The 72,089-nt window shown below is 33.3% G+C and overlaps 3 protein-coding genes across 4 annotated transcripts; all 3 read right to left on the reverse strand.

Moving 5' to 3' along the window:
• Positions 1–707: 707 nt before the first annotated feature.
• Positions 708–9,342, reverse strand: LOC142626095 (nucleoside hydrolase 3-like). 2 transcript variants are annotated; one of them, XM_075799872.1, is made up of 13 exons: positions 8,946–9,340; positions 8,555–8,812; positions 7,745–7,924; positions 7,407–7,511; positions 5,512–5,847; positions 5,189–5,365; positions 4,799–5,083; positions 4,364–4,486; positions 3,936–4,133; positions 3,403–3,656; positions 2,245–2,449; positions 1,610–1,915; positions 708–1,237 (listed from the first exon to the last, which is right to left on the reverse strand). In XM_075799872.1, exons 2-13 carry the CDS (start codon positions 8,738–8,740, stop codon positions 956–958), a joined length of 2,637 nt encoding a protein of 878 aa, XP_075655987.1. In that variant the 5' UTR covers positions 8,741–8,812; positions 8,946–9,340; the 3' UTR covers positions 708–955. The 2 variants fall into 2 exon arrangements, 1 of the variants encoding a protein (XP_075655987.1); XR_012842447.1 differs by lacking the exon at positions 708–1,237 and having other exon boundaries at positions 1,805–1,915; positions 2,076–2,449; positions 8,946–9,342.
• A 20,102-nt stretch (positions 9,343–29,444) lies between these two features.
• LOC142623200 (nucleoside hydrolase 3-like) lies at positions 29,445–37,984 on the reverse strand. Its single transcript, XM_075796594.1, has 13 exons — positions 37,590–37,984; positions 37,210–37,466; positions 36,376–36,555; positions 36,032–36,142; positions 34,183–34,518; positions 33,866–34,042; positions 33,476–33,760; positions 33,041–33,163; positions 32,615–32,812; positions 32,083–32,336; positions 30,917–31,121; positions 30,281–30,586; positions 29,445–29,909 (listed from the first exon to the last, which is right to left on the reverse strand). The coding sequence occupies exons 2-13, from the start codon at positions 37,393–37,395 to the stop codon at positions 29,631–29,633; spliced, it is 2,640 nt and encodes an 879-aa protein (XP_075652709.1). The 5' UTR covers positions 37,396–37,466; positions 37,590–37,984; the 3' UTR covers positions 29,445–29,630.
• A 21,713-nt stretch (positions 37,985–59,697) lies between these two features.
• On the reverse strand, positions 59,698–60,600 carry LOC142623588 (uncharacterized). Its single transcript, XM_075797027.1, has 2 exons — positions 60,303–60,600; positions 59,698–60,178 (listed from the first exon to the last, which is right to left on the reverse strand). Exons 1-2 carry the CDS (start codon positions 60,448–60,450, stop codon positions 60,057–60,059), a joined length of 270 nt encoding a protein of 89 aa, XP_075653142.1. The 5' UTR covers positions 60,451–60,600; the 3' UTR covers positions 59,698–60,056.
• Between the last annotated feature and the right edge of the window lie 11,489 nt (positions 60,601–72,089).

Here is a 72,089-nt window from a genome sequence, read left to right on the forward strand (position 1 = left end):
TACTATTAAGGAAAAAAAACCTATAAGAGATAAAGTGGGAACTAAGAATGTTAAGATAAGAGTTGTAAAGTGAGAGAGTCTAAAATGATATTAGAGGAGAGAGAGAGGGATGATATTTGCTACAATTACGAGTCAAGTTGCTAAGAAGAGCAAAATTGTTGCAATTATAAAGCCAAAGAGAGCATAATTGATTAATTGTTGGCACTACTAATGAGAACTCAAAACTATAATATTTCTCTTGGTACAATTTTTTAAGGAGCAATGAAATTATATATATATATATGCAAAATTTAGAGAAAATTCAGTTAGATTCTACAATTGAATCCAATTTTGCACCATGAGTCCTAAATTATTTATTTTTAGAAAGAGTTTTACTTTTTAATTTTGGAGTTTAATGTAAGACCACATCATAAATATCCATCAAAATGAGTTATTGCATACAAAAACCAAAAAGTCTAGAATTAATTAACATAAAAAAAATGGTAAATAGGCAATTTACATTAGAATATAGATTGAGTTTCCCCACAAATTAACACATTAAAAAAAAAAAAAAACTTGAGGCTCAATATAAAGGCAAATTGAAAATTTTAGCATGAGTCATTTTTAGTTCGAACAAAATAAGGGAGATTACAAGGAAAACTAAAATAACTTCTGCACGATAGCTAATCTAAGAAAGGGAATTTGCAAATATGAAAGTATTGTAGATGTAGCATCCATAACAAGCATATTTAAATTTATTGTTAATTAATTGTATAATTACAAATTTGATAGGATGGTAAAAAAATAATTAGACAATGAACATTTGCTACAACAAAAACATAGAGAAAGAACAAATTTTTGAGTGGAATTTTGTGACCACTTCAACATGAAACATGGTCTTATAAACATTCTATGTGAAGAATACCAGCAATTCCAGTTATCAGAGAATTTTTAATTAATTTACTTAAAGCCAAAGTTATTTTGGCCGTGTACTCCACTGCCTTTTCTGTTCATCAAAACTTCCTATCACTGCAGACTGCTTCATGTTACCAAGCCTATTTGCAAATAGATCATAATAAGCTGTTGGATCCACATTCTTCAATATTTTCACCAATTTTCCATACTTTTTATCAATCACAGTTTGTCCGTCTTTGGATTCAACACCTTCAGCAAAGATTTTGACAGGCTTTACTTGCACAGTTGGCTTTAGATCACCGGCAAGTGCTACTGCACCAAGGATTTCCCCAGAAAATATATCCTGCAACAGAATAACATTTAGTCTAGCAGCTAAACAGTGGAAATAAATAGTAGGACATCCAAGATTCTTCAATTGAGGGAGATCCAAGGGAGAACCAACATTCCCATGAATCCAATTTGTCATCATCTACAAAACTATTAGCATTTTAAGTGGGCTATACTCCAAAAAAACCACCCCAATGATACAATCTAAAGGCCTTTATTAAAATAATGTTGAAAACTGGATTGGATATCTCAGTAGGGAGGCCAGGACTATGCCATGTAGATCATTGAATGTCCATGAAAGCTAATATGTTTCTATCCTTAGTATGAAAACCATGGAAAGGGAAGGAGTGGCAGTAAGAACTTCAATTAAAAGATTAAAATTTTTTACCATATGTTTATATAAAGAGTGCAATTTTTGCAAGTGGTATAGCCTTGTCAGTAATCGGCTGGCAAACTTAGCTTCAGGTGTCCTTTTTGTCTCTAGCAACCTTTCCAAGATCCTTGGTAATGAACCAACATTACGCTGGACGCCAAGTGGAATGAGTGTGATGTTAACCTTTGAATCAAAGACTGTCTTTGCAGCCACAGGGTCAAGAAACATATTGAATTCTGCATATTTGTTGGAGTGAACAGTAAACACATTTCCTTTGTCCCCGTGACCATGACTGATGTGCCCTCCAACTATATACACATCCTGCAATGAGATTTGAAATCATCGGAGACTGTTAATATAAAAAATGTGTTTATCATCCAAGACCTGATTTATTTTAACATAATGTCAAGGAAAATGCTGAGCCATATCTCCCAGTTTAGCAGTATAGCTTGTGTCATGAGGAAAGAAAAGAATGCTTCACCTAGAAATCTCTCTATATTTCTGCAACGATTTTGGGTGGTAATTTCATTTAACTCTTGAGAGAAGATTAACGTCCACCATAATGGCAGGATCATAATCTTTGGATTGCCCATCCACTTTTCAATTCCTTTTCAATTAAATTTACATGAGAGATTAACAAGTACACTTACCTGGATAAAAGAGGTAGCATTTTTCTCCGATAGAATAATCTTTGCTAGATTAGTAAGGGGTCCATTGGTCAGTATGGTAATCTTAGATCCTGGATCAAGATTTGCCACTATAGAATCCCAAACTTCCAATGCTAGAGGCTGTCTGAGTTCAGGATGGTCAGTGTTCCGAGGAGCTCCATACTTTACAGAGTTCTGTGCTGTATACCTGTTACAGAACTCTAGATTCAGCCACACCCTCAGACTTTTCGACACCCAGATAGATAGACAACATTAAAACACTAGCAACATGACTATAACTGAAATAAGATATAAACATGTGTATGACAATAAAGCCAAAGTTATTCTGATGTTGAGGAAATAGCTCCTATTGCTTTGTTGGATGAAGACAACGACTTAATCATCTGTCTCTTTAATTTATACTGGATATCAATTAGTCTCCTCCAAGAAACATAGATGAAAAAAAAAAAACTGATTTCTTCCGGTTAAGTATATGGGAGGGAAATGTTTTCTTATTCAAAATGAAAAACATTATTTATTAAAATTATGAAAAAAGGATATAGAAGGATTCTATCTGACATAATTCAGAAAGTTTGCTATCTTATTCAACAGTACAATGAGTCAGCTCCAATTATCCGAGCTCAATCAACCAAGTTTAACCTAATGTTTCCTATTCAATCAAGGGTATATTCTAACTCAAAATTATAAGGCTTCCTTTAGCTCAGAACATTTTCCATAGGAGATATAAAATTGAGTTCTTTACTTCTCCCTAGCAGCTTTCACCCAAATAAAATTGCATCTTCTTTAGCTAATAAAGTACATCAAGAATAAGTCTTTGCCTTTTGTCAGTTCTAAATATGCTATGAATATCTTATTGTTGACTCAAGGTCTCAATGAAATGCTTATAAATACAATGATGGAATATTAGCATTAATGGCCAATGGATTAACAAAATATTAATGATACATGATAAAGAAGGAACTAACCGTATAAGAGTGGCTACAAAATATAAAATAATTTTTACAGGTTGTCATACTTTTTAAAATAAAGCAAACATTTTAATTCACATTATATGTTCTCTAAAGATCTCAAAAATAACAAATTAGTGCACCATATATAAAGAGTAGCCTTCATATGCAGTTGTTATAGGAACATAAGTACCTTCTAGGGCTTCGTGGCAATTCTCGTGCCAAACCATAGAGAGTGTCTGAGTCGATAAGTCCACCACTCCCATGTGGGATGGCCTTAACATATCTGCAGTCTCCAGCAGCTGAGGAGATTGGATCAGTTTGGTTCATTGCAAAAACATCTCCCAGACCAACCAGAATGTCATCACGGCCCATCATATGAAGTAAATCATAAATGATATCTATTGTTGCAGCATTTGCCCAACCAGTTGTGCTTACTATTACTGCCTGGATGAAAGGAAAAAAAGATAATGCATGTCAAAACTTCTGCATTTGATATAATTGAATTGTAAAAACCAGATAGTTGCCATTTTTATTTGGATCACACCTATTTTGTGCAATATATTAAGAATGAGTCAATGTGTCGTAATATTTAAGCAGAAAGCAACTTGTAAAAGCACTCAGAATTACAAATTGTTAGAATGGTGCAACAACCAAAAGGTAATCATCATAAGAGAACCTAAAACATGGAGCCAGTGAAAAATGAAAAATAAAAGGCCACTCTACCTTGAGGTTGATCACTTCCACAGGCACTTTAAGTAGGTAAAACAGAGCTAAAAAATCTCCAGCACTCATATCCATATCAAAAACAACAGGTTTCCCAAGTTTTATAGATCTAAAATCTGGTTTGTAAAGAACTTCTTTGTAATGAGGAAATTGTGTCGTTAAATTGAATCTGCCAGTATGTTGAGGGCGGTTTAGAGCCTGCAAGAAAGTGTGATCTAATTTCATCAATATATATGTCATTGTGAGGATGAAAGACAACCATAAGAGTGCATTTATTGTACTTCAGGATACAGTTAGAAATGAATTGTGCATGGAAATATTGTGTGTGTGCGTGTGTTCAAGTGTAGCATGTGTAAAATATTAAATCAGAGAGCTGAATGAAAAACATTCAAAAATTTATGCACAAAATGAAACATGGATAAACTTACATCCAAGAAACTTATAAAAAATTCTCTGTCTAGTGGGCTGTCAATGTTCTGATTAGGCTTTGCTTTTGTAGCAACTAGCACTTGAACGGCTTCTGAACCAGTTACCTCTGCTGTATAACCATCCTATAGAATTGTTGCAACAGATAGCTCATGAACATTTGAACAATTCAAAATATAAGTCTGAGCAATATTATTAATTCTCAACAACTGAAGAACACTACAGCTCAGCCTGAATTGAAGTGGTATATACTATACATATTTATGCATGTATCAATACACGTATATATGTATTTCCCAACCAAAGCAGAATTATGGAGGAAAAGAAACAAAAGATTTGGAGGGTAAGATGGAAACAAGTTGAGGCCAATTGGTAGCAGCATCTAAAAGGTTGTCTAAGGAATGTTACAAGACTAAGCAAGCAACTAAAGCTACCACCTGGCATTTCCCTTTCCCATTCTTCACGATGCAAAAAGGATCTCGAAGTCTAGTCTGAACATGACCACTATGTACACCACCCCTCTTTAAATTGAATTTTGGAACTTTACGGCCATCAAAGAATGGATTGGAACCATCATACACCCCATAAGGCTTGTTTGAAGTAACTACAGTTATATTCATATACTCCATTTCTGCAAATTCATTTTCCCCATTATGATTGTGTGAGTTACGCATGATTGAAATTGCCACACCAGATAAAAAGGAGTCCCACATAAAATAGCTCTGCAACGATTACAGATAATTGGTAGTCAAAGGTCTTGAAAAGAGTAAGATCATGTTAACATACATTTGACTGAAAGTCAACATTAAGCACCTATAGGAAATTACCGTGTAGAATTGGTCATCAAACCATATATCACGAGCTATTTTCAATGACTGGTAGCAGTATTGTGCCTCAAACGTATTATGATTCTTCTCAAATGTGTTAAAGAAATTCTCACTGATGGGGATGGTGTTCGTTGCATCCAAAGGAACAAGGGTGATGGGAATACCAGAATGAAAAACCTGAAAGAAAAGGAAACATTGTCAAATGCTGGCACTTTAACTTCTAGAGATACACCAATAAAAGGATTATACTATGTTGATGTAACGCCATTCTTTAAAATTAAAATAAATGGTTGGTTAATAGCAAGTTGTACAAACTGCATTACCTGGTATGCAGCAAAAGGATCTCCAAATATATTGAACTCTGCATATGGGTTACTAGTATAATCTGTGAACATATTACCATGGTCACCGCATTGCTGAGGCGTGCAAGATGAGCTTGCATTTTGTGGGCAACAACCAGTCGGATTCTTTGATCTCACACCACCACCCATGACATAGATATGCTCAACATTTTTCTTTAGATGTGGATTATTCATAAGGAAAATAGCAAAATTTGTATGTGCTCCTATAAAAAAAACAGTTATGGGGCCTGCTGATATTTTGTCAATCATCACTTGTTGTGCAGTTGGTTGCCAAAGAGGAGCATACTTCCTTCTCCCCTAATTGCATGACAAATTATGTGAACCAGATATATAAGTGATATGATCATCAAGAATCAAGAAATGAACAAATCTTTAATTTTCTAGTGTATTGATAGAACAGTTATTGAGGTTTAGATACAATATTTGCAAACAAAAAGCATACAGATGGTTTAGGGTCCTTGTCTACTACTAAAAACCATTCCAAAATCAAGGAAAAAGACTTCAAATTATGATTTGTATAATAATGATGGGGACTAAAAAAATATTTAATTTTACCTTATGTAAAATACAATAAATCTTATATATATATATATATATATATATATATATATATATATATGTTTCAAACTAAAATAGAAAATATTATTGTACAGTGAGCATATTAAACAAATGAACAAACCGTGATCCAGCATCAATTCTACAAAGACAGAGATTTTCCCTAGCAATAAAGAGATCAGTAGAGCAAAAACTCTTGCCATTTCCTAGTATATGAGTTTAGTAATCATATTGAAATTTACTAATAAAATGAGACAAGCACAATAGGAACCTATTTTGGTTTCTTTCTTATCCCAGGACCTTATTTTGCCACTCTGGTCATCATGATTTCAAGTCAGAACTTCTACTTATGGGAGTATTCCTTTTGTTAGTCTTTTTTTTCTTTTTTTTTTAATGATGTTCCTTTCATGTTTCACTGACACTTTATGTTAGGAATTTTCGTTTGTGTTTAACAAAAATATCCTTGCCCCTTCCTCCCCCAGACCATTTCGTTTGATCACTTCCAACTCCCATATCATAATTGATCTGGCAACATACAAGGATTTGGAGCATGGACTGAGCTTGTTCATAATCAATCACAATGTCAATCTATAAAAAAAACCTTTGCTAGACATTTCAAATTTTGATTATGCTCATGCACCTTTTTTTAAGCAGATAAAAACAACTCTATTAAAAAAATGAGGAGGAAGCTAGAACACACGGAAACATTAACTATTAAGTTTCAGTATCTTTTGCTCAAGGTATCCAGCTCAAGCTGACTTCTACATGTAAATGTATAAACTGGTTTCAACTAAATAGGAATAACCAAAAACACAGCTTGATTGCAAATGCACAAAATACAAGTTGGAGAAGAGTCTTGAATCCTAATAGGGCACAGAAGGAGAATAACCATTTACACAACATTCAATGAAACTTCTGCATTGCAAATGTAAAGTTAAAAGAATAAATAATAAGAAGTAAAGCAGGAAACTGAGACAAACTTCCCCGGCCAAGGAAAAGCCTTATCCGCAAAATGCAAAGGAATAGTCAACTTGTTTCAAGTGTACTATTAGAATATGATTGCTGGGACAACACTAAGCCTGCCTATTGGTTCCAACAGCCATGAAAATAAGTCAATGATTTGAGCATTTCAATTGATATTATGATACCTTATTTTCTGTAGACCATTGTCAACTGAGGAGTCAAGGAGAGTGTCATTATGAAAGTACATCAAAAAGCTATAATTTATAGGGATGCAGATCCACACAAGCACAAGCAACAAATATTTCATCTAATATTGAAATTACTCTCCAAATTAGTACCTGAGGGAGGAAAGCTTTTCGGATTCCATAGTTGGAATCAATATGCAATCGCCGACCAACGGGAATAGCTTGTCTATATCTACAATATCCTACAGTTGTATTCCCCTGATATATTAAACTCACATTTAGACCATACACTTTATAAGTAAATTATTACATTGCGGATTCATCATGGATTTTAAGATAACCAATCAGAATTAGAGCCTTTAAACTCAGAATTAGAACCATTCGCGCAATATAGTACATGGATACTTTCAGATGACTTATAAAAGATGTATTTTAGGATGTCAAGTTACACGCATATGATCTTTCTGGTAAATTATACATAAAATTCACACCTGTTCAATAATAGGAAGATAGCCTCCAACATTTGGCAGTATTGTACCATCTTCTAGTATCCCACCATCACCCCCAACTCCAACAGCAATGTCATCACGACCCATCATGTAAAGAATGTCATAAATTTGATTCACAGCATGTCCAGCATCAGCCCATGCATTTACACTGATAGTGACAGCCTGCAACAATATAATACAGGATTCACTATTTCTCTTTGTAATAATAAACGTAGTTTGTGCATTTAAAATTTGAAGTGGATAAGTTGGTAAATTATACCACTAAAAACTACTGCAGATAAAGGTACATTATGTAAGTAGATGATGAATGGAACAAAAAATGAGTAATGGAAGTAACAGTCTATCTATAACCAATAGTATCTTATTAGTTATCTGATCTGACTTTAGCTAGAGAATAATATCCTATATTCACATGCACTGAATCCTAGATATGCTTCAATAACATGGAAAATCAAACCATTTATGTAAATTATTAGACTCGAACATCATTCATTAAGGAGAAAAAGAAGCATGAACCACATCTTCCAACAAACCCATCATATAACACAAAAATTTTGAGTCTTCAATTGCTGTGGCAAGATTTACTCACGAAAGTTTCTTGAAAATTCAACAGTTTGCTACCAATTAAAATGCAAAAAATTGAATTTACAAATTGTTTCTAACTTTTTTGGAAAACTGACAAACACGACTCAGTCATCGACCAAGTCAGCATAAGAAAATGAAAAAATATATATATATATCGCCAACATGTTGTACTGTAAATAACAAAAGATTCATGATGAACTAACTTACTTCCACCTCAAACTCTGATCTGTTCTGCTTCAAGAGGTACAAGAGGGCAAAGAAATCATCAGTATCAACATCTGTATCCAAAAGAATTCGATGTGGGAGACAATCCACAGTGTACAGATTAGCTCCAACAACTCCTATAATCCATAACACCACAACCAAGAAATTCCTCTGCAGCAACATTCTCATGGTTTCACTCAAAACCCAGAATTATTTTCCCTCCAAAACGACAAAAAACATCAAAACACAACTCTTTCTGTCCTGAGACATTAAAAAACACACACACAAAACAAAGTGTAAACAAAAAAACATAAAAAACATAAAATAAAATAAAAAAACAGAGTAATATCCAACACTAAAAGTTCAAAGAATTATCACAAGTATGGAAAAGTACAGAGGTTGTTGGAACAGGAAGGACTATAGGTGAAATGAATCAAATGATGAAGATGAAACATGGTAAGCAAATGCCAGAGCGCAAGAACCGCCGGTTAGCTTTAGAGGAGACAAAAAACGATGCAAGTTTACGTCTTCAAAGTTCAAAGCCAGAACTAGATTCTGGGACTTTTGACTTTAGAGAGAGAGAGACAGAATTAGTTATAATTTCTCTTTGCTTTGCCTCTCTCTTTTTGTTGATTTGAAGAGTACAGGGCAATGGCATCATGGGCATCATTCATGTGACACAAGGTGTACAAAATCTTTTGCACAAATACATGAACAAACCAATACTCATTGGTTGTTGCTTTTTTTCTCTTTTCAAATACAAATGGAGATGGGTTAAGATTCTGTAGAGTTATTATAACATTACCTTTAGAACTTATAAAAACCTTCGATTATTACCAGGGGATCAATACTTGATTACTTTTTTCTTTTTTCCCTTTTTTGAGAAGGGTCAATTTTTTACTACTCTCATATATATATATATATAGTTTCTCCTATTCTAATGAATAAATAAAATATTATTAGCGGTAACTCTAAAAAAATGCCAATAAGAATGACTATTACCACAACATTGACATGTGCTATCAAAGGTAAAGCCAGAAAATTTCCTGAGGGAACAAACTAAATATATTAAAAAAATTTAATTTTTAATTAAATCTTAAAAAAATTTAAATAAATAAATAAAATAAAAATAAAAAACCAAAAGGATTTTTTAACCCGATCCTAACCATGAAGAGATTAAATTCTGTAAAGATGTGGTGTAAAACTCATGTTTTATCCTTCCAATCTCAACATGCCACATCATCCTACCACATATTTAAAAATAAGTGCAACCACGTCCAATCAATTCTTATACTCATATATAAATTTAATCACATTAGGAGTTTATTGAGATGTTATTAGATGTGATAAGATGTATTGAATTTTAAGTAAAATATTGATATGACAATCTCTTATTGGATGGTATAAAATACGGGTTTTACACCCCCATCTTTACCAAATTTGGACTCACAGCCATGAAATCCACATTTATTGTTTCTTCTAAAAGGGAAAAAAATAATTTTCATATCTCTAATCTTCTAAATAAAAAAATTCAAGAAATATCTCCTACATATTTATGAGATATCTCCTTGAAAATTTTAAAAAATACTTATATATTTATGAGATGTCTCCTAAATATTCTTTGATTCAATGAGCTATTTCGGCATAAGAGTAATTAGAGGAGAAAAAAAATGCATTAAAAATTTGTAAACTTTTTTTTAAAATACATTAAATACACTTTGAATTAACAAGTTATAATATTTTGTAAAATTTGAAATATTTTGTAACATTTGTTATAACTCAACGATTACAACTTTCCAACTCGACAATTTTGAAATATTTTGTAAAACTTGTAATAACTCTAAAGTTATTGGAATGAGGGGAAGAAAGAAATGTACTAATTTTGTAAATTTCAACCATTAAAACCTACTCCATTATAGCAGCTTATGGCTAAAGGATGCCATCTATTAGCGTTGTTGACTTGTAATCTTGTAGATTATTTTCTTTTTTTTTTTTTTTTTTTAATAGGAGAATCAATAGTAGACTTTATTAGAAAATATTAACATATACAATAGGAAAGAGAAAATATAGGCATTCCTTTATACCAAAACAATTACCTCTTTCTCTTCAGCAAGACTTGTAAGTGTTTAAAATACAATAATTGCAAATACAATGCAAAAGAAGTTTGCCTAAATTTTTTTTTTTTGGGAAAGCTTTAGCCTCATTAAGTATAAGGAAGCTGTAACTTAGCCATCTCCATAGGCTCCACAATCACTTTATCATTGTAGATTATTAAAAATGAAATATATTCAACTTTATTTTTAAAGTGCAAGTAAAACCTAAAAAAAGGACAAGTTAACCCAAAAAAGGACAACTTTATTTTTAAACATAAGCAAAACCTAAAAAAAGACAACTTTATTGTATATATTTTGTGTGTCTACAATATAGGTTTACATTGCTAGTCCAAGGTAAAATAAGGATTTTTCTTTACATTGTAAACACACAAAATATATATATATATATATATATATATATATATATAATATTGTACATATTTGAAAAAAAAATGTATATTTTGTGTATAAGTTTATATTGCTAATACAATATTGTAAATTTATAATTTTCTCTTAGTTTGATGATAAAGAGTTATCATCAAAAGCAAGTGTCATAAGTTGAAACTCTCTTTAAAAAAATATTGTAAAATTTTTTATAAATATATACACTCCCAAGAGTTGGACCCACGTGAGATATCATTTTTTCTGATAAACCCCAAGTGAGATATCATTGATCCAAAAAGTACCAGACCAAAAATTTCAAAAAAAGATCCAACTATGGAATTCACTGTTTAGATTGAATTAATCTGAGATCTAATGATGGAACATCTTCTTGATTTGGGTTTCCTAATAGGTTTTCTTACGTACAGTTGGATGATCCTTTCACGTTTGAAATGGCCATGATCAATAGTAAATTCACTATTATTAATTCTCTAACCTAGATTAATGTAGGATTTGACACCAAATCCATGGTATATGACGTGGATAAATTCTAAAAAAAATAAAAAATTGAGTTAGCAACATCTTCAATATAGGTTTTCTATGGTTAAAGGCCTTTTGGATTAGTAGCATCTTATGATGGGTTTATTACGTGTGGTTCAATCTTAATAACTTGATCTATCATATATGTATGTTTTCTATTTATGTGACATTTCCACTGTTTCTCCAAATTGTTCCACACTTTAAAATCAATAATAGTACCACCGCACACCCTTGGTGCAGTGGTCACTCTACAAATATAAGTGTTTGTGGGGTGTGGGAGGTAAGGGCCGAGATTCAAGTTTCCAAGAAGGAGCTTCACACACATATACACTTAAATTAGGCTAGAGTAAAAATTCTATCTTGTATCAAAATAAAATAAAATCAATAATAGTTCTTCAATAACTCTAACAATATAAATATGATTGGTGCTAATAAAATTAGAAAGAGAAAAAAAAACTATTATTTAATCTTGTAACAAATTAAACTTCATACTTACTTTTAATCATGGTACTTTAAACCTCCAAATATGGTCTCTAGAGTTTATAGTTTCTAAAGGTACGTTTAGTACACTAAATATAAATTACATTAGGAATAATAATCTTTATTATTAGGAGTAGAAGACATTGTAATGGAATAACTATTACTATCCATAAGTTTGGTTATTACATATGGAAAGCTTATAAGAGCATTATTATTGGCGGTGCTAAAAAGTCATGTACAACTACAAAATTGAGGCTTCATTGGTGAAGCCAAAACTAAAATTTTTGGTTTCTCAGCTACAGTGGGCATGCATGCGCGCACACACACACACACACACACACACACATATATATATATATATATATGTTGCGTTCACACTAGTCAAAAAATTTTAATATTTTCTTTTCTTTTCTCTTTTCTTTGTTCTCTGCCCCTCTGTGTCTCTCAATCTTCCTCTACTATCTCATTTTTCCTCTTCTCTCTTCTTCTCAAATATTTTTCTTTTTCTTCTCATATTTTTTCTCTCTTTCTTCTCAAATTGTTCTTTGTTGTGTGAGGGTCTCTTCAAATGGGTCATGCCATGGGTGTGGGTGATCGCGTTCGTGAGTGTGGTGGGTGGGTCATGCCGCAGGGCTTGTGTGGTTTTTGGTTGATTTGAGATTTGTTGGTTTTGTGTTTGTGTTGTGGGTTTGGGTTTGGGTTTGGGTTTGTGTTTGGGTTTGGGTCATGCCATAGGGTTGCTGGGTTTTTTACTAATGTGGGGTTGCTAGGTTCGTGTTTGTATTCGTGGTGGAGGTGGTGGTGGTGGTGGTGCCACTATGAGTGCTTCAAGACAGTGATGAACAGAGGAAAAAATTAATAAATAAAATAATTGTTTATTGTAGTGGAATTTTATTGTGTTGTTTATATTATTTTATTGTGTTGAAAACTAAAACAAAATTACTGATGTTGGATGTTTTGTAAAGTGAGAAAGTAAAATAAATAAAATAGTTTTTTATGGTGCCAAATAGCTAAATTATGGCTTCACCAATGTGGATGCTCTAAAAGATGATATATAAGGAACTTTATATTTTTAGAAATATATTAATTTTAAAACTTATTATATGCACCAAGGAATATCTATTACATCCATTTTAAAGAGGAATAATTAATCCAATGTAATAACTAATCCATGTAATAAAGATGCAACCAAATGACCGACTTGTTATTACATATGAATAACTATTCCATTACAAGAGTTATTATAACATACCAAATGTATCCTAAGGACATGTTTGGTACACTGTAATGATTATTACATAGGAATAGGAATAAGTATTACAAGGAATACATTAAGTTAGAATGTAATAAGTATTACTATTCATAAGTTTGATGACCATTTAAGAATAGAATCCTAAATATGCATCCACAATTTAGTAGAGTATAAAAAGAATGTGTAATTAAATCATTTTTAAGTCAAATTTCCTAAAATAAGTGTATTTTAGGGTGTTCAAAATAGAGCTAATAATTAACAACAAGGAAAATTTATTTTCTTCCGTTTTAAAGATGTGGCAACTAATGGCTTTTCGGGAAATTTTTTTTAAAAGTTATTACATAAGGTGAAGGAATAAATATTCAATACTTTTGATAAGGAATAGTTATTCCTCATTTTGAAGAATAGCTATTCATAAGGAATAACTATTCATTGTAATAAAAATATAACCAAACAACCGAATAGTTATGCCATAAGAATATCTATTACATTACAGTGTCTATTACAGTCTACCAAACGTGTCCTAAGTGTTTGGCACAATAATGAAAATGTGAGGTTTGAAGTGATGCATTTGAAGGTACTAGGCTTATTTTATCACAATCATAAAACTAAAGTTTTTTTTTACTTTCCCAAAATAGTATCAATAATGGATCATGTAAATTAATGTTATGGCAATCACAACTTACAACCTCAAAAGCGTTAAAAAAAAATTTATAACAAATTTTGTTTCCCTAACATCACTTTGAGTGTATTCTCTTATCTCATCCCCTTTCCATATATATATGTGTGTGTGTGTGTTTCTAAAAATTTTTATTAAAAAAAAATCACTTTTATCTATTGACTTCAATTTTTTTTCCAAATATTGCCTTTTACTGTCTTTTATAACATAAATATTTTTTAAAGAAAAAAAAATCATATAGTGGACATGTACCTAATGTGTGTTTTTCGAAAATAAGTAGGTTGATGTGTGTTTTTTAAATACTTAGCATATTATTCTTGAGTCACACGTTACTAAGAATGCATACTATGCATTTGGTGTATGTATCATTCCTCTCACATGGAACTTAAGTAATTTGGAGAAAATACACAATGTATCCGGTGTATATTTCCTCCCTCTCACATTAAGGTCCTCAATGTGAGAGGAAGGAAATATACACCGGATACATTGTGTATTTTCTCCAAATTACTTAAGGATGTGTTTTGATTTGAGTTTACATATTATGTATGCTTCCTTTGATATATTTAGAGCATTCTCATTAAGAATTGTAAATGCAATAATTGCTAAATTTTAACATCAAGTTCGTAAAAAGCATACTCCATCAAGAATTGGAAATCCTATTAATTTTGCAATCTAGTTACAGTGGGCTGCTATCTCTAGCAGCCCACTTTAGCAAGATTGTAAAAAAAAAAAAAAAAAGATTTGTTTTACGGTGGTTGCTGGGTACAAAAAACATGGTATGAATGGCTGGGTACAAAAAATGATTTGTTTAATGATAGTTGTTGTAAAGAAAACATAAATAAAGAATAAAAAAAAGAATATTTAAATAAAGTGGTAAAATAACAGAACCTTTGATATTGGGTGTATTCTAAAGTGAGATGTTAAAATGAATAAAATAATTTTTTGAGATGCTAAATGCTAAATTTTTTACCATTCTTAAAGCCTTATTCCTGTGATTTTACAACAGCCCGTTTGGGATGTGATGTAAATTTTTAGCTTAATTAAGTTTTTAGCCTCTTTTGGTACTGTTTGTGATCACATTATACTTTTTAGTACTATTTATGAGTCTTATTGTACTATTTATCTAACTTTTAGTTTTTTTTTTATAATACTTTTAACAAAAAGTTTTTAATTACAACTAAATAAACTGTTCTCAAGCTAAATAAGGAGTTCCAGACCCATTGTTCTTAAACTTTGATTTAAGCTAGTCTTTATTAATTTTTCAGATTATTCTTTGCTAAAACTTTTGTACATTCTCAGAAATATTTAGGGGGTGTTTGGCAACACAATTTAAACAATAATTTTCAATTTTTAAATAATATTACATATATTTTCATACACTTTTTCACTTACACGTATTTTTAAAAAATACAAACACGTTACTAGAGCATCATTACCATACCGTACTTAATTGTTACACGTCTCTAACCAGTGGAAACAAATAAGAAAGGCCAAAACACCGACAATTGACAAAGAGGAAGACAAACAAAATTAACCTATCTGGTGGAACAAAAAAGAATCAAAATCCAAAGGAAAGTGACCTTTAACCCGCTGTATATTAATGGCACACCACGTACTGTGTTTTCATTGAAAAGACACCCTCTGTTTTGGGACTCAATCGAAATTGTAAAAGGACCATACGTGTCGCTCTAAGTCTTTTGGCTTAACAGAGACGAAGTTTATTTATTATACAGGTATTATTCAAATTTATTTGAGAAAATAAGAAGAAAAGTAAACTCAGCAATGGTGATATTGAAATTCCGAGAAAAATTATGTGACGGGAGAGAGAGAAAATGAATTTCGGTGATGTAATTACCAAAATTTTTGTGCAAAATAAAGGAGTGCACGGTAGAAAAATAGAAATTGTAACAATGGAGTTACCGAAATTATAAAGAAGAGAAAAAAAAGAAAAGAAAAAAAAGGCAATGAAGTTGCCTAAATGGTAGAGAATAAAAAATAATTTATGGCACCCAATTCCCTAAAAACTAAAGTACAATATATATATACACACACACACCCCAATCCATACCCCTATCACTGCCCTAAGAAAAAAATAAAATAAAAAATATTATGAACCTGCAGTTAGGGTGGTAAAATTGGATATGACCCGCGATACGACATGATACGAAATTAGCAGGTTATGAGTTAAGTATTAATGGGTTCATGTCATATTTGGGCTAATACAATTGACTCGTTTAATAAATAGGTTGGGTTAGTGTTTAACATATGAAACTCATTTAACTTGTTTGACCCGTTCAATTAAATGACATTTTATCAATATACTCTTCAAACCTTAGATATATAAACTCATTAGTTGTTGTGGTTTAACATATTGTGATTGATTATTTGTGATGCAATTACTCGTCAGTTCTGAATTTTATATTAAAAATATTTTTTTTGGCGTATATGCACTTTTAGTCCCTACATTTTGACCCGATTTCTATTTTCGTCCTTACATTTTATTTTTACTACTTTTAGTCCCTAAGTCAATTAACGCGTGACATTTAAGTCCTTACCGTCACCCAACTAACAGAAAATGCTGATGTGGCTAACGGAACAATAAAATAATAATTAAAAAATTTATTTTGGCATTAAAAAATTGCCACGTCAGCTCTAAATTTTAAAAAAAAATTATTAATTTTAATTAAATTTAAAAAATTAAAAACAAAAAATCACATTAATTGAAATCTAAGAGTACCTTGAACAAGAACAACAAGAACACAAAGCAAGTTCTAAGAACACAAACCCATAAATTAAAATAAATAAAAAATAAAAAACAACAATAACAATGACAACAACAAATAACCATTCAACATCATCAAAAACCACAGATCAAAAACCAAATTAAAAACCAGATCAAGCCCACCTGACACAGATCAAAAACCACAATCCAAGTTTCGTTTGCATTACAACAATGCAAACAAACCAAACTCATCTTCGAATCCAAACACACTAGCCAAAGAAACCCCACACCCACAAGAACACCCGGTCGAAGTAATTACTCAGATCCGAGACTACCCAGATCAGAAAGAAAAACCCAAGACAGATTTGCAGACGAAGACGAGTGGACTGAGGATCGACTCGAAATCAGTGAGGGAGTACTCGATTGGCCTGCCGTCGTGGAGCGGACTTGAGCCAGACAAATCAAACTCGGATTCGGGTTCAGCTCCAGTTGGTTCCTCTTGCTCCTTTTGGAGGTAGATTGAGCTTTTCAATAACGGACTGTAGGAGCCGTTTTTCAATCGGACAAAAGGAAGAGGAAGAGGATGTTGTCGAATCGCGAATCGGCGAGGCAATTTCGGATGAGGAAGCAAAAGCAGCTGGAGGATCTGACGGACGAGGTGACTCGGTTGCAGCTCTCGAATCGCGATCTAGTGCAGAAAATCAACACCAAGGAGCGGAACTACAGGGTGATCGAATCTCACAGATCGCTTGCGATCCTTGAACTCGGTGCTTCAGATGATCGAAGAAATGAAAGGATGTTCTCCAGTTGGTTTCGTGTGGGTTTTCATGCTATTTGATTTGGTGATGTTTTTTTTTTTCCCTGTAGGTTTGATGTTCATATTTTTTTATTCTGGGTTTTCTGGGTTTAAAGATCATTTAAGAACAAGTTCTTAATCTTTTTAGATCACAATTCATGTAATTTTTTGTTTTTAATTTTTTTTATTTAATTAAAATTAATTTAGATGCTGACGTGGCAATTTTTTAATACCAAAATATATTTTATAATTATTATTTTACTGTGCCGTCAACCACGTCAGCATTTTCTATTAATTGGGTGACGGTAAGGACTTAAATGTCACACACGTTAATTGATTTAGGGACTAAAAGTGGTAAAAATAAAATGTAGGGACCAAAATAAAAATTGGGCCAAAATGTAAGGACTAAAAGTGCATTTACACCTATTTTTTTATTTGTTTTTCCATAAAAAATTTTTCTTTTCATTTTTATAATATCTAATAAACAGGTTGACATGACTGATCTGTTTAATAAATGTGTCGTGTTAGGATTGAGAAATCTTGACCCGTTTAATAAACATGTCGGGTTAATGTTAACTCATATAGTCAGATACTCATGAGTTGACATGACACGAACCCGACACGCAAATACGAATTGCAATCCCTACCTGCAGTGATCACGTGTTCAATCACTACAAGTTCATATTATATATATATATATATATATATATATATATATATATATATATATATATATATATATATATATATATATGTATATATATATGTATGTATATATTTGTAGATCAATGATTAGGGATATGGATTGGGGTTTATGTTTATTGTGTATATATATATACACACACACACAATGTGCTCTAGTTTCTATGGATTGGGGTAGCATAATTTTTTTTTTCTTCTCTTTCTCTCCTCTACCATTTTGGCAGCTTCATTGCTTTAATTTTATTTTGAAAAATATTATATTCACAATATTTTCACAATAAATTTTAAATAGCAGGTTGTTATAGGTTGTTATTAATGGGTAAAAAAGTAATCTTAATGGTATATTCATATTATAACCAATAATAACTAATTACCTATGATTTTTTGTAAAAATGTTGTAGAAATAGCACTTCTCTTTTTTTTTCTCTCTCCTCCCTCCTACAATAATATCGACAACTCCATTACCACAATTCCTATTTTTCTCTCATTCACTCCTCCTATTTTAGGCACTCCTCTACATTTTGGGCAGGAATTTCTCTCTCCCTCATCACATCATTTATCTCTCATCTCTCATACTTTTTCTCATAATTTCAGCAACACCATTACCAAAATTTGCTCCTTTTTTTTTTTCTAAATAAGTTTAAATAGTGACCACAATACAATTGATGGTGCAAGCACAATGATAATGGAAATAACACGAAGAGAAACTGAATAATACTTCTGAATTTTTATTAGTTTAAAGAAATAGATTACACAACACTATTTGGACTGAGGCGCGACACTCACTCTCTTAAAGGAGATTTGAGCCCTTAGTTGGCTAAACTTTGTAACCAGTGCAGACCGTCTCTGACTTGTCTCCCCCAGGATACAACAGCCCAACAAGTGTCGTATGGCTAGAATAACCTCTGCACAAAATGTTCAAGCCCAAAACTCTACCAGAAAGAACACCCTTTCTTGCCAAGAATGTCTCTATTTCTTAGTGTATATTGCAGTAACTTAGATTGAGTCTGAATGGGTCTATTTATAGGCTCAATGACCCTCACGAAATTACTACCCAACTTAATCTGATTAATTAGGTCTATTATTCTGATATAGTGGGTGTTATAAGATTAATTGTTGGATATTATTTTCATGGGCTAGAGTTATACAATTAATGGTGAGATAAGGAGTTTCTAAATAATGAAAAGGCTCAAACGGATAGTCCATTAAGTGGGTTAATGGCTCATTATTTTCCATAATAAAAATGGAATATTAATTCGGGTCATTCACTCAACAATGGATATGGTAATTACTCTGAATGAGCTGTCAAGTAGGAGGATCCAAGGTTAATATTTCACCTCCCCTTTGCCCACGTATCTGACCCAATATTTGAGACAATTCATGTTAGCCCATTAATCACCACAATTAAAAAGAACAAAATAGTCTCTCTCTTTTTCAATGTGAGATTAAACATTTTCACTAACTCCTCATATTCCACATTCACTTTCACATTTTTACATTTATATTATAACATTTATTCATTTTAATTATTTAATATTAAAATGCTCCAACAACAATAAACTTCATTTTTTGCGAATTTCCGCCAAAAAAAACTCTGGCACTCTCTCTGGCTGCTTCTTCTTTCTTCATTCATTCATTCTATCTTTTTCAGTAATTTGCTTTTGGGGTCTTTGTGCTTTAACCAACGTGTATGTGCTTCTTTCTATGGCTGAACATGTTTTTCACCCCTGGATTGTCCTTGTCCTTTAATTGTAATCAAATCAAATACAATAAATAGGCGTAAATGCACTTTTAGTCCCTACATTTTGACCCGATTTCTATTTTGGTCCCTACATTTTATTTTTACCACTTTTAGTCCCTAAACCAATTAACGCGTGACATTTAAGTCCTTACCGTCACCCAACTAACAGAAAATGCTGACGTGGCTGACGGCATAGTAAAATAATAATTAAAAAAATCTATTTTTGCATTAAAAAATTTCCACGTCAGCGTTTAAATTAATTTTAATTAAATAAAAAATTTAAAAACAAAAAATTGAACATGAGCATGAACAACAACAAAACCAAAATCATGAACATGAACATCAAATCCAGAATCAAGAACATGAACAAGAACATCAATATCAACAACAACAAAATAGATCAAACCGAACCACACCCAAACCAACAACAACAAACCCACACCGATTAGACCAACAACAACAACAAACCCTGCAATCCCAACCAATGAACCCAGTTGAACAGAGCTTCAACAATCCCAATCCCAAACGGAGCAATCGGTGGCGAGATCTGGCGGAGGCACACGTCGGCTGTCGGCGTCGAAAACCTCGAGGTGGTGCCGATGGGAGTGTGAGACGGAGACGGAGACGAAGTGGAACACGACGACGATTTCGATGAAGACGTCGAGTAATTAGGGATTGGAGGAGGAAGAGGAGAAGAGATTGATTTTCTAGTAGGTTTCGGCGGCGAGAGAAACGCTCTGATCTTCAGAGATGAAGGCGGCGACGTGGCCTTGTCGTACTCCTTGATGAGATTCGCGAGGTCCTCATCGGAGGTGATCGACACCAGGGCGTCTAGATCCTCCGACGGCAACTGGCAACGAAGGCTCACAGTTGTACCACACACCAGGGTTTCGCCGCCGAGGTAACGGAGTTTCCTGTCGGGAAAACGGGGGAGGATTTTGCCGCCGTAGCTGTAGAGGAATCTGATGGTAGTAGCGGTGGGTTTGATGGCAGGGTTGAGTGAAGGCCCGACCATGCTTTTTTTGTGTTGGGTAAATGGGAAGTGGAGTCCAGTTTTTTTTTTTTTTTTTTTTTTTTTTTTTTTATTATGGGTTTGTTGGTTTAGGTGTGGTTCTCTGATCTATTTTGTTGTTGTTGTTGTTCATGTTCTTGATTTTGAGTTTGATGTTCATGTTCTTGATTCTAGGTTTGTTGCTGTTCATGTTCATGTTCAATTTTTTGTTTTTAATTTTGTTTATTTAATTAAAATTAATTTAAATGCTGACGTGGCAATTTTTTAATGCCAAAATAGAATTTTTAATTATTATTTTATTGTGCCGTCAGCCACGTCAGCATTTTCTGTTAGTTGGGTGACGGTAAGGACTTAAATGTCACGCGTTAATTGGTTTAGGGACTAAAAGTGGTAAAAATAAAATGTAAGGACCAAAATAGAAATCAAGTCAAAATATAGGGACTAAAAGTGCATTTACGCCCAATAAATAAGCTTAAATTTTTTTCAGTTTTGGCGGTTGGCATTGTGGGGACGTGGACCATAACATTTTGCTAAGTTTAACATATAATCTTATATCATATAGTACAAAATCCATAATTAGAATTAATTAGTGGTGACAAGTTGATTAACATGTTCCCATTTAAACCCACCAAAAAAAAAAAACACGTTCCCATTTAAAAAGGGGAAAAAAAGTATATTAAAATGATTTAGGGCCGTTTGATAACATTGTTCTAGTAACGTTGTTTGTGTCTTTTGGAAATATGTGTAGGTGAAAAAGTATGTGAAAATGCATGTAATGTTATTTAAAAATTGAAAACATATTATTAAACTACTCTACCAAATAGACCCTTAGTTTTTGGGTAACTTATTTGCCCAATACATGACAAAGATTTAATTTTTATGCTAGTGATAAGAAGTTAAAAATTAACTTATTTCTGGTTAAAATTATTATTTTTAATAAAAAAAACTATATATGAAAAAGTAAACTAAATAAGATCTAAAAAATAAAAAATAAAAACTAATTAACATAATTTCTTTTAGGGCAACTAATTGGATCATTAGAACTAAAATTAAAATTAGGAATTTTTGTTTGAGGGAACCAGTTCTTATTTTTGCAAGCTACATCTTTAAAGATATTTAATAATTATATATATTATAATTTTTTTTTTTAAATTTTGGAGGCCATGGCCGTTGGCCCTTATTAGAACTTGCTATAAGAGTAAGAATGTTGCATATTTTTGTATAATTAGTAGAATGCACTGCGTGTTTGAACATGCCTGTAATTTCAAACTTGAAGAATTTTGAAGATTAAGCTTATTAAGAAACTAATTTTCTTTTTTATCACGTGGAATAGTAATCAATTATTTTGACATTATTTTTATTCAATTTTTTAATCCTAGTCCTAAAAACAATTAGTAGATTACTTATTTATTAATATTAATTCACAGCTGTCTAGGCAAAAAGATAAAATTGTCAGCATGCACGTGCAAGTGACTTGCAAATAAATAAAATGGGTCTAGTTTATCTTGCTCAATCTTAATTGGATGTTGTTCATCACAACTCCCAACTGATTTTTAAATTGCTTTGACTGCTTCGATAGTTGTTGTTTAATTATATATCAGCACTCCAACTGCAAGGAAAATCACACCCACACATATAATACTAAATTAATAGATTGATGAACCCCTTATTCAATTTTTTCTTTAAAAAAAATTCTACGTTTCATAAACAACAAGTCAATGTGAGAGAAAGAGAGGAGCTCCAGATATTATTTTAATAAAAAATTTATTGTTGACAAGTAAGATTGAAACTCTTCTTATTGGACGATCATGATACTTTTCCAAAATTGAAATTCTTGATCAACGGAGAAATAATGTCACCGGTCATGTTCATTTAGTGCATAAAAGTACTAGACAAAAGTCAATAGAGAATACAAGTAATGCTTTCGTTTTGTGCACAAGACGAGATATGGAACTAAACGTGTCAGTATTGGGTAAGGCTATTTGCGTCTAAGTTGTGTTTTTGGCCTTTTTTATTTATTTATTTATTTATTAAAGTTCAGCGCCTTTTGTACTATTTATAGGACATGAACAATACAAACAGGAAAATACACAATAATTTCATTAAAGAACAGTAATCGAAATATATTTTTTTATTGTTTTCAATTTTCAATTTTCAGTAAAATAAGTAATATCCAAACGCACACTAAAAATACTAAAAGGAAGTCAAACTCTAAAAACTGGTTTAACAACAAATGTAATATGTGTCATAAGCAACTCAGCTTATAGGAATTAGAAGCAACTTAGCTTATTCTTAACTCAACCAATGAAACCAGCTGTGTTACTTATGGGACAATGTAGAGAGTGAGGTAAACTATTTTTTTTCAAAGTAATTAACACCCCAATCCATTTATTGATATCTCTTAAAGCTGGCCCACCATGTTAAGATCCTATTTCCCAGCTATTAAGGCTGCATTTGTTTTGACTGAAAAGAATTTCAAGAAATCATTTTACACCAGCCTATGTGTTTGGCAAGCACAAAAAATTGGGTCAAACGGAAATCAATTTTCGCGTTGACTGTAAAATAACCCCAGCATGACGGAAATGAATTTCAAGTTTCATTTTACATTCAAATGATTTCCGCCCCAAGAAAATAAAAGAGGCAGAGAAACCCAGCACTAGAAGCCACCCAGCACTGCGATCTTGCGCCGGCGAGCTTGCGCCGGCAAGATCGAGCTGCCAGATCGAGGCGCAAGATCGTGCCAGCGAGATCGAGTGGCCGAATCTTGCGCCGTTGAGCTCGCGTCGGCGATATCGAGGTGCGAGATCGCGCCATAAAACTTGCGTCGTGAGATCGCACTGACCTCCATGAGATCGAGTCGTGAGATCGGTCTCGTCGCCCATGACCCACCGACCACCAATCTCTCTTTTTCTCGATCTACCCCTCCCTTTCCGTCGATCTGCGATGACTCTCTCTTCCTCCTCCCTCTCTCAATTTGACCGAATGATTTATGTGAGAATGGTGTTGTTTTAATTTTTGTTTGTTTAATAAAAGTTGATGTATTGCAATTTTCACCTGAAAAGTTGTATTTGGAAGCTGAGAAAATGGTTGAGAAAATATGAGAAACTAGTAGAAAATTTGCATTTTCAAAATGTTACCAAACACTTAAAATTATTTTCTAATATAATTTTTAAAATGCAACCAAATGCTAGAAAATATTTTCTTTTTTAAAATATTTTCACCTGAAATTATTTTACACTGAAACAAACGTAGCCTAAATGAGCCCTGATTATTGAAGTTTGATACTATTGGAGCCCCACGTCTACTTCTCTTTTGAGTCTTTTCAATAGTGGAGGGTAAAAAAAAAAAAGTGCATGCTTAAACGTATTGGATAAGTAGAATGTTTTAAAAGTGTGATTAAAGGCAAAGCAGAAATGGATATTATTTAAGAAATCAATTTTCTAATCCATGTTGTGAACCAAAAGGTGCTTTCCTTTCTGCCATGAGTGCAAATTGTTTATTCTGGTCAAAGCTTACCTTTCTTTGCTAATGGAGTGTTTGGACACACACACTCTGTTTTTTTTCCTACATACCAAACACCATTGTACCATCAGCTACAAGCAAGTTCAAGTTGAACACTGAACACAACTACATGTCTACATTGTCAAAATGTTCAACGCAACTACCAGAAGCAATCAGCTAGAATATCCGGGAATAAAATACCAATCACACTAGGTCACGTTTTTTATTATAATAAAATTAAAATGATCATTTTCATGATAATGTATGGCTCTGATTGGTCGGTCATCTCAATCACAATGATGAGCCATCAAGTCAACATTTTAATCATTGTTTAAAATATCCCCTCTGATAAAAAAATAAAATTAAATTAAAAAATCCCCACAAAGTACAAGTGTTATTTGACCTATTTCAATGAAATTATTTTCTAAAACAAGTAAAGATCATTTCTCTTCTTTTGAGCATTTGCATTTGTTGAGCTTCTTTTCTTTTCTTTTTTTGGAGAAAAAGCACAAGGCTGCCTTATTTATTCAGAAAAAGCAAGATAAGATACAAGGAATTTAAAAACATTTGAAGGAACACTCTCCATCCAAGTAAGCAAAAGAAAAGAGTACCTAACTTTCCTAGCTAATGCATGAACAACAAAGTTATTTTGCCTCCTAGTATGAGAGGAGCAATTCAAAAGCGAACCAAAAATAAACTAGTTGCACAAATGGTCTTACACCATTAGTTGAGCTAAATAGCATAACTCCTAGTGTTTGCACAAATGGTCTTACACAGTTTCAAATATATATTTAAGTGAGTTAAGATAGTGACCACACCCGTAACCTCTTTTGGAAATTATTAAAAATATAAAACATAAGCCTCTAAAATTTGCTTAATAAATCTAAAAAAAAGCACCCGCATAAGCTTATGTACCCATCAGACAAAATCCAATTTTACTTCCAAATTTAAAAGACTGATCTACTTGTAGAATAGGGCTTGAATTAGGAGTTCGACTCCTTGTTGGATTTGGATAAGAAAAGAATTTTATTCCTTTCGGGTTACTGTTGTTTGAAGTTATCAAACTCTATTAGAAATTTTGTCTACCACTTGATTTTGAGTTCTATTTGGAATAGGAGTGATTCTCCTTTTGTGCATGGAAAAGAAGTCTAGTTTTTATTATTTTTGGATATGCTAGCCGACTCAAGTCTAAGTAGAGTGCCACTACGGCAAATTTAGAGAGTGGTGTGAGAAAAATAGGCTCTCTCTTTGTTTGGTTCTTTGATATTTGTGGGTTGTAATTTGAAATAGCAAGAGAGATTTGTTACAGCTTGGTTTTGTTTCTACGGTTTTGTGATTTGCTCTCTCTTAGTGTGTTGCAACTTTTGGATTTAATTTGTGGTTCTCTCTTTGGTTTGTGTGCAATTTGCATTTGGTATTTGTGAACCTTTAGTTTTTTGGTTTGTATTTGTGAGAGAGCTATTTGGGTGTATTTGAGATTTGGGTTTGTGAGTATCTCTATACCAATTTGTATTATCCCAAATTTATTATAGTGAAATTTGTCCGTCGTCGCCTGTAAATGTAAGCTATTGCCGAACCACGTAAATCTTGGTATTTTGTGTCTATTTTTCGTTTGAATTAATTTTCTTCATTCCTATTGTTTGTAGGGAGATCTTTCTTAAATTTAAAATATTTTCACAATCAATCTTGATAATTTTGAGCTTCCGCTATTTGACAACACTACTCTTGTCTCTATTCCCATTAACGCTAATGTTCCATCATTGTATTTATAAGCATTTCATTGAGACCTTGAGTCAATGAAAGGCAAAGAATTTATTCTTTGAGCTACTTTATTAGCTAAAGAAGATGCAATTTAATATGGGTGAATGCTGCCAGGGAGAAGTAAAGCCGTAAACGACTTATCTCCTAGGAAGCAACTACACAACAATCTTAGCGCCTCCTCAGGCCTCTTCCCCTTACACAACCCAGCAGAATAATAAGTTATTTCATTGGGGCAAATATCCCCTTTGAGTCATTTCATCAAACAATTTGAGTGCATCCTTAGAGCTGCCACTTTTACACAACCCATCAATTAAAATTTAAAATGCTAAAGACCACATTGGGAGGACAATTTAACTTCAACATGTGATTACAAGCAGCTAAAGATAACAACATGTAAAACAGAATTGTAAGTAGTGAAAAACACAGGCATACAGTCATCAAAACTTTAATAGTAGAAAAAGACTTCCACGGCCTTTTCAGCAATAACCATTTGAGCATACCCTGAAATGAAGCATCAGGAGGGATTGGAAACGCGAAGGCAGAGTTTTTGAGAGTACAAGTCAAAGGAATGAGGATGGTTGGTTTGGGGTGGCTTTGTTGAGGAATGAGGATGGAGAGAAATACATTTGGAAATAGTGGTAGTCACCAGTCGTGGAATTTAATTATGGCTTACACTAATTAGTTTCTTAATCTATATCTATATATGTATATTACTAAAAGTTGAAACGTAACGTTTAATGCTGCTGCGCTCACGTTAAGCAACGTCAGAGTCTACGTCATTATCTTTTTTTTTTCTTTTTCTTTTTTCCATTTTCTTATAATTATTGTTAATATTTTTTTATTTCATATTTCCACTTCTCCAACATTTCTCCCTCCCTTACTTTTTCATCTCTGCACTACTTCTCCAACCTTTCTTCTTCCCCCCACCTTCTCATCTCCTCACTACCCTCTACATTAATATCATTTTTTTTTTTGTCAAACACGAAATTACATTAAAACTATAAATTAATTAATCTGTTACATTGCAAATTAGCTTTGTCAGAAGCTATAATGCTTTCCACCACAAGCGGTGGAGACAAAAATACAACAAAAGAGTCTAGGCTACTTGCACCTAATTTGGCCAACGCATCAGCCCACTGATTGGCCTCCCAGAAGACATGCGTTATTTGCTTATTGGGAATCTCTCTTACTAGGTTCCTGCAATCAGTTAACAAAGGTTCCATTAACAGATTAGTAGAATTATTGTTCATGGGCAAAACAACGCTTAATGCATCTAATTCAATGATGAGGTTGTTCAGTCCCATTTCCTTAGCCAATATTAGACCATCTCTGAGAGCCCACAGCTCAGCCATGCAGCTGTTGGTATGCCCAATAGGCCTAGCATACCCCTTCATCTTTCCTTTCATCTTTCCCTATTTTTGTCTCTTCTTATTCACACCCTCTTATTATAAATTTGTCACTATCTCTTTCATTCTACGCATAGTTTTCCCTTACAAAAAAAAAAGGTACTCTCTCTCTCTCTCTCACACACACACACACACAATTTTTGGGTGGATTTTTATTTTCTTGCATCTTCGCTTTAGGTTGATAATATTTTATTTTCTTTAATCTACTTTAGATTAATGCGATTTAGTTTTGTTTTTTTTTAAATGTTGTGTTTTTTTCTCTCTCTCTTTGATTGTTAAATGTTATCCTACTGCGTTATAAATAATTAAATATAGCATATAAAAATATAATATTATTCTACACATAGCATGATTTGGATAATTTAATTTGGTAGTTATTGTAATTTGATAGCATGATTTTTATAGTGCTCAATTTAGATGTTAAACTATGAGACTTTAATCATTTTTGTTTATTTTTTAATCATTTGTGGTGGACAAAGTACTCTTAATAATTGTATTAGAATTACTCCATAATGCCATTTATTTAGAGAAAAGCAAAGGTTGACTAAACAAAAATAATTGGATGAGAAACAAATTTTATCTTTCGCAATTTTACTTTTTATTATTATTATTATTATTATTATTATTATTATTATTATTATTATTATTATTATTATTATTATTATTATTTTATAACAATGCATATATAGAAATTTAATTTTTAGATTTTACTAATTATTGTTTATTTGATAATCTGTTTTGGGTGGACGAAAATACAATTTCTGCAAAGAAAATAACCTTAGTAGATTTTAAACAACAAATTATTTTCCTAATTGGTCCAAATAATCATAGTTAAGTTTTATTAATTTTTTTAGTTACTTTTTTCAGTGTTTTGAATTGTAGGCAGAAAAAATAAGTTTGAGAAAGTTTGTTTCAAACTAAAAGAATAATTTCTAAATTTTATATTCTTTTTAATGATTCAAAAAATGTTATAAATAACTTTTATTAAAAAATAAATATTTTCATTAACTTGGCTTTTGAATTTCTAAGAAAAATTGTTTTTTTTTTTTCATTTTAGTACAACAAAAATTATTAAATTTATGATTTATGATTGTTCATATATTAAATTTATGATTATTCTTATAATAAATAAAAATATAATTACAAAATACATTACTCTTTATTAAATTAGTTTAATTGTATAAAAAAATTTAATAAAACCACCATAAAAATAATTTTCATGCGCAACGCGCAGGTTCGCAACTAGTTTGATGATAAAAAGCAATCATCATAAAGTGAACACTATACTATTATATCTATTTTACGGTTTTATATTTAGGAAATTAACTTCAATTATATTACATGTCATTATATAGAAAAAAAAAACACTAATTATTAAAAATAATATAATTTTTATATTAAAAAAATCCTATAAATTCACTTTATATAAAATACTTGTGTTATGCTTGTGTTCAATCATCAATGACTTTTTTTTTTAATTAAATGATAAACATGTTTCCATTGTGACCGTTACTAGTTTTAGTTTAAGTATATAAGGTATGTCCTAGTTTTATGGAATGGATTTTAAAATGAAGATTGGGTTTCCCCACAAATCAACACATTAAAAAATTTTAACATGAGGCTCAATATAAATGTATTGAAAATTTTAACATGAGTTATTTAGTTTGAACAAAAAAAAGGGAGATTACAAGGAAAACTAATATAACTTCTGCACGATAGCTAATTTTAGAAAAGGAATTTGCAAATCTGCAAGTGTTGTAGATGCAGCATCCACAACTAGCATATTTAAATTTATTGTTAACTAATTGTACAATTACAAACTTTATAGGATGGTAAAAAAATAATTAGACAATGAACATTTGCTACAACAAAAACATGGAGAAAGAACAAATTTGAGTGGAATTTTGTGACCATTTCAACATGAAACATGGTCTTATAAACATTCTATGTGAAGAATACCAGCAATTCCTGTTATCAGAGAATTTTTAATTAATTGACTTTAAGCCAAAGTTATTATGGCCGTGTACTCCACTGCCTTCTCTGTTCATCAAAACTTCCTATCACTGCAGACTGCTTCATGTTACCAAGCCTATTTGCAAATAGATCATAATAAGCTGTTGGATCCACATTATTCAATATTTTCACCAATTTTCCATACTTTTTATCAATCACAGTTTGTCCGTCTTTGGATTCAACCCCTTCAGCAAAGATTTTGACAGGCTTTACTTGCACAGTTGGCTTTAGATCACCGGCAAGTGCTACTGCACCAAGGATTTCCCCAGAAAATATATCCTGCAACAGAATAACATTTAGTCTAGCAGCTAGACAGTGGAAATAACTAGTAGGTCATCCAAGATTCTTCAATTGAGGGAGATCCAAGGGAGAACCAACATTCCCATGAATCCAATTTGTCATCATCTACAAAACTATTAGCATTTTAAGCGGGCTACACTCCAAAAAAACCATCCCAATGATACAATCTAAAGGCCTTTATTAAAACAATGTTGAAACTGGATTGGATATCTCAGTAGGGAGGCCAGGACTATGCCATGTAGATCATTGAATGTGCATGAAAGCTAATATGTTTCTATCCTTAGTACGAAAACCATGGAAAGGGAAGGAGTGGCAGTAAGAACTTCAATTAAAAGATTAAATTTTTTTACCATATGTTTATATAAAAAGTGCAATTTTTGCAAGTGGTATAGCCTTGACAGTAATCGGCTGGCAAACTTAGCTTCAGGTGTCCTTTTTGTCTCTAGCAACCTTTCTAAGATCCTTGGTAATGAACCAACTCTACGCTGGACGCCAAGTGGAATGAGTGTGATGTTAACCTTTGAATCAAAGACTGTCTTTGCAGCCACAGGGTCAAGAAACATATTGAATTCTGCATATTTGTTGGAGTGAACAGTAAACACATTTCCTTTGTCCCGGTGACCATGACTGATGTGCCCTCCAACTATATACACATCCTGCAATGAGATTTGAAATCATCGGAGGCTGTTAATATAAAAAATATGTGTATCATCCAATACCTGATTTATTTTAACATAATGTCAAGGAAAATGCTGAGCCATTTCTCCCAGTTTAGCAGTATAGCTTGTGTCATGAGGAAAGAAAAGGATGCGTCACCTAGAAATCTCTCTATATTTCTGCAACGATTTTGGGTGGTAATTTCATTTAACTCTTAAGAGAAGATTAACGTCCACCATAATAGTAGGATCATAATCTTTGGATTGCCCATCCACTTTTCAATTCCTTTTCAAATTAAATTTACATGAGAGATTAACAAGTACACTAACCTGGATAAAAGAGGTAGCATTTTTCTCCGATAGAATAATCTTTGCTAGATTAGTAAGGGGTCCATTGGTCAGTATGGTAATCTTAGATCCTGGATCAAGATTTGCCACTATAGAATCCCAAACTTCCAATGCTAAAGGCTGTCTGAGTTCAGGATGGTCAGTGTTCCGAGGAGCTCCATACTTTACAGAGTTCTGTGCTGTATACCTGTTACAGAACTCTAGATTCAGCCACAGCCTTAGACTTTTCAACACCCAGATAGATAGACAACATTAAAACACTAGCAACATGACTATAACTGAAATAAGATATAAACATGTGTATGACGATAAAGCCAAAGTTATTCTGATGTTGAGGAAATAACTCCTATTGCTTTGTTGGATGAAGACAATGACTTAATCATCTGTCTCTTTAATTTATACTGGATATCAATTAGTCTCCTCCAAGAAACATAGATGAAGAAAAAAAAAAAAAACTGATTTCTTCCGGTTAAGTATATGGGAGGGAAATGTTTTCTTATTCAAAATGAAAAACATTATTTATTAAAATTATGAAAAAAGGATATAGAAGGATTCTACCTGACATAATTCAGAAAGTTTGCTATCTTATTCAACAGTACAATGAGTCAGCTCTAATTATCCGAGCTCAATCAACCAAGTTTAACCTAATGTTTCCTATTCAATCAAGGGTATATTCTAACTCAAATAAATTATAAGGCTTCCTTTAGCTCAGAACATTTTCCATAGGAGATATAAAATTGAGTTCTTTACTTCTCCCTAGCAGCATTCACCCAAATTAAATTGCATCTTCTTTAGCTAACAAAGTACATCAAGAATAAGTCTTTGCCTTTTGTCAGTTCTAAATATGCTATGAATATCTTAATGTTGACTCAAGGTCTCAATGAAATGCTTATAAATACAATGATGGAATATTAGCATTAATGGCCAATGTATTAACAAAATATTAATGATATATGATAAAGAAGGAACTAACCGTATAAGAGTGGCTACAAAAAATAAAATAATTTTTACAGGTTGTCATACTTTTTAAAATAAAGCAAACATTTTAATTCACATTATATGTTCTCTAAAGATCTCAAAAATAACAAATTAGTGCACCATATATAAAGAGTAGCCTTCATCTGCAGTTGTTATAGGAACATAAGTACCTTCTAGGGCTTCGTGGCAATTCTCGTGCCAAACCATAGAGAGTGTCTGAGTCGATAAGTCCACCACTCCCATGTGGGATGGCCTTAACATATCTGCAGTCTCCAACAGCTGAGGAGATTGGATCAGTTTGGTTCATTGCAAAAACATCTCCAAGACCAACCAGAATGTCATCACGGCCCATCATATGAAGTAAATCATAAATGATATCTATTGTTGCAGCATTTGCCCAACCAGTTGTGCTTACTATTACTGCCTGGATGAAAGGAAAAAAGATAATGCATGTCAAAACTTCTGCGTTTGATATAATTGAATTGTAAAAACCAGATAGTTGCCATTTTTATTTGGATCACACCTATTTTGTGCAATATATTAAGAATGAGTCAATGTGTCGTAATATTTAAGCAGAAAGCAACTTGTAAAAGCACTCAGAATTACAAATTGTTAGAATGGTGCAACAACCAAAAGGTAATCATCATAAGAGAACCTAAAACATGGAGCCAGTGAAAAATGAAAAATAAAAGGCCACTCTACCTTGAGGTTGATCACTTCCACAGGCACTTTAAGGAGGTAAAACAGAGCTAAAAAATCTCCAGCACTCATATCCATATCAAAAACAACAGGTTTCCCAAGTTTTTTAGAGCTAAAATTTGGTTTGTAAAGAACTTCTTTGTAATGAGGAAATTGTGTCGTTAAATTGAATCTGCCAGTATGTTGAGGGCGGTTTAGAGCCTGCAAGAAAGTGTGATCTAATTTCATCAATATATATGTCATTGTGAGGATGAAAGACAACCATAAGAGTGCATTTATTGTACTTCAGGATACAGTTAGAAATGAAATGTGCATGGAAATATTGTGTGTGCGTGTGTTCAAGTGTAGCATGTGTAAAAATATTAAATCAGAGAGCTGAATGATAAACATTCAAAATTTATGCACAAAATGAAACATGGATAAACTTACATCTAAGAAACTTATAAAAAATTCTCTGTCTAGTGGGCTGTCAATGTTCTGATTAGGCTTTGCTTTTGTAGCAACTAGCACTTGAACGGCTTCTGAACCAGTTACCTCTGCTGTATAACCATCCTATAGAATTGTTGCAACAGATAGCTCGTGAACATTTGAACAATTCAAAATATAAGTCTGAGCAATATTATTAATTCTCAACAACAGAAGAACACTACAGCTCAGCCTGAATTGAAGTGGTATATACTATACATATTTATGCATGTATCAATACACGTATATATGTATCCCCCAACCAAAGCAGAATTATGGAGGAAAAGAAACAAAAGATTTGGAGGGTAAGATGGAAACAAATTGAGGCCAATTGGTAGCAACATCTAAAAGGTTGTCTAAGGAATGTTACAAGACTAAGCAAGCAACTAAAGCTACTACCTGGCATTTCCCTTTCCCATTCTTCACGATGCAAAAAGGATCTCGAAGTCTAGTCTGAACATGACCACTATGTACACCACCCCTCTTTAAATTGAATTTTGGAACTTTACGGCCATCAAAGAATGGATTGGAGCCATCATACACCCCATAAGGCTTGTTTGAAGTAACTACAGTTATATTCATATACTCCATTTCTGCAAATTCATTTTCCCCATTATGGTTGTGTGAGTTACGCATGATTGAAGTTGCCACACCAGATAAAAAGGAGTCCCACATAAAATAGCTCTGCAACGATTACAGATAATTGGTAGTCAAAGGTCTTGAAAAGAGTAAGATCACATTAACATACATTTGACTGAAAGTCAACATTAAGCACCTTTAAGAAATTACCGTATAGAATTGGTCATCAAACCATGTATCACGAGCTATTTTCAATGACTGGTAGCAGTATTGTGCCTCATACGTATTCTGATTCTTCTCAAATGTGTTAAAGAAATTCTCACTGATGGGGATGGTGTTCGTTGCATCCAAAGGAACAAGAGTGATGGGAATACCAGAATGAAAAACCTGAAAGAAAACATTGTCAAATGCTGGCACTTTAACTTCTAGAGATACACCAATAAAAGGATTATACTGTGTTGATGTAATGCCATTTTTTAAAATAAAATAAATGGTTGGTTAATAGCAAGTTGTACAAACTGCATTACCTGGTATGCAGCAAAAGGATCTCCAAATATATTGAACTCTGCATATGGGTTACTAGTATAATCTGTGAACATATTACCATGGTCGCCACACTGCTGAGGCGTGCAAGATGAGCTTGCATTTTGTGGGCAACAACCAGTCGGATTCTTTGATCTCACACCACCACCCATGACATAGATATGCTCAACATTTTTCTTTAGATGTGGATTATTCATAAGGAAAATAGCAAAATTTGTATGTGCTCCTATAATAAAAACAGTTATGGGACCTGCTGATATTTTGTCAATCATCACTTGTTGCGCAGTTGGTTGCCAAAGAGGAGCATACTTCCTTCTCCCCTAATTGCATGGCAAATTATGTGAACCAGATATATAAATGATATGATCATCAAGAATCAAGAAATGAACAAATCTTTAGTTTTCTAGTGTATTGATAGAACAGTTATTGAGGTTTAGATACAATATTTGCAAACAAAAAGCACACAGATGGTTTAGGGTCCTTGTCTACTACTAAAAACCATTCCAAAATCAAGGAAAAAGACTTCAAATTATGATTTGTATAATAATGATGGGGACTAAAAAAATATTTAATTTTACCTTATGTAAAATACAATAAATCTTATATATATGTTTCGAACTAAAATAGAAAATATTATTGTACAGTGAGCACATTAAATAAATGAACAAACCGTGATCCAGCATCAATTCTACAAAGACAGATTTTCCCTAGAAATAGAGAGATCAGTAGAGCAAAAACTCTTGCCATTTCCTAGTATATGAGTTTAGTAATCATATTGAAATTTACTAATAAAATGAGACAAACACAATAGGAACCTATTTAGGTGTCTTTCTTATTCCAGGACCTTATTTTGCCACTCTGGTCACCATGATTTCAAGTCAGAACTTCTACTTATGGGAGTATTCCTTTTGTTAGTCTTTTTTTTCACTTTTTTTTTATGATGTTCCTTTCATGTTTCACTGACACTTTATGTTCGGAATTTTCGCTTGTGTTTAACAGAAATATCCTTGCCCCTTCCTCCTCCAGACCATTTCGTTTGCTCACTTCCAACTCCCATATCATATTTGATCTGGCAACATACAAGGATTTGGAGCATGGACTGAGCTTGTTCATAATCAATCACAATGTCAATCTATAAAAAAACCTTTGCTAGACATTTCAAATTTTGATTATGCTCATGCACCTTTTTTTAAGCGGATAAAAACAACTCTATTAAAAAAATGAGGAGGAAGCTATAATATACAGAAACATTAATTATAAAGTTTCAGTATCTTATGCTCAAGGTATCCAGCTCAAGCTGACTTCTACATGTAAATTTATAAAATGGTTTCAACTAAATAGGAATAACCGAAAACACAGCTTGATTGCAAAGGCACAAAAAACAAGTTGGAGAAGAGTCTTGAATCCTAATAGGGCACAGAAGGAGAATAACCATTTACAGAACATTCAATGAAACTTCTGTATTACAAATGTAAAGTTAAAAGGATAAATAATAAGAAGTAAAGCAGGAAACTGAGACAAACTTCCCCAACCAAGGAAAAGCCTTATCCACAAAATGCAAAGGAATAGTCAACATGTTTTAAGTGTATTATTAGAATATGATTGCTGGGACAACACTAAGCCTACCTATCAGTTCCAACAGCTATGAAAATCAGTCAATGATTTGAGCATTTCAATTGACATTGTGATACCTTATTTTCTGTCAACTGAGGAGTCAAGGAGAGTGTCATTATGAAAGTACATCAAAAAGCTATATTTATAGGGATGCAGATCCACACAAGCACAAGCAACAAATATTTCATCTAATATTGAAATTACTCTCCAAATCAGTACCTGAGGGAGGAAAGCTTTTCGGATTCCATAGTTAGAATCAATATCCAATCGCCCTCCTTGACCAACGGGAATAGCTTGTCTATATCTACAATATCCTACAGTTGTATTCCCCTGATATATTAAACTCACAGTTAGACCATACACTTAATAAGTAAATTATTACATTGCGGATTCATCATGGATTTTAAGATAACCAATCAGAATTAGAGCCTTTAAACTCAGAATTAGAACCATTCGCGCAATATAGTACACGGATACTTTCAGATGACTTATAAAAGATGTATTTTAGGATGTCAAGTTACACGCATATGATATTTCTGGTAAATTATGCATAAAATTCACACCTGTTCAATAATAGGAAGATAGCCTCCAACATTTGGCAGTATTGTACCATCTTCTAGTATCCCACCATCACCCCCAACTCCAACAGCAATGTCATCACGACCCATCATGTAAAGAATGTCATAAATTTGATTCACAGCATGTCCAGCATCATTCCATGCATTTACATTGATAGTGACTGCCTGCAGCAATTTAATACAGGATTCACTATTTCTCTCTGTAATAATAAACGTAGTTTGTGCATTTAAAACTTGAAGTGGATAAGTTGGTAAATTATACCACTAAAAACCACTGCAGATAAAGGTACATTATGTAAGTAGATGATGAATGGAACAAAAATGAATAATGGAAGTAACAGTCTATCTATAACCAATAGTATCTTATTAGTTATCTGATCTGACTTTAGCTAGAGAATAATATCCTAAATTCACATGCACTGAATCCTAGATATGCTTCAATAACATGGAAAATCAAACCCTTTATGTAAATTATTAGACTCGAACATCATTCATTAAGGAGAAAAAGAAGCATGAACCACATCTTCCAACAAACCCATCATATAACACAAAAATTTTGAGCCTTCAATTGCTGTGGCAAGATTTACTCACGAAAGTTTCTTGAAAATTCAACAGTTTGCTACCAATTAAAATGCAAAAAATTGAACTTACAAATTGTTTCTAACTTTTTTGGAAAACTGACAAACACGACTCAGTCATCGACCAAGTCAGCATAAGAAAATGAAATATATATATATATATATATATATATATATATATATATATATCGCCAACATGTTGTACTGTAAATAACAAAAGATTCATGATGAACTAACTTACTTCCACCTCAAACTCTGATCTGTTCTGCTTCAAGAGGTACAAGAGGGCAAAGAAATCATCAGTATCAACATCTGTATCCAAAAGAATTCGATGTGGGAGACAATCCACAGTGTACAGATTAGCTCCAACAACTCCTATAATCCATAACACCACAACCAAGAAATTCCTCTGCAGCAACATTCTCATGACTTCACTCAAAACCCAGAATTATTTTCCCTCCAAAACGACAAAAACATCAAGACACAACTCCTTCTGTCCTGAAACATTAAAAAAACAAAAAACAAAAACACAAACCAAAGTATAAACAAAAAAAACATACAAAAACAGAGTAATATCCAACACTAAAAGTTCAAAGAATTATCACAAGTGTGGAAAAGTACAGAGGTTGTTGGAACAGGAAGGACTATAGGTGAAACGAATCAAATGATGAAGATGAAACATGGTAAGCAAATGCCAGAGCGCAAGAACTGCCGGTTAGCTTTAGAAGAGACAAAAAACGATGCAAGTTTACGTCTTCAAAGTTCAAAGCCAGAAATAGAATCTGGGACTTTTGACTTTAGAGAGAGAGAGAGAGAGACAAAATTAGTTATAATTTCTCTTTGCTTTGCTTCTCTCTTTTTGTTGATTTGAAGAGTACACGGCAATGGCATCATGGTTCATGGGCATCATTCATGGGACACAAGGTGTACAAAATCTTTTGCACAAATACATGAACAAACCGATGCTCATTGGTTGTTGCTTTTTTTCTCTTTTCAAATGCAAATGGAGATGGGTTAAGATTCTGTAGAGTTATTATAACATTACCTTTAGAACTTATAAAAACCTTCGATTATTACGAGGGGATCAATACTTGACAACTTTTTTTTTTTTTGAGAAGGGTCAATATTTGACTACTCTCATATATATATATATATATATATATATATATATATATATATATATATATATAGTTTCTCCTATTCTAATGAATAAATAAAATATTATTAGTGGTAACTCTAAAAAAATGCCAATAAGAATGACTATTACCACAACATTGACATGTGCTATCAAAGGTAAGGCCAGAAAATTTCTTGAGGGAACAAGCTAAATATATTTAAAAAATTAATTTTTAATTAAATCTTTAAAAAAAAAACCAAAAGGATTTTTTAACTCGATTCTAACCATGAAGAGATTAAATTAAACTCATGTTTTATCCTTCTAATCTCAACATGTCACTTCATCTTATCACATATTTAAAAATAAGTACAACCACGCTCAATCAATTCTAATGCTCATATATAAATCATTCACATTGGAAGTTTATTGAGATGTTATTAGATATGGTAGGATGTATTGAATTTTAAGTAAAATGCTGATGTGAAAATCTCTTATTGGATGGTGTAAAAATGGGTTCTACACCTTTATCTTTACCAAATTTGGACTCACAACCATGAAATCCACATTTATTGTTTCTTCTAAAAGGGAAAAAAATAATTTTCATATCTATAATCTTCTAAATAAAAAAATTCAAGAAATATCTCCCACATATTTATGAGATATCTCCTTAAAAAAATTTAAAAATACTTATATATTTATGAGATGTCTCCTAAATATTTTTTGATTCAATGAGCTATTAGGGAAAAAGAGTAATTAGGGGAGAAAAACAATGCATTAAAAATTTGTAAAAAAAATATTTAAATACATTAAATACACTTTGAATTAATGAGTTATAATATTTTGTAAAATTTGAAATATTGTGTAACATTTGTTATAACTCGACAATTACAACTTTCCAACTCGACAATTTTGAAATATTTTGTAAAATTTGTTATACCTCTAAAGTTATTGGAATGAGGGGAAGAAAGAAATGTACTAATTTGGTAAATTTCAGCCATTAAAACCTACTCCATTATAGCATCTTATGGCTAAAGGATGCCATCTATTAGCATTGTAGACTTGTAATCTTCTAGATTCTTTTTTATTTATTTAGGGGAATCAATAGTAGACTTTATTAGAAAATATTAATGTATACAACAGGGAAGAGAAAATATAGGCATTCCTTTATACCAAAACAAATACCTCTTTCTCTTCAACGAGACTTGTAAGTGTTTAAAATACAATAATTGCAAATACAACGCAAAAGAAGTTTGCCTAAAATTTTTTTTTTTAGATTTTGGGAAAGCTTTAGCCTCATTAAGTATGAGGAAGCTGTAACTTAGCCACCGCCATAGGCTCCACAATCACTTTATCATTGAAGATTCTTAAAAATGAAATATAGTCAACTTTTATTTTTAAAGTGAAGGTAAAACCTAAAAAAAGGACAAATTAACCCAAAAAAGGACAACTTTATTTTTAAACATAAGCAAAACCTAAAAAAAGACAACTTTATTGTATATATTTTGTGTGTCTACTATATAGGTTTACATTGCTAGTCTAAGGTAAACTAAGGATTTTTCTTTACATTGTAAACACACAAAATATATATAAAATATTGTACATATTTGAAAAAAAAAAATTACAATATTATACATATTTTGTGTATAAGTTTATATTGCTAATACAATATTGTAAATTTATAATTTTCTCTTAATTTGATAATAAAAAGTTATCATCAAAGGCAAATGTCATAAATTGAAATCCTCTTTAAACAAAAATATTGTAAAATCTTTTATAAATATATACACTCCCAAGAGTTGGACCCACGTGAGATATCATTTTTCCCGATAAGCCCCTGTGAGATATCATTGACCCAAAAAGTACCAGACCAAAAATTTCAAAAAAAAAATCCAACTATGGAATTCACTGTTTAGATATTGAATTAATCTGAGATCTAATGATGGAACATCTTCTTGATTGGGGTTTCCTAATAGGTTTCTTACGTACAGTTGGAGGATCCTTTCACGTTTGAAATGGCCATGATCAATAGTAAATTCACTATTATTAATTCTCTAACCTAGATTAATGTAGATTTGACACCAAATCCATGGTATATGACGTGGATAAATTCTAAAAAAATTGAGTTAGCAACATCTTCAATATAGGTTTTCTATGGTTAAAGGCCTTTCGGATTAGTAGCATCTTATGATGGGTTTATTATGTGCGGTTCAATCCTAATAACTTGATCTATCATATATGTATGTTTTCTATTTATGTGACATTTTCACTGTTTCTCCAAATTGTTCCACACTTTAAAATCAATAATAGTACCACCGCGCACCCTTGATGCAGTGGTTACTCCACAAGTATAAGTGTTTGTGGGGTATGGGAGGCAAGGGCTGAGGTTCAAGTCTCCAAAAGGGAACTTCATACACATACATTTAGATTAAATTAGAGTAGAAATTCTATCTTGTATCAAAATAAAATAAAATCAATAATAGTTCTTCAATAACTCTAACGATATAAATATGATTGGTGCTAATAAAAATAGAAAGAGAAAAAAAGAAAAGAAAAAAAACTATTATTTAATCTTGTAACAAATTAAACTTCATACTTACTTTTAATCATGGTACTTTAAACCTCCAAATATGTTCTCTAGAGTTTTATAATTTCTAAAGGTACGTTTAGTACACTAAATGTAGATTACATTAGGAATAGTAATTTTTATTACTGGAAGTAGAAGACATTGTAATGAAATAACTATTACTATTCATAAGTTTGGTTATTACATATGGAAAGCTTGTAAGAACATTATTATTGGTGGTGCTAAAAAGCCATGTATAACTACAAAATTGAGGCTGCATTGGTGAAGCCAAAACTAAAATTTTTGGTTTCTTAACTACAGTGCACACACATATATATATGTGTGTGTGTGTGTGTGTGTGTGTTGTGTGTTGCGTTCACATTGGTGTGTGTGTGTGTTGTGTGTTGCGTTCACATTGGTCAAAATATTTTAATATTTTCTTTTCTTTCTCTTTTCTTTGTTCTCTACCCCTCTGTCTCTCAATCTTCCTTTGCTATCTCATTTTTCCTCTTCTCTCTTCTTCTCAAAATTTTTTCTATTTCTTCTCAAATTTTTACTCTCTTTCTTCTCAAATTATTCTTTGTTGTGTGAGTTGATGGGTCATGCCATGGGTGTGGGTGATCGGGTTCATGAGTGTGGTGGGTGGGTCATGCCACAGGGCTTGTGTGGTTTTTGGTTGATTTGAGATTGTTGGTTTTGTGTTTGTGTTGTGGGTTTGGGTTTGGGTTTGGGTCATGCCATGGGGTTGCTAGGCTTTTTACTAATGTGGGGTTGCTAGGTTTGTGTTTGTGTTTGTATTTGTGGTGGAGGTGGAGGTGGTGGTGGTGCCACTATGAGTGCTTCAAGATAGTGATGAACAAAGAAAAAAAGCAATAAATAAAAGAATTGTTTATTGTAGTGGAATTTTATTGTGTTGTTTATATTATTTTATTATGTTGAAAATTAATAAAATCACTGATGTTGGATGTTTTGTAAAGTGAGAAAGTAAAATAAATAAAGTAGTTTTTTGTAGTGCCAAATAGTTAAATTATGGCTTCACCAATGTGAATGCTCTAAAAAATGATATATAAGGAACTTTATATTTTTAGAAATATATTAATTTTAAAACTTATTATATGCACCAAGGAATAACTATTACATCCATTTTGAAAGAGGAATAACTAATCCATGTAATAAAGATACAACCAAATGACCGACTTGCTATTACATATGAATAACTATTCTAGTACAAGAGTTATTATAACATACTAAATGTACCCTAAGGACATGTTTGGTACACTGTAATGATTATTACATGAGAATAGGAATAAGTATTACAAAGAATACATTAAGTTGGAATGTAATAAGTATTACTATTCATAAGTTTGGTAACCATTTAGAAATAGAATCCTGAATATGCATCCACAATTTAGTAGAGCATAAAAAGAAGGTGTAATTAAATAATTTTTAAGTCAAAATTTCTAAAATACACTTATTTCATGGTGTTCAAAATAGAGCTAATAATTAACAATAAGGAAAATTTATTTTCTTCCATTTTGAAGATGCGGCAACTACCGCCGCACACCCTTGGTGCGATGGTCACTCCACAAGTATAAATACTTGTAGAGTGTGCAGGGTAAGGGCTGCGGTTCAAGTCTCCAGGAGGGAATTTCACACACATATACACTTAGATTAGGCTAGAGTAGAATTCTATCTTGTATCAAAAAAGAAGATGTGGCAACTAATGGCTTTTCAGGAAAAAAATTTCAAAAGTTATTACAGAAGGTGAAGGAATAGATATTCAATACTTTTGATAAGGAATAGTTATTCTCTCATTTTGAAGAATAGCTATTCATAAGGAATAACTCTTCATTGTAATAAAAATATAACCAAACAACCGAATAGTTATGCCATAAGAATATCTATTACATTACAATGTCTATTACAGTCTACTAAACGTGTCCTAAGTGTTTGGCACAATAATGAAAATGTGAGGTTTGAAGTGATGCATTTGAAGGTACTCGGCTTATTTTATCACAATCATAAAACTGAAGTTTTTTTTACATTCCCAAAATAGTATCAATAATGGATCATGTAAATTAATGTCATGGCAATCACAACTTACAACCTCAAAAGCGTTAAAAAAAATTTATAACAAATTTTGTTTCCCTAACATCACTTTGAGTGTATTCTCTTATCTCATCTCCCTTCCTTATATAAATATGTGTGTGTGTGTGTTTCTATAAAAAAAAAAAAAATCACTTTTATCTATTGACTTCAATTTTTTTTTTCCAAATATTGCCTTTTACTGTCTTTTATAACATAAATATTTTTTAGAGAAAAAAATCATATAGTGGACATGTACCTGATGTATGTTTTTTTTTTTTATAATAAGTAGGTTGGTGTGTGTTTTTTAAATACTTAGCATATTATTCTTGAGTCACACGTTACTGAGATTGCATACCATGCATCTGGTGTATGTATCATTCCTCTCACATGGAACTTAAGTAATTTGGAAAAAATATACAATGTATCTGGTGTTTATTTTGTCCCTCTCACATTGAGAATTGTAAATGCAACAAATGCTAAATTTTAACATCAAGTTTGTAAAAAGCATACTCCATCTAGAATTGTAAATCCTATTAATTTTCCAATCTAGCTACAGTGGGCTGCTATCTCTAGAAGACCACTGTAGCAAGATTGTAAAAAAAATAAATAAATAAAAAATTTGTTTAATGGTAGTTGCTGGGTACAGAAAACATGATATGATTGGCTGGGTACAAAAAATGATTTGTTTAATGGTAGTTGCTGTAAAGAAAACATAAAGAAAGAATAAAAAAAAAAGAATATATAAATAAAGTGGTAAAATAATAAAACCTTTAATGTTGGGTGTATAGTAAACTGAGATGTTAAAATGAATAAAGTAACTTTTTGAGATGCTACATGCTAAATTTTTTACCATTCTTAAAGCCTTATTCGTGTGATTTTACAACAGCCCGTTTGGGATGTGATGTAAATTTTAGTTTATTTAAGTTTTTAGCCTCTTTTGGTACTATTTATGGTCTCATTGTATTTTTTGGTACTATTCATAAGTCCTATTGTACTGTTTATCAAATTTTTAGGGTACGTTTGATACACTGAATAGGGATTACGACATGAATTGTAATATTTATTACTAAGAATAAAATGTGTTGTAATGTAATAACTAAACCTATTCGTTAGTTTAGTTGTGAGTTATAACATTAGAAATTTAGAATGAAACTTAACATTTATTTTAGGAAATTTCTTATTCATACAATTATATCTCCTTAAAAATTGTTATTTTTAAATTTAAGAGAGAAATGTGTTATTTTTTTATGATTTTTTTATATTTGTTAGATGTATATGTAAAGTTTGTTTATTTTTGAGAATACATTAAGTTTTGAAATTATTACACTTACTAAGGAATAACTAATACAACATTTTAAAAAGGAATAGTTATTCCTCATATCGAAGAATAGCTATTCATAAGGAATGATTATTCCTTGTAATAAAAACATAACCAAACTAAAGAATAATTAAATCATAGAAATAACTATTACATTACACCGCCTATTACAGTCTACCAAACATGCCCTTAATTTTTTTTTCTACAATACTTTTAACAAAAAAATTTTAATTACAACTAAATAAATTGTTTTCAAGCTAAATAAGGAGTTCCAGTCCCATTGTTCTTAAACTTTGATTTAAGCTAGTCTTTGTTATTAATTTTTCGGATTATTCTTTTGCTAAAAATTTTGTACATTCTCATAAATATTTAAGGGATGTTTGGTAGCACAATTTAAGCAATAATTTTTAATTTTTAAATAACATTATACATATTTTTATATTTTTTTTTTATCTATACGTATTTTTAAAAGATACAAATAATATTTCTAGACAATATTACCTAACAGGTACTTAATTGTTACACGTCTCCCACTAATGGAAACAAATAAGAAAGGCCGAAACACCGACAATTGACAAAGATGAAGACAAACAAAATTAACCTATCTGGTGGAACAATAAAGAATCAAAATCCAAAGGAAAGTGACCTTTAACCCGCTGTATATTAATGGCACACAACGCACTGTGTTTTCATTGAAAAGACACCCTATGTTTTGGGACCCAATCGAAATTGAAAAAGGACCATACTTGTTGCTCTGAGTCTTTGGGCTTAACAATGAAGTTGCCTAAATTGTAGAGAAGAAAAAAAAAGTTATGGCACCCAATTCCATAGAAACTAAAGTACAATAAATATATATAGACACACACACCCCGATCCATACCCCTATCATTGCCCTAGGAAAAGAATAAAATAAAAAATATTATGAACATGTAGTTAGGGGTGGCAAAATTAAACACGATCCGCGAATCTAATACGACACGACACGAAATTAGCAGGTTATGGGTTGAGTCTTAATGAGTTCGTGTCATATTTGGGTTAATATGACTGACCCGTTTAATAAATGAGTTGAGTTAGTGTTCAACATATGAAACTCGTTTGACCTGTTTGATCCGTTTAATTAAATGACATTTTACCAATATACCTCTCAAACCCTAAATATATAAACTTATTAGTTGTTGTAGTTGATTGTCTTTGAGATATTGTGATTGATTATTTGTGATATTGAAATATTCTTTAATTTTGAATGACTATTTGTGATGCAATTACTCGCTAGTTTTGAATTTTATATTAAAATTTTTTTTTGTTTTTCCATAAAATTTTTTTTCTTTTCATTTTGATAATATCTAATAAACAGGTTGACATGACTAGCCCATATAATAAATAGGTCGTGTTAGGGTTGAGGAATCTTGATCCGTTTAATAAATATGTTGAGTTAGTGTTGACCTATATAGTCAAATACTCATGAGTTAACACGACACGAACCCGACACGCGAACACAAATTGTCACCTCCACCTACCGTGATCACGAGTTCATTCATTGCAAGTTCATAATATATATATTTTTATTTTTTTCATAGACCAATGATTAGAGATACGGTTTGGGGTTTATGTTTATTTTATATTTATATATATATATATATACACACACACACTGTGCTCTAGTTTCTATGGATTGGGGTAGCATAATTTTTTTTTTCTTCTCTTTCTCTCCTCTACCATTCTGGCAGCTTCATTGCTTAATTTTATTTAGAAAAATATTATATTCACAATATTTTCACTATAAATTTTAAATAGCAGGTTGTTATAGGTTGTTAATAATGGGTAAAAAAATAATCTTAATGGTATATTCATATTATAACCAATAATAACTAATTACTTATGATTTTTTGTAAAAATGTTGTAGAAGTAACACTTTTTTTTCTCTCCTCTCTCCTACAATATCGGCAACTCCATTACCACAATTCCTAATTTCTCTCGTTCACTCCTATTTTAGGCACTCCTCTACATTTTGGGCAAGAATTTCGATAACTATTACTGAAATTCAGTTTTCTCTCTCTCCCTCATCACATCATTTCTCTCTCATCTCTCATACTTTTTCTCATAATTACAGCAACACCATTACCAAAATTTGCTCTTTTTATAAGTTTAAATAGTGACCACAATACAATAAACTTCATTTTTTGCGAATTTCTGCCAAAAAAACTCTGGCACTCTCTCTGGCTACTTTTTATTCTTTCTTCATTCTATCTTTTTCGGGGAAAATTCTTAGATATTTTCGGAATATAATGAAACGGTGCTTTCTCCTCTCACATTTATGATGGACCTCATTATAAATTTAATGAGTGAATCTCACTATAAATATGAGAGGAAGAAGCACCATTCTTCGTACTCCGAAAGTACCTAAGAATTAATCCTTTTTCAGTACTTTGTTTTTGGGGTCTTTGTGCTTTAACCAACGTGTATGTGCTTCTTTCTATGGCTGAACATGTTTTTAACCCCTGGATTGTCCTTGTCACTGTCCTTTAATTATAATCAAATCAAATACAATAAATAAGCTTAAATTTTTTCCAGTTTTGGCGGTTGGCATTGTGGGGACGTGGACCATAACGTGTTGCTAAGTTTAACATATAATCTTATATCATATAGTACAAAATCCATAATTAGAATTGATTAGTGGTGAAAAGTTGATTAACATGTTCCCATTTAATCCCACAAAAAAAAAAAAAAGTTCCCATTTAATCCCACCAAAAAAAAAAAAGTTCCCATTTAAAAAGGGAAAAAATATATTAAAATGACCTAGGAGCTGTTTGATAATATTGTTCTAGTAACGTTATTTATATTTTTTAAAAATATGTGTAGGTGAAAAAATATGTAAAAATGCGTGAAATGTTGTTTAAAAACTGAAAATATGTTGCTAAACTACTTTACCAAACAAGCCCTTAGTTTTTAGGTAACTTATTTGCTCAATACATGACAAAGATTTAATTTTTATGCTAGTGATAAAAAGTTAAAAATTAACTTATTTCTGGTTAAAATTATTATTTTTAATAAAAAAACTATATATGAAAAAGTAAACTAAATAAGATCTAAAAAATAAAAAATAAAAACTAATTAACATAATTTCTTTTAGGGCAACTAATTGGATCATTAGAACTAAAATTAAAATTAGGAATTTTTGTTTGAGGGAACCAGTTCCTATTTTTGCAAGCTACATCTTTAAAGATATTTAATAATTATATATATTATAATTTTTTTTTTAAATTTTGGGGGCCATGGCCCTTGGCCCTTATTAGAACTTGCTATAAGAGTAAGAATGTTGCATATTTTTGTATAATTAGTAGAATGCACCGCGTGTTTGAACATGCCTGTAATTTCAAACTTGAAGAATTTTGAAGATTAAGCTTATTAAGAAACTAATTTTCTTTTTTATCACGTGGAATAGTAATCAATTATTTTGACATTATTTTTATTCAATTTTTTAATCCTAGTCCTAAAAACAATTAGTAGATTACTTATTTATTAATCATAATTCACAGCTGTCTAGGCAAAAAGATAAAATTGTCAGCATGCACGTGCAAGTGACTTGCAAATAAATAAAATGGGTCTAGTTTATCTTGCTCAATCTTAATTGGATGTTGTTCATCACAACTCCCAACCGATTTTTAAATTGCTTTGACTGCTTCGATAGTTGTTGTTTAATTATATATCAGCACCCCCACTGCAAGGAAAATCACACCCACACATATAATACTAAATTAATAGATTGACGAACCCCTTATTCAATTTTTTCTAAAAAAAAAAAATTCTACGTTTCATAAACAAGAAGTCAATGTGAGAGAAAGAGAGGAGCTCCGGATATTATTTTAATAAAAAATTTATTGTTGACAAGTAAGATTGAAACTCTTCTTATTGGATGATCATGATACTTTTCCAAAATTGAAATTCTTGATCAACGGAGAAATAATATCACCGGTCATGTTTCATTTAGTGCATAAAAGTACTAGACAAAAGTCAATAGAGAATACAAGTAATGCTTTCGTTTGTGCACAAGACGAGATATGGAACTAAACGTGTCAGTATTGGGTAAGGCTATTTGCGTCTAAGTTGTGTTTTTGGCCTTTTATTTATTTATTTATTTATTTATTAAAGTCCAGCGCCTTTTGCACTATTTATGGGACATGAACAATACAAACAAGAAAATGCACAATAATTTCATTAATGAACAGTAATCGAAATATATGTTTTTTTTTTTAGTTTTTAATTTTTAGTAAAATAATTAGTATCCAAACGCACACTATATCTCATTCAGTACATAAAAGTACTAAAAGGAAGTCAAACCCTAAAAACTGGTGTAACAACAAATGTAATATGTGTCATAAGCAACTCAGCTTATAGGAATTAGAAGCAACTTAGCTTATTCTTAACTCAACCAATGAAACCAGCTGTGTTACTTATGGGACAATGTAAAGAGTGAGGTAAACTATTTTTTTTCAAAGAAATTAACACCCCAATCAATTTATTGTTATCTCTTAAAGCTGGCCCACCATGTTAAGATCCTATTTTCCAGCCATTAAGGCTGCGTTTGTTTTGACTAAAAAGGATTTCAGGAAATCATTTTACACCAGCCTATGTGTTTGGTAAGCACAGCAAATTGGGTCAAACGGAAATCAATTTCCGCGTTGACTGTAAAATAACCCCAACATGACGGAAATGAATTTCAAGTTTCATTTTACATTCAAATGATTTCCACTCCAGGAAAATAGAAGAGACAGAGAAACCCAGCACTAGAAGCCACCCAGCACTGCGATCTTGCGCCGTCGAGCTTGCGCCGGCGAGATCGAGCTGCCAGATCGAGGCGTGAGATCGCCCCAACGAGATCAAGTCACCAGATCTTGCGATGTTGAGCTTGAGTCGGCGATATCGAGGCTCGAGATCGCGCCATAGAACTCGCACCGTGAGATCGCACCGACCTCTGTGAGATCGCGCCATGAGATTGGTCTCGTCGCCCATGACCCACCGACCACCAATCTCTCTTTTTCTCGATCTACCTCTCCCTTTCTGTCGATCTGCGATGACTCTCTCTTCCTCCTCCCTCTCTCAGTTTGACCGAATGATTTATGTGAGAATGGTGTTGTTTTAATTTTTGTTTGTTTTATAAAAGTTGATGTATCGCAATTTTCACCTGAAAAAATGTATTTGGAAGCTGAGAAAATGGTTGAAAAAATGTGAGAAATTAGTAGAAAATTTGCATTTTTAAAATGTTACCAAACACTTGAAATTATTTTCTAATATAATTTTTAAAATGCAACCAACTACTAGAAAATATTTTCCTTTTCTAAAAATATTTTCACCTGAAATTATTTTACACCCATAAATTATTTTACATTGAAACAAACGCAGCCTAAATGAGCACTGATTATTAAAGTTTGATACTATTGGAGTCCCACGTCTACTTCTCTTTTGAGTCTTTTCAATAGTGGAGGATAAAAAAAAAAAAGTGCATGCTTAAACGTATTGGATGAGTAGAATGTTTTAAAAGTGTGATTAAAGGCAAAGCAGAAATGGATATTATTTAAGAAATCAATTTTCTAATCCATGTTGTGAACCAAAAGGTACTTTCCTTTCTGCCATGAGTGCAAACTGTTTATTCTGGTCAAAGCTTACCTTTCTTTGCTAATGGAGTGTTTGGACACACACACTCTGTCTTTTTTCCTACATACCAAACACCATTGTACCATCAGCTACAAGCAAGTTCAAGTTGAACACTGAACACAACTACATGTCTACATTGTCAAAATGTTCAACGCAACTACCAGAAGCAATCAGCACCAATCACACTAGGTCACGTTTTTTATTATAATAAAATTAAAGTGATCATTTTCATGTTAATGTATGGCTCTGATTGGTCGGTCATCTCAATCACAATGATGAGCCATCAAGTCAACATTTTAATCATTGTTTAAAATATCCCCTCTGATAAAAAAAATAAAATTAAATTAAAAAATCCCCACAAAGTACAAGTGTTATTTGACCTATTTCAATGAAATTATTTTCTAAAACAAGTAAAGATCATTTCTCTTCTTTTGAGCATTTGCATTTGTTGAGCTTCTTTTCATTTCTTTTTTTGGAGAAAAAGCACAAGGCTGCCTTATTTATTCAGAAAAAGCAAGATAAGATACAAGGAATTTAAAAACATTTGAAGGAACACTCTCCATCCAAGTAAGCAAAAGAAAAGAGTACCTAACTTTCCTAGCTAATGCATGAACAACAAAGTTATTTTGCCTCCTAGTATGAGAGGAGCAATTCAAAAGCGAACCAAAAATAAACTAGTTGCACAAATGGTCTTACACCATTAGTTGAGCTAAATAGCATAAGTCCTGGTGTTTGCACAAATGGTCTTACACAGTTTCAAATATATATTTAAGTGAGTTAAGATAGTGACCACACCCGTAACCTCTTTTGGAGATTATTAAAAATATAAAACATAAGCCTCTAAAATTTGCTTAATAAATCTAAAAAAAAGCACCCGCATAAGCTTATGTACCCATCAGACAAAATCCAATTTTACTTCCAAATTTAAAAGACTGATCTACTTGTAGAATAGGGCTTGAATTAGGAGTTTGACTCCTTGTTGGATTTGGATAAGAAAAGAATTTTATTTCTTTTGGGTTACTGTTGTTTGAAGTTATCAAACTCTATTAAAAATCTTGTCTACCACTTGATTTTGAGTTCTATTTGGAATAAGAGTGATTCTCCTTTTGTGCATGGAAAAGAAGTCTAGTTCTTATTATTTTTGGATATGCTAGCCGACTCAAGTCTAAGTAGAGTGCTACTACGGCAAATTTAGAGAGTGGTGTGAGAAAAATAGGCTCTCTCTTTGTTTGGTTCTTTGATATTTGTGGGTTGCAATTTGAAATAGCAAGAGAGATTTGTTACTGCTTGGTTTTGTTTCTATGGTTTTGTGATTTGCTCTCTCTTAGTGTGTTGCAACTTTTGGATTTAATTTGTGGCTCTTAGTGTGTTGCAACTTTTGGATTTAATTTGTGGTTCTCTCTTTGGTTTGTGTGCAATTTGCATTTGGTATTTGTGAACCTTTAGTTTATTAGTTTGTATTTGTGAGAGAGCTATTTGGGTGTATTTGAGATTTGGGTTTGTGAGTATCTCTATACCAATTTGTATTATCCCAAATTTATTATAGTGAAATTTGTTCGTCGTCGCCTGTAGATGTAGGCTATTGCCGAACCACATAAATCTTGGTATTTCGTGTCTATTTTTCGTTTGAATTAATTTTCTTCATTCCTATTGTTTGTAGGGAGATCTTTCTTAAATTTAAAATATTTTCACAATCAATCTTGATAATTTTGAGCTTCCGCTATTTGACAACACTACTCTTGTCTCTATTTGTTAAGTGTTGTGTAGATGATTGGACAAATAATTTTAAAAAATAAAAAAGAAATAATATTTTAATCAAATAAATAATCAAATATGAGTGTTTTAAAATCGAAAAAACATGTGAATGATCTTAAAGCGGATCCATTGTCATCAAGAAACTTGATTTATGGTAGGCAAAAGGATATTATCTTTCAAGTATATACACTCAACTCTCTCACAAGACCCAAAACATGATCTACACTTTCGCATGGAAGAGCTACTTAATTTTTTTTTTAAAGTAGTTTTATTAATTATTTGTCTTGTTAGGAGATAGACCCAACAAAAACAAAATAACACAATAAGTTGCCCTCTATAATTAAAATTTCTTGAAGTAAACAGCTTTTCAACTCTTGAGGCCGTACATAAATCTAATTAAAAGGGAGTAATCTTAGGGCCAACTTAGTGGACAACTTCATATATCATATATATAAAAGATGTGACATGAGAATCATATATAAAGGAGTGGAGTCCATAACTTTGTATTAAACTATCAAATTATTAATTAAAAAAAACACACATACACATGACACAACGTTGTGTCAAACTAGAGGAGCCCATAGCTAGCTTTGCATTTTTTAGAAGAGAAAAGAACCAGAGAGAGAGAGAGAGAGAGAGATGATATGACTAGTATAGTTCTGTATTATTGAATTAAAGTAATCATTTAGTACTCTCCCATAGAGATGAAGTTGTGTCAAAATTTTGATTATATATAATCTCTTGTGAAGAGGAAAATGAGAAAAAAATGAAAAATAAAAATTCTTTTGATAATTCTTTTGCTATATGTATCTTGATTAAATGTAAATTTATAGGATTTAGCCTGAGCTCATAATTGAGTTATATCTTGTGTCAGAGACTAGTGATTCTAACTTTCTAAGAAGTCCATACATGATTAGTGATTCTAATTAAGAAGAAACCTAAAATATTAGTTAGGTCACCATTCCTAATTTTCAATTCAATGAAAGGAATCATGAAAATTAGGTCCCTATATCACCAGTACAAAACAAGGCAAGGGTCATTGGTCCCTAGCAATAATGGTCATTATATATATATATAAATCAAAGAGAAAAGAAACCAATGATTATATATATATATATATATATATATATATATATATATAAATCAAAGAGAAAAGAAACCAATGATTTGTGTTTGTATCTAAAAAGACATTCCTTTCAATAAACGTAGAAGAAAAAGTGAAAAACCCCTAGGCTTCTACTAATAGCACTGTTTTGATTGCCTAACCAGTAGATAGGGATCATAAATTGTGTTCACTACTGACTTTAGGGCTTAGCTCCTTTTATGTTTTTTTTTTTTCCAAGAGCATGCGGAGTACTTCAAGTTAAAAGAAGCCCTCACAAACCCATATTTTAAAGTCTAAACAACATTGTTTTTAGGCTATTGTTCTTCCCTCACCATGCTTTTATGCTTTTAGATTAGTTTTTGCTGAAAAAGTTTATCTGATCCTTTTCTCTCTTTTTTTGCCGAAAGTTGGTAAACATGTAATTGTATCTAAAATATGCTTTAAAGTTTAAACAACTCTACATATTTGAACACATAAATTAATAAGTTGAAATGGAAAAAAAAAAAAAAACACTAATCCAACAACAACATTTAACAAAGTTTTAGTCCCAAAATTTTGAGGTTGGCTATGGATCATTTACATATTAATTAAGATTGGCCATATTTATAGTAGAAAAATAGTCTAATGAATATCATTTTTGGATTCATTTGTAAAAGAGTGACTAAATTTTAAGCTAGCCGTCAACTTACCGCAATCCTTCTCCTTTTCCCGGATTTAAGATCAGGTATGAACAAAACAAAATATATGACACTAAACATAGAGACATGGGAGTTAGACAAAATAACTAATCCAAAAGCTAATATTTAGCGTCCATTTAGCCTTGGATTATAAGCTAGTTTTTTGCTTTTTTAGCTTTTATGTATAGCTTTTTAAAATCTCAATTTTTCTTACTTTTTTTCTCTTTTTAAAATATAATTATATTTTAACAAACTTTTAGCAAAAAATTAAATAAATTGTTCCCGAAAGGTATACTTAGTATGAAGTGTATCTCTTTCTCAAAAAAAAAAAAAAAAAAGTATGAAGTGTATCTTTTTAATATTCTTTCACTTGGGTGATTGGAATGTATGGATACCATGCTCTTTGGACCAATCCCACCACATTCAACGATATTCTTAATTTATTTTATGCTAATAGAGGCAGGTTAAAGTTAAAGAACCACTTTATTAACATTTCTAGGCCAAGAAGGCCCCAAGAAGTAGCCATAATTGGTTTGATTTATCTAATAATCTAATTGCGAGATTGAGACTACACCAATATAATAATCAAAGATCTTTTTCGCAGAACAGAAAAAGGTAAAATAAGAATTTGACCAATCCATTGATAAAAGAATGCATCTCTCTCATTGAAACGTAGAAAAAAAATTGGTCACTGAAGAACATGCTGGCTATGATGCTAGGCAATGATGATTTCAATTTCACGGGGCGACCTGTATGTTAAATTTAATGTTGAAGTTTTTGATAAAGTGCGAATTGGAAGATTCCACTGTAGATTAGACTAGCAAATGATTTTCCATGTACCGTCCAAGCCAGACTATAAACAAGAGTGTGTGGTCATTGGTCATGCTAATTCTATGCGTTAAAATACAGGATAAATTAAAAATTATACCTCTAAAGTTTTGAGAGTATTTGAATTTTATACTTTGAAATTTTAAAATTTGAAATTTACATCTTAAAGTTTGGGAGTATTTAGATTTTGTAATCTAGTGTTTCAGAATTTATATTTTAGCTCCTAAAATTTGGGAGCCTTTGGATTTTACACCCTAAAATTTTGAAATTTTAGGGCATAAAGTTCAAACATTTCTAAGCTTTAGGATGTAAAACACAAACACCTCTAAAATTTAAGAGGTAAAATCCATATTCTGAAATATTAAGGTATAAAATCTAAACACTCCCAAATTTCAAGAGACAAAGTTTAAATTCTGAAATTTCAAGGTGTAAAATCTAAACACCCTTAAATTTTAGGAGTTGTAATTTGCAATTTACCCTAACATATATAAAATGTTTAAATTACCACAAATTTTATTATAAAATAAAATATTTAAAACTGATATAGTAGTAATTAATAAATATTTGAATTATTTTATTATGATTAGTAACATATTAATTTATAAGAATTATATAATTAAAATTTGTAGCGTCCCTAGATCATTTTTCAATAAAATAAAATAAAAATCTTTAGGGGCAATCTATTTTTATTAAAACAATCAACCAATTACTGAATAGGTTTCATTGTATTAGCTTACCCCTAAAAAAAATGGGAAGAAGAAGATGGAGAAGGAGAAGATGTTTCATTGACAAGGCTTCATCAAGATTTTGTCCTTTTTTCTCTCTTCTTTGTCGCAAGTTTAATGGTTATTTTCTACTACCACATTTAGTCAATATTTTGAATTTGCCTAGCTCAGTTTTTGTAGTCTTACTAAAAAGTTTTTCATTCACAAGGCCACATCATGACTCTCTCTCTCTTGTTTTACAATTTTAATGGCTATCCTCAACTACCACATATATGTTCAAAATTTTAAATTCCCTTACTTGATTTTTAGTATTTTCTTAATCTTTGTGTTTTCTTAATCTTTGAATTGTATGCAAAAGTTCATTTTCAAGGCAGATGAGGTACCAAGCAAGATACAAAGATGATGGACTTTCTACCCTTTGTTCCACTAGCTCCAGACAAAAAACAGGACAGAGCAATGGTATTCATTAGGACAATTATGTTTATTCAAGGCTTCAAATAGAGAATATTCCTATTCCGAAAAGGAGGGTCCCTTAATTCTAGTGACAGTTGTAGCACTCTCAGGGCCCAAGGGTCCATTAAGATAGTTTCGAGACAATGTCTATTCAAAGTTTCAATGAATAACAGAGAAGATGTTAGTTCAAATTAAGTGACCCATAGAGCCCATTGATGTAAATGACTATTGTCTGAGGGTCCATAATTTCGCTTCTGACTTTGACCTTTATAAATTAGAAAAAGATCAGAAAATGAGAGAATGATGGCCAATAAATAAATATAAAAAAAATGTGACAATTTAATTTATTGTTGTCAATCTCAGGCCCCTCTCACACAAACTCCATGGTTAGGTATGAAAAGACATCCCTTGGACTGTCGGTGGCACATCACTGTTGAGCATTTTCAAATCTCAAGTACATGATGATGACAATGATACACATGGAATAGAACTTTGATTCAGCATAACATAATATACGAATTGGAAATGTGGTATCAACTCAACTGTCAAATAATTTTTCTTTAGACGTCACCTACATGAAAAAAGATATCATGTTGAAAAAAGGTACCACGTATTGTGAAAAACTTGAGATGACAATTACACACTACATAGATTTCAAAGTCATAAATTGTATTGTTGTTTTTTTTTTTTTCAACAAATTAGAAAGAAAAGAAGAGAGAAAGTGGCCATAAACAAGAAATTATAAAATTAAAGATATTATTCATTGTTTCAAATTACAATAAGGGACAATGATTATATTTTCCTTCAACTCATTGTTGGTCGGGCCTTACTTTCACATTTTGACAAAATATAAATGTTGAAACAAAACCCAGTGACTTCCAGGTATAAACTGGAACAGGAAGAATAATTTAGCAAAATTATAAGGATTAGGGCTAAAGTTGATTCTTCAATGGGCATTATAAACCAACCAAAGTTCAAGCCCAAGACATACTCCCAATAAACTTTGCAAGCCACTGGGCCCAGTCCAAAGCCCTTTTTGCTTTCTCTTAGAAAAAACTGATAAGGCACTCTCAGGCCTCAGGCTTGAAGCTGAACCCAGGTTTCAATAAGAATTAAGAAATGATTGTTACGCTCTTTATTTCGTAATTTTCTTATTTGATTATTGGGCAATGTTAACAAATATCTTTAGAATAATAGTTAGTAAACCATTTAATTTTTTTTTTTTGAATTTTTCTTAAAAACCAATGCCCAGTTAAAATTTTCCTTAATCATTTAAGTATACAAAGTACAAAATTAAGTATACAAAGTACAATAGTTACTGCAAGGCAATGACTCATATTGGGCCCTAGAAAATAAATTCTTTGTGAACTTTTAGCCCAACTATAACAGTAAGACCACCCGTTGTCCAGTAGAGTGAGCAGCTAATATAGACTTTTTTTCAATCCAATTTAAAGTTTTCTTCAAGTTTGAAAACCACTCACAAGTTACAACCTATTCGAAGTTGAATCTGACAAATTGCAGATATAAGCAAGCCTAAGGTTCATCAATTGCTTATCAAATCCTCACCAATTGGTCTTTTTTTTTTTTTTTTTTTTTTTTTTTTTTTTTTTTTTTAAGTTTAAAGAAAACAAAGCACCTTATATTAAATTCTATTGCATAATATTGGATTTTTTTTTTTTTTGGAATAATTACAATTACCACCCATGTGGTTTTTCTTTGACTTTAAAGTTTAAAACATGGAAGTACCCTAAGGCCTAAGTTTTCGTTTGTGAGACTTACTCCCTTGTGCTAAAAAAAAGAGAGAGAAGCTGTAATTGTCAACATAATTCATTAAATGTTTGCACTCAGTGAGATCTTTCCTTCTCATCTCTTTTCTCCCTCTTCTCTACCTTAGATAGCCAGACTACCAAGAACCCACTTAGTCATTTGCAATCTTATTCAAATTCAAATGTTCAACTGCTCCAGATTCAGAACCAACCATCCCGGCACGTTGTTTTCTACCAGTGCATTGCCCAGAACCCTAGTGAGCTTGTCATCATCTTCCACATCCTTAGGGTCCATAAGTCCTAGAGCAATTGAATGGCATTGATGGAAGGAAGGATTGCAATCCCAAATTTTGCCAACACCAAATTATCAATATCACTAACCACTGCACAACACTCCCAAATGCTCACCCTCACAGCAAACGACGATTCACGACAACCCCATAATAACACCTTAAATCACCAAACTCAACTCAACATGCACACCACCGAGACCCATCATGCACTCATATCACCATTTCACACAAATGGCCACACAACACAATTGACCCATCCATGCCTATCCATTGTGATTCCCAAATCTGGAAGGTATAGGTGAGCTTGGTTGAAAAGAAGAAGAAAAAGGGAAATCAAACAAGGAATGAGAGAAGGATGAGAAAGAGGGGAGAGAGATAATGTGAAGCAAAAGAGAGGAGAGAAGGCTTATGTGAGAGAAACAAGCGAAATGGTTTTTTTTTTTTTTTGAAATTTTTGTATCAGCAAATGATGTTGACACTTGCCAACTCACCATATTCCATTGAAGTTAAGAGAATTTTTTTACAGAGTTAAGCACGAGAGATTTAAGTATCACAATCAAAACTACATAGTACCTGTGTGTTTGAGCTTTTAAGAGCATACCGCATGAATGATAATTGTAATTATTGGGATAAGATTGTCAAATCACCTATTTAAGACATTTTTTCTCCCAAGCCCTCCCATTTTGAAAAGATTAACATAATGGAGCTGGATAGAAAATAACCATCCCTATTTCTCTCCCACTTCTCTACTCTACTAAACAAGAGAAAATATCAAGCTCTCTTCCTTTTTTTCTCCAACCATTTTGTCACCTAACTTTTCCACCCAACCAAACTACTCAAAAACACACTTAACATATCTAACAGAAATTATTTCACCAAGTAAATATGATGCAATTTAACTGTACAACACAGAATGTGTTCCTCTTTGATAGGTGTGCTCTATTGAGCTAGATCTGTCTTCTCTACAACTAAAATCAAAGTAATATTTTTTATTGACAGGAACATAATTGAAATCAATTTTTTCATCTAACAAGGATATGGTTAATGATGAAAACAAAAAACCATTGATAATATTTAAGTGATGAGAATTTTCATTTTGATTCACCAAATTTGATTCTTTTTTCAAAATAATCATTCTATCCATGTTTGTGACCATGACAAATCTAACCATTAAGAGAGAGGAAAGGTTTTTTTTTTTTTCTTTTTTGGGGGGGTGGTGGGAACAATGCCAACAACAACATCGTTTTTTGGTGGCACTTAAGATTTGAACCCCTTGACCATTTGAAACGGAATCAAACTTTGTTCCGTGAGGTTTTATCCCCTCTGACCTCTTCAACAAAAAAAATTCATGTGAAATACTTGTACAAAACAAGTACCATAACACCTAAGACTTAGATCCCTACTTAAAAGCTAGGATGCACAAACACGGGTACAGGTACGACAAACAATTTTTGAAAAATTATAACATGAAACGGCGGGTACTACACTGGTACGACATGGGTACAACACCCTAAATGAAGTGTCTATGCATCCTAGCTTAAAAGAGGAAAGGACTATGCTCATCACGCCATTATAACAACTGCTGAACTGTACTGTACAGAAATGTTGATATTTTAATTCTCAACAAACTTTTCACAGTTTATTTGCATTTTAGAGCAGTGAGTAGATCATTTCCATAAGTTTTCATGGTTATAATGCCATATTTGCCTTTTAGAGTAGTGAGTAGACCAATCTACCCAAAAAAATCTCCTGGTCCCCAGATTCAACCCAATGCATGGAAACTATTCCAGTTGTATTGGGGATAACAATAATGACACAACCAATTGCAATTAATGGCTTCCATACAGTACCTACCCCAGTCACTTGTTAGAGGATTCCTCTAGACCCACCAATCTATTAATGCCTGACCCTATATTGAGCGATTGTTTTAGCTGTGAAATGAGCTTAATCAATATAAAAATTCTTCGAGGCCATGATAACAGAGCAAGTGGAACAGGTCCAACAAATTCAAAAACTGAGTTTCATAACTTCCACTTTTACCATCAAAACGAAACAAAGTGATAACACCCTAACCTCATAATTTCTGGGGTCAGATTCTGGTGCTCTTATACGTTCAATTAACTCCCTCTACTTTTCTTTTCTTTTGTGACATAAAAGAATCCTAAAGATAATTGACCCGAATGCAAGTAAAACGACTAACATAACATACAGATCACAGCGAAATTTCGACAAATCAAGACCCGCCAAGCAATTCCAAAATTCATCAACTTTATCACACCACATTCTTAATTTTAATGGATCATAGTGACCCGACCGAACACAAGTAAAACGACTAATAAAACATAGAGATCACAGTGAAATTTCGAAAAATCCAAGACCCACCAAGCAATTTCCAAAATTCATCAACTTTTTTTCCATACCACACTCTTAATTTCAAAAGATCCATCCATTCTACATATAATAACGTTACAATTCTACCATTACACCTTCTCTCCTTATCAATACATTACAATGCTTCAAAAAAAAAATAATAATAATAATAACTAAGCCTAAATCAACACTTTTTTTTCTTGGTGCCCGAATCATACAGACTGTCCCATTATTACCCACCAAAACAACCAGATCTACCATTTTAACACAAAACCCACTATTCAATTTTGATTAATTTCCCCAACATAAATAGTAATAACCTCAAAAATGAAGCATTTAGAATATAAATATATAATTCTTTTTTTTTTTTTCTTTCTTTCAGAAAAGCTTACTGAGAAAACGACGTGTCGTGGCGACACGGTCTTGACTGAAACCCGAGTCGGACTCGTCGTGGTACCACCCGACAGATTTCTGAGCTTCGAGAACGATCTGGGACAGACCTGGACCAAGAATAGAAAGTAGAAACCCCCCCAAAACGAAGCGTTTTGTTAGAAACAAATGTGGAACGAAAACGGTAGCGTTTTTTTTTTGTTTTTGTTTTGGTATACGAAAACGGTGGAGTACCTTGTTTGACGGTCTGTTTGTTGTGGCGGATGTCGTGGACGGTGGCGGAGATTTTCCAGTAGAGAGGACGGCCGACGTAGAAGAGGACGAGGAGTAAGAGGATTACCATTACCATGCGGAACGAAACCTTGGCGGTGGAAGATGCCATTGTTGTCTGTGTCTTTTTTTTTTTTTTGGCTTGATGAGAGCAGACAGAGAGATGTGTGTGTGTTTTTTGCGTGTATGAGAGAGAGAGAGAGAGAGAGAGAGAGCTGAATTTCCAGAGAAAGAAGAAGTGATTTCCACGTACTGTGATTGTGTGTCCAAAATAAGGATATAAAGTATTATTATATGGACGGGAGATATTGAGACTTGAGAGAAAAAAGAAAAAGGACAAGAATATTAAAAATATATAATTCTTCCATTTTTTTATATTAATGTTGTTTGTATTTTTTAGAAATACATGCGAGTAAAAATACATGTAAAAATATGTGTAACATTGTCTAAACACTAAAAAAATGTTGCTCAAAATATCCTACCAAACAGTCTCTAAATATTTAAGAACATCTTGTTATGACTTATGGGGTTTGTTTTTAATAATAAATATACAACAAGAAACTTTTACCAATTAATAAATGAGATTAGTAAATCACACCGTAGAGTTATTATGCGAATCATATTATATGAAACTAGTTTGTAACCTCATGCATATGCATGAATATACTTAAAAAATACATATTAAGATGCATAGTATAATAATCTTATATATATAATTTAAATATTATTGATAGTCTCTCTCTCAAAAAAAAAAAATTTATTGATAGTCATTTTTTTATATTTTTTTAACTTTTTAAAAAGTCTTGTAAGAATGTTATTAGGTAGAAAATATAAATTGTCCATTTTTTTAAAATATTTTTATGTTCATTAATTCTAGACTCTTTGGTTTTTGTACACAATAACTTACTTGAATGGATATTTATGATATGGTCCCACATTTTATTCCAAAATTAAGAAATAAAACTCTCTAAAAATAATTAATTTAGGACACATGACGCAAAATTAGATTTCAATTGTAGAATCTATTTGGATTTTCTCTAAACTTTACCTATTAATATATACTATCATGTAACTCCATGCAAACACATGGATGCATTTAAAATAAACAAAATTTTATTATAAAAATATAAATAATTAGTCAAATTATTATCTTAAAAAAAAAAAAAAAAAACATGTAACACATGCATTCATGTATACGTATAGATATATTTAAAATTAAACACAATTTTTATCATAAAATATAGATAATTAGTCAAATCATTTTTTAAAGTAAATATAATTAGTCACATATTAAAATTCTTACCTAAATTCAATACTACTTCCAATCATTTTTTTTAATAAGATAGAACGTGTGGTAATTTTTGTAAGTGCACAATTGCACCTGAACCCAAAGAAGGTTATGGGCTCAGGCCCAATGAGCCTTAAACAATGAAATTTGTAGAGTGTGGGTTTGAAACCTAGGTTAGAAGTACTGAGAACTTGATAACAGGCTAAAAGTTACAAACACTTGTAAATAATAAACGATAATTGCAAATAGACCTCCTCGGACGTGAGCCGAGGACTACTTCTGTATTATTTCACTTTCTTTCTTTAAAGGTTACAATTCTTAATTTCTTTCTTAGTTCCCGACCCCCCCTCTCTTTGGCCTTCACCCCCCTTAAATACTTCATTCCCTGATGCTTTTTGGACAGTGACTAGAAGTTTCAGCCCTACTGTTCAGGGGTCACTTCCCCATTAATGCGGCCAGGGAGGTAGGTGCAGAGTCTTTAATACGGAGGTGGCAGCCTTTGCCCTTGATATTTTCTTTAACACTGGTGCATCTAAAAGGTTCAGGGCCTCCCCCTTTTAACCAACAGTCTTTCCAGAATTCTGCATTGACCTTTGTAGTGAATCTCCGAGTCCTCTTGGAACGGTCTGAGGAGGAACTCACCCTCGGCTGTATCTTCGGACCCTCGGCATATGGGCCGATTCATAGTACTAACAAATTCCTAGCTTATGAACAGATCGGCCCTCCTTGCTAGAGCCCAAAGGCCCACATGCCCACTTGGGTCCTTTTACTCCCCACAATAGCCCCTCAAAACTCTATTTTTCAGCATCCGAGGAGAAAAATAGGGTTTTGATCCAACGAGAATTTTCCCCACACGTTTTGTAAATAATTGCACGTGTGGAGACCGTTTAGCGTTCCAGAGGGTGCCACTTGGCGGTTTTATTTTCAAAAACGTGCGCATTTATTACCGTAAGTTACACCTTGTCCCCCACATTCAACGGTGAGATGAGCATCCAACGGTCCTTGTTACTCCATGAAAATTTGGGCGGGACAAATACAATTTCGAGACCGCTTCCCGCACGTCGTGACGCTTCGGGAACCTGTGCCTTCATTTATTTCTTCAGAGGCTAATCCCATCAAAACATCAGCAATCACCTTTTTTCTGCAGAAATCCGTGGAAATTCGCACAACTTGAAATTTGTAAGTTCTTATTCCTTTTTTTTCTTAACCCTTTCTCCTCGGACCCTGTCCTCGGCTCCCCTTATAACCGTTCTCCCTCTTAGAACTTAGCTTTTCGTTCATTTCTGATGGGAAAGTTTAAGTGTCTAGTTGATACCACCGCTGGGATGGAAGGTTTTAGAGCCAAGTATCATATTCCCAGCGACGTAGGTTTAAAATACTGTCCGGCGGAAGCTGTGGCCGGTTCTAGGAAAACCGGAGAGGTCATCATCCCAATGGTCGCCTTCGTAGAAGGTGGGATGACCCTCCCAATGAAACCCGTAACCAGGGAGTACCTCCGCAACCACCGGTTGTGTCCTGATCAGTGCGCTCCAAACGTTTTTAGAGTTTTAGGTAGCGTCGACGCTCTAAATGAGCAAATGGGTCTCAACCTTACCTGGCACGACGTTGTTTTCATGTACGAGTGCCATAAACTTACCAAGGTAGGTTATTACATCAAATCCCGTTCTAGTGTCGTTAGGTTAATCTCCTGTCTGCCCAAATCCAATAAAGGCATGAAGGATGACTACCACATCGTCTCTGGCAACTGGCACGACGGCCCCCACTGCCCAGTTGAGTGGGGGGATCCAGGTGCGACACCTTAGGATTTAACTTCCCACCACATAACTCCCTCTAACATCTAGAAATGTGCATTTGCATTTACTTGAGCGTCTAACTTTAATTTATTATATGTTTTACGAATCTGACCATGTTTGTTTATTTTGATGTCTTTCTTTGTAGATAAGCAACTCGTGCGTCCATGCTTAAGCCACTGCAACGTTGCAGATTTGAACCGCGTGCTACGCTCCGAGGTATTCGTCAGCGAAGACTTACAACTTAGAGCGGCTCATCTGATACTAGGCTACGATCCGATATCCTCGGACTTCCAGGAGATAGAGAACACTATTATTGCCAGTGACCGGTGGCGTAGGAGGATTCAAATAGCTAGACCGCATTTCCTGGCCGACCACGACCTTCCTGACGCCCCCCACACCATACTGTACTCACAACCAATTGCTGCGATCCCTCTCGCTACACACTCTCAGGCAATTGTCGTCCCAGAGGAGCAGGTGTCTTCTTCGAACACATTGGACGAGGAGATAGATCAATTTCAACTCGAGGACGCCCCACGACCTCGTGGAAACCCGTTCGTTGTTCTTTTCGACGAGGACGAGGAGCCTGCTGAGATCTCTAGGATCGAGGGCCTAGTGATAGCACGTCCAGAAGACAGCTCCATTGAGGAAGACATGGACGAGCTTAAGGGCCTCATGACCGCGAGAGGCGTGATAGTGGATAATAAGGGAATGAGGGGGTCCCAAGTTCCCCCTACCTTGCCACCACCCCCTCCTCTAACCAAGTCTAAACCTCCTACTGATAATTCTAAGAAGAAAAGAAAGATGGATGCCGAGGGGGCTAGTGGCGAGAAGCCAAAGAAGATGAAACAACAGCCACCGCCGGCCCAGCAGCAGAAGCTGGACAAGGGCAAAGGGCGCGCCCGCTTAGTTGAAAGTGGGGAGATTAGGGACGTAGCTGAGGTGCGCCAAGGACCAGCTACCTAGTCTCTTGACTTGAGGTTGGTCAGCGCGTCAATTCCCTGCCACTTCAGCATTAGGGCAGTCCAACAAGGCCACGCCCACCATTTGGCTGAGGTGTTGGAGCGTCCTCTTCTGCTGCCCAAGGACATGGAAACCTTGGAGAAGATGGGTCAGCCTCAGTTGTTCCTTTCATTAAAAAGGGGTTTAGCTCTGGTAAGTTCCACCTCGCACTCGTACTTTATATTTATTTGTAAACACTTTACCATGTTTAACCTCTTGACATCTTTGCAGTCCATCCAAGAAGTTTTCACGGCTGAGAAGTTCGTGGAGGATTCTCGGAAGCGCGTTGGCATGGAGCAAGAGCTAAGGCAAGAGGCAGATAGGTCCCTAAGCCAGGCCCTAGCAGAGAATGGGAAAATCACGTCACAGCTGGCCGACTTGAAAAGAGAGAGAGATGGTGACAAGGCCAACTTGAAAACAATGGAAACCCAAGTGGAGGGGCAACGTAAGCTTCTCCGCCTAAAGGATGACGAGCTCGCCCAAGTCCAACAGGCACGCTCTGACTTGGAAAAGGAGTTTACGCAGGCGAAGGAGGAGGCTCACGCCTACAAGCACGCACTGGAGGCCGCGAAGAAGGCCAGCTATCAGGAGGGGGTGACTAGGACGCAAGAACAGTTGACATAGGCTTTTGCGGCCTTGTACTGAGAGTACTGTCAATAGGTCTGGGAAGAGGCCATGAACGCAGCAAGGGTTCCTTAAGCTTCCGAGCTAAGGAAGCCCGAGAACATTTGGCTTCCCCTAGACATACAGGAAATTGAAGACCCTCCTGTTGCTACCTCTCCTGCCCTTCCTCTTATGGTGCAAGAACTTGTTCCTGATCCTATAGAACCTGAAGGTTCCCATAAAGAAAAGGACGAGTGTGGTGGTGCCAAGAAGAAGCAGATTCAAAACGTGGAGCCCCTCATTCCTTCAACAGACAAAGGGAAACAAGCCTTGTCCACCTTTGAGCTGGAACTGAAGAGCACTGAGGCTGGCAGCAGCTCCCTCCAAGACCCCCTTTCCCTAGTTTAGGGCCTAGTATAGGAACTTTCTGTACTCCCTTTTTTTTTATGTATATAATTAATAAAGAACAGTTCCATCCAACTTTCATTCATGTTGTTTTTGCTTTACTTTATTCTTTTTGTGCTTGTCGTAGAAGTTCTCATTAATACATAGTTTAAAGAAGAACAGAACAGACAAATCTGACCCCAGTAGTCGCACAATTATAACCTCCAGACAGCCATGCGCATATTTGCTTTGCAAAGTAGAGTACTTAAGAACCTGACAGAGATTAACTTAGTATGGATTTTAAACAATGCCTTAGTAAAAAAACTAATTTGATGGTTTGAACTTTTGTAATTTGAGGTATTACTTTCAGTAGGATGTAAGGTCCGAGGACCATTCCTTACAAAAATTTGTTCAACACTTAAAGACATAGAACTCAAGATCAAATTAACGAATGGTAAGATACTGATTTCCACAAAATGTGTGATAAGAATAAGAACAGTGACAAGATATTAAGAATAGTAACTTCAAACGTTAATTTTCCCAAAGTAGGAGGTCTAAGGACCCGGCATAACTAAGGTTCTGTTTAACAAATGATAAGATATCAATTTCAACAAGGTTTGTGGTCCGAGGACTACACTTAACCAAGTTTCTGTTTGATTCTTAAGAGTGGTAAGTTCAAATGTTAATTTCCCCAAAGTAGAAGGTCCGAGGACCCGGCATAACTAAGGTTCTGTTTAACAAATGATAAGATATCAATTTCCACAAGGTTTGTGGTCCGAGGACTACACTTAACCAAGTTTCTGTTTGACTCTTAAGAATAGTAACTCCAAATGTTAATTTCCCCAAAGTAGAAGGTCCGAGGACCTGGCATAACTAAGGTTCTGTTTAACAAACGATAAGATATCAATTTCCACAAGGTTTGTGGTCTGTGGACTACACTTAACCAAGTTTCTGTTTGACTCTTAAGAATAGTAACTCCAAATGTTAATTTCACCAAAGTAGGAGGTCCGAGGACCCGGCATAACTAAGGTTCTGTTTAACAAATGATAAGATATCAATTTCCACAAGGTTTGTGGTCCGAGGACTACACTTAACCAAGTTTCTGTTTGACTCTTAAGAATAGTAAGTTCAAATGTTAATTTCCCCAAAGTAGAAGGTCCGAGGACCCGGCATAACTAAGGTTCTGTTTAACAAATGATAAGATATCAATTTCCACAAGGTTTGTGGTCCGAGGACTAAACTTAACCAAGTTTCTGTTTGACTCTTAAGAATAGTAAGTTCAAATGTTAATTTCCCCAAAGTAGAAGGTCCGAGGACCCGGCATAACTAAGGTTCTGTTTAACAAATGATAAGATATCAATTTCCACAAGGTTTGTGGTCCGAGGACTACACTTAACCAAGTTTCTCTTTGACTCTTAAGAATAGTAAGTTCAAATGTTAATTTTTCCAAAGTAGAAGGTCCGAGGACTACACTTAACCAAGTTTCTGTTTGACTCTTAAGAATAGTAAGTTCAAATGTTAATTTCCCCAAAGTAGAAGGTCCGAGGACCCGGCATAACTAAGGTTCTGTTTAACAAATGATAAGATATCAATTTCCACAAGGTTCGTGGTCCGAGGACTACACTTAACCAAGTTTCTGTTTGACTCTTAAGAATAGTAACTCCAAATGTTAATTTCCCCAAAGTAGGAGGTCCGAGGACCCGGCATAACTAAGGTTCTGTTTAACAAATGATAAGATATCAATTTCCACAAGGTTTGTGGTCCGAGGACTACACTTAAACAAGTTTTTGTTTGACTCTTAAGAATAGTAAGTTCAAATGTTAATTTCCCCAAAGTAGAAGGTCCGAGGACCCGGCATAACTAAGGCTCTGTTTAACAAAGAATAAGATATCAATTTCCACAAGGTTTGTGGTCCAACGACTACACTTAACCAAGTTTTTGTTTGACTCTTAAGAATAGTAAGTTCAAATGTTAATTTCCCCAAAGTAGAAGGTCCGAGGACCCGGCATAACTAAGGTTCTGTTTAACAAATGATAAGATATCAATTTCCACAAGGTTTTGGTCCGAGGACTACACTTAACCAAGTTTCTGTTTGACTCTTAAGAATAGTAAGTTCAAATATTAATTTCCCCAAAGTAGAAGGTCCGAGGACCCGGCATAACTAAGGTTCTGTTTAACAAATGATAAGATATCAATTTCCACAAGGTTTGTGGTCCGAGGACTACACTTAACCAAGTTTCTGTTTGACTCTTAAGAATAGTAAGTTCAAATGTTAATTTCCCCAAAGTAGAAGGTCCGAGGACCCAGCATAACTAAGGTTCTGTTTGACAAATGATAAGATATCAAATTCCACAAGGTTTGTGGTCCGAGGACTAAGCTTAACCCAGTTTCTGTTTGACTCTTAAGAATAGTAAGTTCAAATGTTAATTTCCCCAGAGTAGAAGGTCCGAGAACCCGGCATAACTAAGGTTCTGTTTAACAAATGATAAGATATCAATTTCCACAAGGTTTGTGGTCCGAGGACTACACTTAACCAAGTTTCTGTTTGACTCTTAAGAATAGTAAGTTCAAATGTTAATTTTTCCAAAGTAGAAGGTCCGAGGACTACACTTAACCAAGTTTCTGTTTGACTCTTAAGAATAGTAAGTTCAAATGTTAATTTCCCCAAAGTAGAAGGTCCGAGGACCCGGCATAACTAAGGTTCTGTTTAACAAATGATAAGATATCAATTTCCAAAAGGTTTGTGGTCCGAGGACTACACTTAACCAAGTTTCTGTTTGACTCTTAAGAATAGTAACTCCAAATGTTAATTTCCCCAAAGTAGGAGGTCCGAGGACCCGGCATAACTAAGGTTCTGTTTAACAAATGATAAGATATCAATTTCCACAAGGTTTGTGGTCCGAGGACTACACTTAATCAAGTTTTTGTTTGACTCTTAAGAATAGTAAGTTCAAATGTTAATTTCCCCAAAGTAGAAGGTCCGAGGACCCGGCATAACTAAGGCTCGGTTTAACAAAGGATAAGATATCAATTTCCACAAGGTTTGTGGTCCAAGGACTACACTTAACCAAGTTTCTGTTTGACTCTTAAGAATAGTAAGTTCAAATGTTAATTTCCCCAAAGTAGAAGGTCCGAGGACCCGGCATAACTAAGGTTCTGTTTAACAAATGATAAGATATCAATTTCCACAAGGTTTGTGGTCCGAGGACTACACTTAACCAAGTTTCTGTTTGACTCTTAAGAATAGTAACTCCAAATGTTAATTTTCCCAAAGTAGGAGGTCCGAGGACCCGACATAACTAAGGTTCTGTTTAACAAATGATAAGATATCAATTTTCACAAGGTTTGTGGTCCGAGGACTACACTTAACCAAGTTTCTGTTTGACTCTTAAGAATAGTAAGTTCAAATGTTAATTTCCCCAAAGTAGAAGGTCCGAGGACCCGCATAACTAAGGTTCCGTTTAACAAATGATAAGATATCAATTTCCACAAGGTTTGTGGTCCGAGGACTACACTTAACCAAGTTTCGTTTGACTCTTAAGAATAGTAAGTCCAAATGTTAATTTCCCCAAAGTAGAAGGTCCGAGGACCCGGCATAACTAAGGCTCTGTTTAACAAATGATAAGATATCAATTTCCACAAGGTTTGTGGTCCGAGGACTACACTTAACCAAGTTTCTGTTTGACTCTTAAGAATAGTAAGTTCAAATGTTAATTTCCCCAAAGTAGAAGGTCCGAGGACCCGGCATAACTAAGGCTCGGTTTAACAAAGGATAAGATATCAATTTCCACAAGGTTTGTGGTCCAAGGACTACACTTAACCAAGTTTCTGTTTGACTCTTAAGAATAGTAAGTTCAAATGTTAATTTCCCCAAAGTAGAAGGTCCGAGGACCCGGCATAACTAAGGTTCTGTTTAACAAATGATAAGATATCAATTTCCACAAGGTTTGTGGTCCGAGGACTACACTTAACCAAGTTTCTGTTTGACTCTTAAGAATAGTAACTCCAAATGTTAATTTCCCCAAAGTAGGAGGTCCGAGGACCCGACATAACTAAGGTTCTGTTTAACAAATGATAAGATATCAATTTCCACAAGGTTTGTGGTCCGAGGACTACACTTAACCAAGTTTCTGTTTGACTCTTAAGAATAGTAAGTTCAAATGTTAATTTCCCCAAAGTAGAAGGTACGAGGACCCGGCATAACTAAGGCTCTGTTTAACAAAGGATAAGATATCAATTTCCACAAGGTTTATGGTCCAAGGACTACACTTAACCAAGTTTTTGTTTGACTCTTAAGAATAGTAAGTTCAAATGTTAATTTCCCCAAAGTAGAAGGTCTGAGGACCCGGCATAACTAAGGTTCTGTTTAACAAACGATAAGATATCAATTTCCACAAGGTTTGTGGTCCGAGGACTACACTTAACCAAGTTTCTGTTTGACTCTTAAGAATAGTAACTCCAAATGTTAATTTCCCCAAAGTAGGAGGTCCGAGGACCCGACATAACTAAGGTTCTGTTTAACAAATGATAAGATATCAATTTCCACAAGGTTTGTGGTCCGAGGACTACACTTAACCAAGTTTCTGTTTGACTCTTAAGAATAGTAACTCCAAATGTTAATTTCCCCAAAGTAGGAGGTCCGAGGACCCGACATAACTAAGGTTCTGTTTAACAAATGATAAGATATCAATTTCCACAAGGTTTGTGGTCCGAGGACTACACTTAACCAAGTTTCTGTTTGACTCTTAAGAATAGTAACTCCAAATGTTAATTTTCCCAAAGTAGGAGGTCCGAGGACCCGACATAACTAAGGTTCTGTTTAACAAATGATAAGATATCAATTTTCACAAGGTTTGTGGTCCGAGGACTACACTTAACCAAGTTTCTGTTTGACTCTTAAGAATAGTAAGTTCAAATGTTAATTTCCCCAAAGTAGAAGGTCCGAGGACCCGGCATAACTAAGGTTCTGTTTAACAAACGATAAGATATCAATTTCCACAAGGTTTGTGGTCCGAGGACTACACTTAACCAAGTTTCTGTTTGATTCTTAAGAGTGGTAAGTTCAAATGTTAATTTCCCCAAAGTAGAAGGTCCGAGGACCCGGCATAACTAAGGTTCTGTTTAACAAATGATAAGATATCAATTTCTACAAGGTTTGTGGTCCGAGGACTACACTTAACCAAGTTTCTGTTTGACTCTTAAGAATAGTAACTCCAAATGTTAATTTCCCCAAAGTAGAAGGTCCGAGGACCTGGCATAACTAAGGTTCTGTTTAACAAACGATAAGATATCAATTTCCACAAGGTTTGTGGTCTGAGGACTACACTTAACCAAGTTTCTGTTTGACTCTTAAGAATAGTAACTCCAAATGTTAATTTCACCAAAGTAGGAGGTCCGAGGACCCGGCATAACTAAGGTTCTGTTTAACAAATGATAAGATATCAATTTCCACAAGGTTTGTGGTCCGAGGACTACACTTAACCAAGTTTCTGTTTGACTCTTAAGAATAGTAAGTTCAAATGTTAATTTCCCCAAAGTAGAAGGTCCGAGGACCCGGCATAACTAAGGTTCTCGTTTAACAAATGATAAGATATCAATTTCCACAAGGTTTGTGGTCCGAGGACTAAACTTAACCAAGTTTCGTTTGACTCTTAAGAATAGTAAGTTCAAATGTTAATTTCCCCAAAGTAGAAGGTCCGAGGACCCGCATAACTAAGGTTCCGTTTAACAAATGATAAGATATCAATTTCCACAAGGTTTTGGTCCGAGGACTACACTTAACCAAGTTTCGTTTGACTCTTAAGAATAGTAAGTTCAAATGTTAATTTCCCCAAAGTAGAAGGTCCGAGGACCCGGCATAACTAAGGTTCTGTTTAACAAATGATAAGATATCAATTTCCACAAGGTTTGTGGTCCGAGGACTACACTTAACCAAGTTTCGTTTGACTCTTAAGCATAGTAACTCCAAAGGTTAATTTCCCAAAAGTAGGAGGTCCGAGGACCCGACATAACTAAGGTTCTGTTTAACAAATGATAAGATATCAATTTCCACAAGGTTTGTGGTCCTAGGACTACACTTAACCAAGTTTCTGTTTGACTCTTAAGAATAGTAAGTTAAAATGTTAATTTCCCCAAAGTAGAAGGTCCGAGGACCCGGCATAACTAAGGCTCTGTTTAACAAAGGATAAGATATCAATTTCCACAAGGTTTGTGGTCCAAGGACTACACTTAACCAAGTTTTTGTTTGACTCTTAAGAATAGTAAGTTCAAATGTTAATTTCCCCAAAGTAGAAGGTCCGAGGACCCGGCATAACTAAGGTTCTGTTTAACAAATGATAAGATATCAATTTCCACAAGGTTTTGGTCCGAGGACTACACTTAACCAAGTTTCTGTTTGACTCTTAAGAATAGTAAGTTCAAATATTAATTTCCCCAAAGTAGAAGGTCCGAGGACCCGGCATAACTAAGGTTCTGTTTAACAAATGATAAGATATCAATTTCCACAAGGTTTGTGGTCCGAGGACTACACTTAACCAAGTTTCTGTTTGACTCTTAAGAATAGTAACTCCAAATGTTAATTTCCCCAAAGTAGGAGGTCCGAGGACCCGGCATAACTAAGGTTCTGTTTAACAAATGATAAGATATCAATTTCCACAAGGTTTGTGGTCCGAGGACTACGCTTAA

This window comes from Castanea sativa, chromosome 2, assembly GCF_040712315.1.
Source record: "Castanea sativa cultivar Marrone di Chiusa Pesio chromosome 2, ASM4071231v1".
NCBI lineage: Eukaryota > Viridiplantae > Streptophyta > Magnoliopsida > Fagales > Fagaceae > Castanea > Castanea sativa.

What these genes read in the sequence shown, in the direction of transcription:
- LOC142626095 (XM_075799872.1), bottom strand. Translation starts at nt 8,740, where the DNA reads ATGAGAATGTTGCTGCAGAGGAATTTCTTGGTTGTGGTGTTATGGATT. An exon ending in GATCAGAGTTTGAGGTGGAA is followed by an intron (nt 7,925 to 8,554) that starts GTAAGTTAGTTC and finishes ATATTGTTGCAG; the next exon opens with GCTGTCACTATCAGTGTAAA. An exon ending in ATGGGAAAGGGAAATGCCAG is followed by an intron (nt 4,487 to 4,798) that starts GTGGTAGCTTTA and finishes ACAATTCTATAG; the next exon opens with GATGGTTATACAGCAGAGGT.
- LOC142623200 (XM_075796594.1), bottom strand. Translation starts at nt 37,395, where the DNA reads ATGAGAATGTTGCTGCAGAGGAATTTCTTGGTTGTGGTGTTATGGATT. An exon ending in TTTTTATAAGTTTCTTAGAT is followed by an intron (nt 32,813 to 33,040) that starts GTAAGTTTATCC and finishes ACTTTCTTGCAG; the next exon opens with GCTCTAAACCGCCCTCAACA. An exon ending in TGGAAGTGATCAACCTCAAG is followed by an intron (nt 32,337 to 32,614) that starts GTAGAGTGGCCT and finishes CCTTTCATCCAG; the next exon opens with GCAGTAATAGTAAGCACAAC.
- LOC142623588 (XM_075797027.1), bottom strand. Translation starts at nt 60,450, where the DNA reads ATGGCATCTTCCACCGCCAAGGTTTCGTTCCGCATGGTAATGGTAATC. An exon ending in CAAACAGACCGTCAAACAAG is followed by an intron (nt 60,179 to 60,302) that starts GTACTCCACCGT and finishes TTCTTGGTCCAG; the next exon opens with GTCTGTCCCAGATCGTTCTC.